General features: G+C 39.1%; 4 protein-coding genes across 4 annotated transcripts; 3 read left to right on the plus strand and 1 right to left on the minus strand.

Moving 5' to 3' along the window:
- Positions 1-21,461: 21,461 nt before the first annotated feature.
- LOC108710665 (olfactory receptor 11A1) lies at positions 21,462-22,388 on the plus strand. The gene has a single exon (XM_018251780.2). The coding sequence runs from the start codon at positions 21,462-21,464 to the stop codon at positions 22,386-22,388; it is 927 nt and encodes a 308-aa protein (XP_018107269.1).
- A 10,292-nt stretch (positions 22,389-32,680) lies between these two features.
- LOC108710495 (olfactory receptor 11L1) lies at positions 32,681-33,607 on the plus strand. Its single transcript, XM_018251629.1, has one exon. It carries the CDS (start codon positions 32,681-32,683, stop codon positions 33,605-33,607), a length of 927 nt encoding a protein of 308 aa, XP_018107118.1.
- A 10,754-nt stretch (positions 33,608-44,361) lies between these two features.
- Positions 44,362-46,373, plus strand: LOC121401669. The gene is made up of 3 exons (XM_041587392.1): positions 44,362-44,620; positions 44,849-45,011; positions 45,598-46,373. Exons 1-3 carry the CDS (start codon positions 44,431-44,433, stop codon positions 46,235-46,237), a joined length of 993 nt encoding a protein of 330 aa, XP_041443326.1. The 5' UTR covers positions 44,362-44,430; the 3' UTR covers positions 46,238-46,373.
- Positions 46,374-48,565: 2,192 nt separating this feature from the next.
- Positions 48,566-49,912, minus strand: LOC121401193. The gene is made up of 2 exons (XM_041585529.1): positions 49,608-49,912; positions 48,566-49,325 (listed from the first exon to the last, which is right to left on the minus strand). Exons 1-2 carry the CDS (start codon positions 49,721-49,723, stop codon positions 48,812-48,814), a joined length of 630 nt encoding a protein of 209 aa, XP_041441463.1. The 5' UTR covers positions 49,724-49,912; the 3' UTR covers positions 48,566-48,811.
- Positions 49,913-72,089: the final 22,177 nt, after the last annotated feature.

Below are 72,089 nucleotides of genomic sequence, written 5' to 3' on the forward strand. Positions count from 1 at the left end.
AATCCTTCGTATGGAACGATTCAAAGGATTGAATCGTTTGATCGAACGAATTGTGGTAAATCCTTCGACTTCGATATTCGTAGTCAAAGGATTTCCATTCGGCAGTCGAATATCGAGGGTTAATCAACCCTCGATATTCGACCATAAGTAAATTTGCCCACTGATGTGTAAGGCAGAGATTACCTATAAATCACATCCAGGCTGCATACTTGGTCTGAAAATTCTATACTTACACCCCTGAGCCTTAAATACACGGGATGTGCTCCATACCCTTGGTTTTCAGCCTCTGCCCTCCAATTAAGAGTTTATCTGTTTGGGGTTGTTTAAGCCAGTTTAGGTTCTTCCAGTAGCTAATCACCTATTGATTGTGGAAACTGTATCCCTATCATCTGGTTTAAAGGACAGGTACAGTTGAGTATCATCTGAATAGCAATGGTAACTAAGGTTACTGTGTTGGATCATATTTCCAAGTGGCAGTATATATAATGCAAATAATATTGGTTATAAGACTGAGCTCTATGGAACCCCATGCGGTAATGGATTGACTTTAATAAGTGTAGCCAACTGTGACCTACCTAAAAATTATTTGAGCACCATATAGTCTATACCACAGAACATGTTTAAATGTTCTATGAAGGTATTATGGTCTACAGGTTTAAATGCAGCAGAGAAATCAAGGTATATATGGATGGCACGCTATCTCTTGTCTCTAGTCATCAGCAACTCATTCATTATGCTAACCAGTGCAATTTCTCTACTATTGTTATTTCTTAATCCAGACTGGAATGTGTCATGGGTCTAGTTGTTTAAGAGCCTGGCCTCCAACCTGTGGGTGAAAGCCTTCTCTATTACCTTTCTGAGAAAAGGAAGCTTTGAGAATGTAGTTGGTCTGTAGGTGCCAATTCTCTTTAGGTCCAGAAAAGATTTTTTTTCAGTAAAGGAATGATAATGACTTCCTTAACTTTTATAGACTTCCTTAACTCTTTGGTTTTACTAAATGTTGTGTCTCCAAAATGTAGTATCTGAGTTTCTATTTGTAGAGGTTGAGAGAGTGTTCACTATGGGTGGAATTCAGGGATAGAATTCCAGAGGGAAGAAACAGCAAGATAAAAAGGTTTTAGAAGAGAGATGAAATTAGATGATGTGAAAGAACATAGAGTGGAGGAGTTGGCCAGGAATGTGTTCTAGTCTATGGGGTTATTTACTAAAATCCGTTTTTTTACTGTAAAATCTGAATTTTTAGTGGAAAAAAATAAATTTTTTGGTATTTATTATACACCAAGGATGGAAAAAGTCTGAATCGAAAATCCGGCATCTCAGACATGCCAAGGTTACGTGTAAGTCAATGGGAGAAGTCCCAAAGGTGTCTTGATCTGCGCTGGATTTCTTGCAATAATCAGAAGATTTTGTGGTTTTCGGGCAAAAATCTGAAAAAATTGAGTTTTCTGGTAGAAAATCTGAAAAATTTGTACAATTATGTTTTTTCTCGCATATAAACTTTTCGGGAAAATGTATTGATAAATAAGCGGAAAAAACTGGCGCGGCTTACATATAAGATCAATAAGGCAAGGCTCTTTTTTCTGTCTGATTACTTCACTTTTATTGCCCTGTATTTGTTTTCCTTGCTGTAAAACAATCCTTATAATGCTTACTGGTCTTTTGGGTCACTTTAAAGGTACCTGTCACCCACACATAAAAAGCTTTATAATAAAGGTCTTTTGTAAATCAAACATGAAATTAAAATAATTTTCTTATTAAAAAACATATAACAATTTGAGCTGTCAATCATATAATGCCTGCCATGCCTCTATGCCCATCCTGGGTCATAAACAAGATTTTGGGGAGATACAAAACATGCCTTAATAACAGGGTCCACAAAATGGCACCTGTCTGTTTGCTGTGATAGTGATGCCAAAACTACCGTATATACTCGAGTATAAGCCGACCCGAGTATAAGCCGAGGTACCTAATTTTACCTTCGAAAACTGGGAAAACTTATTGACTCTAGTATAAGCCTAGACACAACTACAGCCCTGTCTCCCAGCAGCGCACATTCTGCCAAAGTGACCGCCCCAGCGATCAACCGGACTTCTTTGCAAAGCTGATGGTGACAAAGAATTGCCAAACGGATTACTGTGTGCATTGTCCCACTGTCCCACTACCATGTACAGAGGGTGCTGTTTGATATTGCCATCACTGTTAATCTTTCATATAACCAACAGAGGGTGCTGTGTGATATTGCAGTCACTGTTATTCTTTCATATAACCAACAGAGGGCGCTGTGTGATATTGCAGTCACTGTTATTCTTTCATATAACCAACAGAGGGCGCTGTGTGATATTGCAGTCACTGTTATTCTTTCATATAACCAACAGAGGGCGCTGTGTGATATTGCAGTCACTGTTATTCTTTCATATAACCAACAGAGGGTGCTGTGTGATATTGCAGTCACTGTTAATCTTTCATATAACCAACAGAGGGCGCTGTGTGATATTGCAGTCACTGTTATTCTTTCATATAACCAACAGAGGGCACTGTGTGATATTGCAGTCACTGTTATTCTTTCATATAACCAACAGATGGCGCTGTGTGATATTGCAGTCACTGTTATTCTTTCATATAACCAACAGAGGGCGCTGTGTGATATTGCAGTCACTGTTAATCTTTCATATAACCAACAGAGGGCACTGTGTGATATTGCAGGCACTGTTATTCTTTCATATAACCAACAGAGGGCGCTGTGTGATATTGCAGTCACTGTTAATCTTTCATATAACCAACAGAGGGCACTGTGTGATATTGCAGGCACTGTTATTCTTCCATATAACCAACAGATGGCGCTGTGTGATATTGCAGTCACTGTTAATCTTTCATATAACCAACAGAGGGTGCACTGTTATTTTTTCATATAACCAACAGTGGGATATTGCAGTCTCTCCCCAAGTGAACTGTTGGTATAGGAATGATTAAAAGTGACTGCAATCTCAGCTACACGGGCCGCTGACCCGAGTATAAGCCGAGGTAGACTTTTTCAGCACATTTTGGATGCTGAAAAACTCGGCTTATACTCGGGTATATACGGTAAAAGAAAACAAGATTTAAATGATTCATATTGAAAGTGAAGTTTATTTTGCTCAATAAGCATGCTAGACATAGATTTGAAATTATTTCTTAGGGTGACAAGCATAGAAAACAGAAAAAATGGCAAATGCTCCTAATCATATACCTTTCATAGCATTTTTAGTTATAAAAAAAAACCTTAAGGTTTACGGTGGCACAAATACATTGTTAATGGAAGTAATAGGTCTCTTGGGTTTCTTGAGTAAATATAAACAGATCTTCTGCATCACAAGACACATTGTTCATGTTAGGAGACTGTCGGGCTCCATTTATTACTTTACATCATAAAAGACTGAATTAAGCCACTGTTGTGATATATAAGGTTTGTGCTGTCATAAGGGGTTTATGGTACTGAACTATTTTATTCTTCAAATCATTATACATTTTATTTTAAAGGAAATCTAATCGCTAAGAAACTTTTTAAAATGGTTTCTCCATTGACACATATTATAAGTAGTAACATTCAAAGACCCTGGAGAATATACAGTATGAACAGGTAACCAAATGTTTATTAGATGTTACAGTCTGAACCAATAACAGATGAAATCAGGCACCTCACAATGAGAAGAAACTTATAAAAGCTAATTTTACACTTTAATGTCGAAGTTAATTTTAGGGAGCAGGTTCATGCTTTGCAGCAGGAAAGAAAGTAGCAGAATAGAGTTAGGTAGTCATTATGGTGAGACCCACTATCAGAACATCCAAATTGACTTTCATCACTGTGCTCCATTTTCAAATTGAAAACCAGGAGGACTATCTATGTGAGAATGAAGCTTTAAGACGGGGTCCCCAACCTTTGTTACCCACAAGCTACAGTATATTCAAATTAAAAAAGAGTTGTGGAGCAACACAAGCATGAAAATAGTTCTAAGGGGTGCCAAAAAGGGCCGTCATTGGCTATTAGCACCTGCTTTGAGGCCACTGAGAGCAACAGCCAAGGGGTTGGTGAGAAATGTGTTACTCATGCGCCACTTGTTGGGGAATACTGCTTTAAGTTATACTTTTCAGATATTTCAATTCCATGTCTATGTAGTAAAGAGTACTATGCTGCAGATCTCATTTATTGGTATTGCAACCACTACAATATGCTCAATAAATGAGCTGTGCAGCAAATTGGGCAAAACCAGTGCAGATCACAATGGCAAGAAACATCTGCCATTGACTTCTACATGACCTTGACAGGTTTGAGATTTTTTGATTCTGATTTTTAGTAGCTTTGGGGTATAATAAATCTAGGTTTTTTTCCACTAAAAAGTTGAGGTATCCCCTTTAAAATCTCAACCTGAAAAGTTTGAGGTTTAATATAGCACTGTAATATTTTTAAATGTAATATTTTTCATTGGTTATCGCATTACAAATGAAAAAAGTGCATAAAACATGCACTTTATGGCGATAACTAATTCAGTAACAAGTAGTATTACATACAATGCACATTGCAGAAAGCTATAACATTAGGAAACCTTTTTCAATGAGATTGTTGCAAAAAGAAAAATTATTTGCACAAAAGAAAACATGTTTGCAATGTGCACAGTTTCCTGTAATTTTATATGATTTCCTCATACAGTATATTTTCACAACAGACCATAGCAAATATTACTATTTTTTCAATTAAAGTTAAAAAAATATTAATTTTTTTTTAAAATTATTAAAATATTTAAAAGATTTTTTTAAATCAATTTGTTTCTTTTCTCTTTGCTGGTTTAGCAGGCAGGCCTTCAACATCTAAGCAATACTACAATTAGCAGATATATGCTAATGCTCCTCTTTTAGAAATTTCCTGTACAGAATCAGATACCTTCATTCTTAAAATAGAAACACTTGCATCTTCGATTTTTGTTGTCATCCTTCCATTTCTGTTTGTTAGCTCAACTTATGGTCATATCATAATAAATCTAAAAATTCAAGTATTTTTAAAAATCTCAACCTGAAAAATTTGAGGTTTAAATATGGGCCATAGCATTTTGCAATTTAATATTTTTAACTTGAATATTTTTCATCATTTATCGCATTACAAATTTAAATGGTGCAAAGAACATGCACTTTATGGCAATGACTAATTCAGTAACAAGTAGTATTACATACAATGGACATTGCAGAAAGCTATAACATTAGGAAACCTTTTTCAATGAGATTGTTGCAAAAAGAAAAATTATTTGCACAAAAGAAAACATGTTTGCAATGTGCACAGTTTCCTGTAATTTTATATGATTTCCTCATACAGTATATTTTCACAACAGACCATAGCAAATATTACTATTTTTTCAATTAAGGTTCAAAAAATATTTAAATAATTTTTTTTTTAAATTATTAAAATATTTAAAATATTTTTTTAAATCAATTTGTTTCTTTTCTCTTTGCTTTAGCAGGCAGGCCTTCAACATCTAATCAATACTACAATTAGCAGATACATGCTAATGCTCCTCTTTTAGAAATTTCCTATACAGATGCCTTCATTCTTAAAATAGAAACACTTGCATCTTCGATTTTTGTTGTCATCCTTCCATTTCTGTTTGTTAGCTCAACTTATGTTCGTATCATAATACATCTAAAAATTCAAGTATTTTTAAAAATCTCAACCTGAAAAATTTGAGGTTTAAATATGGGCCATAGCATTTTGCAATGTAATATTTTTAACTTGAATATTTTTCATCATTTATCGCATTACAAATTTAAATGGTGCAAAGAACATGCACTTTATGGCAATGACTAATTCAGTTATAAGTAGTATTACATACAATGCACACTGCAGCAAGCTATAACATTAGGAAACTTTTTTCAATGATATTATCGCAAAAAGGAAAAATTGTTTGCACAAAAGAAAAAATGTTTGCAATGTGCATAGTTTCCTGTCATTTTATGTATTTCCCTCATATATCTTCACAATAGCGCATATTAATATATTTTTCAGTCAAGGTTAATATTTTTTATTAAATTATTTGATTTTTTAAAAATTTTAATTTTCTTTTCTCTTTGCTTGTTTGGCAGGCTGCAATACTACAATTTGCAGATACATGCTTGAATTGTTATACTGCATGCAAATGCCTTTAAGAGAAGCAAAAGGTTTGGATTTATCACACTCCACTCAGCAATTTATGATGAACACTTCTTTGGTCAAGGAATTCATTTTTCTTGGTTTTGGAGTGAATTATTACTTAAGAATTCTACTATTTTTCTTTTTTCTTGGAATATACATGTTAACAGTATTTGGAAATGTTCTCATCATTGCCTTAATTTTCTTAAACAAAAGTCTTAATTTACCAATGTATATTTTCCTTGGTAATCTCGCTTTATCGGACATTATATTTACTACAAATGTTGTTCCAAATATGCTTACTATTATATTGAGAAATGGAAGGCTCATATCCCTTAAAGAATGTGTCTACCAATTCTTTTTTTATGGAAGTCTAGGAAGCACTGAATGTTTTCTCCTTACAGTGATGTCATATGATAGGTACCTGGCCATATGTAAACCTCTGAATTATTATCTTGTAATGGGAAACAACTTACAAAAATGTCTAATAATTTTGTCTTGGGTGCCAAGTTTCATTGTAACCCTCATCCCAGCTACACTAATTCATCAACTAGAATTCTGTGACCAGAACATAATAGACCACTTCTTCTGTGATCTTGCTCCTCTTTTAGAAATTTCCTGTACAGATACCTTTGTTCTTAAAATAGAAGCACTTGCATCTTCGATTTTTGTTGTCATCCTTCCATTTCTGTTTGTTTGCTCAACTTATGTTTGTATCATACACACAATACTCAATATCTCAACCAGCCATGGTAGGCAGAAGGCTTTCTCTACCTGCAGCTCTCATTTGGTCATGGTGTGTATGTATTTTTTAACCATTATCACTGTTTATAGTATTCCATCAAAAGTGTATTCTTCAACTATCAGTAAAACAAGGTCATTGCTCTACATTGTGTTGACCCCACTGTTCAATCCAATTGTTTACAGCTTGAGAAACAAGGAGATTGAAGCAGCTCTTCACAAACTTCTTCATAACAGACAATTACGTAACACAATCAATTAAAAGAGAGGACATGAATGTAAAAATGTTCATAGGGCCTCCGTTAGAATGGCTACTTGATCTCTGAACCCAAAGACTGACCCCACAAAAAGTTGTTTTCAAGCAGCTAAAAGACACCAAAATATTAATGGAGAGTTCTTAAACCCACTGACCAAGTCTCCTATTTTTTTCCTGCTCTAAAAAATCCTATATGCAGACTAACTATATATTACCTAACTGACGACAAGTAATAAGGGCTAGACAAGTGATAATAGAAGAAATCTCATGGTCTGATAATTCTACGATAAGCAACAAATATCACTTGAGTAGGAGCCTTACAACTGTTCCTGGGGGCCAAAAGTTGAAATGTCTATCCCTGATCCATAATTTGGAAGACAGATAAAGTTGTAATAATGTTTGTCACAAATGTAAAAAGTGGTAAACAAAGATACATTAATGACAACTGACAAAAGTACAATATCAAAATTATTGGTAGGTTTTTACAAAAACATCTATAATAGGAAGAAAGTAGACAAGTCAGAAGGTACAATCCAAGTAACCCAAAGATTAATGAAGGTTTGCCGGTGTCGTTACAATATTATACAATTACACAGAAGAAAGTTGCTGCGTACAAGTAGAGGGGGCTGCTAGTTTAAAATGTTTTTTCATTGAAATGTATTCTCTTTGGTAGTGTGTATGCTTCTCTAGCTTCATTTTCTGTTTGCTCTCTAGGGTTGGATATACTACTTTTTTGAGATGCATGTACATAGTTAGCCATGTTGGAACTTAAATCAACCAGTTGTTTAAGCATTACCATATATAAATAATATAAGTACAAGTTACACACTAAATGTCAGTGTGTTGGGAGTTTCCTTAAATGAGAAGGATCTTGGGGTTTTTGTAGATAACAAGTTGTCTAATTCTGGGCAGTGTCATTCTGTAGCTACTAAAGCAAATAAAGTTCTTGTATAAAAAAGGGCATTAACTCAAGGGATGAAAACATAATTGTGTCTCTTTATAGGTCCCTGGTGAGGCCTCATCTGGAGTATGGGGGCAGTTTTGGACTCCAGTTCTTAAGAGGGATATAAATGAGCTGGAGAGAGTGCAGAGACTAAGTGCAACTAAACTGGTTAGAGGGAGGGAAGAGTTAAATTATGAGGGGAGACTGACAAGATTGGGGTTGTTTTCTCTGGAAAAAAAGGCGCTTGCAAGAGGACATGATTAGACGTTACAAGTGTAATGCTAACTTGGGCAATACAGGCCAAAAGGGGTAAATGTCCAGCTAGTGTTTAGAGCATAGGTTACATGTGACTCAAACACTTCAGGCTAGGGCCTTCACTAAGTGGAAGATTTCAAGTGTGGTGTAGTATAACTTACAGGAAAAGAAAGAGCGCCAGGAGGTTCTTGCAGTCAAACAGAATAAACTTGTATTTGTCAGAGACAAATGATTCACCGGGTACTTACAACAGTATAGAGGCATTTTCAGAATAGATATGCACACCCCGCTCACACAGAGCTATAGCGGTAGATGCAGAATATATATAGGCACACACACACAGCTCACACAGAGCTGGCAGGCTCACAAAGAGCTCATAGGTAGAGGCAGAATATATGTAGGCACACAACTCACACAGAGCTTAAGAGGTAGAGGCAGGTACATTTTCCTGAGGATGTAGTGAAGGCAGTACAGCACCTCCAGGCAGAAATACCTCACACATGGTCTGGTTCCCAACCAGTGGAGGGGTCAGGGAGGAGAACCTAAAGCCTGACACCCTATCCACTGTGTCCCTTTACTGTAGACAAATCTTACAGCCTGGGAAGCTCCTCCCTGCTACACCTCCTCGATGGAGCAAAAAGCTGCTCTTTCTCTCTTCACTCACTGTCTCACTCTCCTAGAGAGTCTATAACAATTATATTCCTGACACTCACTAGCCTCATTCACAGGGTCCCTGCTCTCCGACTTCCACACTAGAGGTTCAGGTCCCTCTAGGCAAAATATCTGTACTGGGCCTTGTTGTACACAGACTCCCTGGAAACATCCAGATGGGTCAGACACCAGGAGCCAAAGAGGAAGCTCCACCCCTTCTCACTCACTGCTAAAGGCACATTTTTCTCCAACAATGTTTGTCATTATACAGAGATTTCATTTCCACAAATGTAACCAAAAAAGAGATGAAACAATGTTTACCTATATTGCTGAATTAAGGTGCTTAGCAGAGCACTGCCAGTTTGGAGAGTTCCTAAATGATATGCTGCAAGACCGATAGTTGGTATTCAGAATGAGGCCCTGCATTGCCAGCTTCTCTCTGAGCCTTAACACTTGAAGCTGCTCAGGAAAAGGCCTTGGCAGCAGAAACATCACTTTTACACTCTAAGGAAATTCATTCCATAGCAACCAATGTTCAGACCATTGCCTCCAATCAGGGAGATGACATTCATTTGTTAAACAGCAAACCAAAAGACTATTTTGCCAAAGATGCATCATCATTTTCTCCTTGTATAAGGTGATGGTAAGCATAAAAGCTCTGCATTGCCTTTTAGGAATACTAACTGCCACTACTGCAACAAGAAAGACCATATTCAAGGTGCCAATATAACTGTCTGCACATAAAGGATATTTATCATGGGGAAGCAGAGTAGTCATTCTTGAAAGAGGATGCAAAACTGTCCTAGACATGCTACATGCAGCCCCACCAGGATTTGTGCACATGAAAGGAGTTATGCCTGGTGGTCTAGAATTGACACTCAGAAGAGACTGTAAATCTGTGTATCGCTTGCTAATAGGGATGGGTGAGTTTGACCAATTTTGCTTAGCCAATTTTAATCTATGGGTGACAAAAATATTTTTGACGTGCGTCATTTTTTTTTCTCCCATTGGAGTCTATGGGTGTCATTTCCGCAGGAAAACTCTGTGAAAAAATTAGCTCATCCCTACTTGCCAGAACTCTCACCACAGCCTCACTGCAGCACCTGTGTTTCCTTGGGAGATTAGTCTGGGTCTAGACTATGTGAAAAAGTTGTCATATTAAGACATACCCTTAAATCCATATACCTCCTCCTACCCTTTGGATAATACAGTACCGCCAGCACATGATTAAACAATTTAGGGGCCTCTAACAATAATTTTCAAATGCTAACAAACCCCCAGAACAGATACCAGGCTTATGTTTCACAGACAGAGCAGGGCACACATAGGAAGCATAGGGAAGGCAGAGTATGATACACGCAGGGAGCATGGGGCAGACAGAGTATGACACACAGGGAGCATAGGGCAGAACAGAGTAGGAGATAGGGAAACCTATTAGGACTAGTGATGGGTGATTTTTTTTTGCCAGGCGCGAAATTGCGGCAAATTTGTGCATTTCGCCGGTAGTAAATAAATTCACAAAATTGCCACCCGCTTCAATGGTTTTCTTGTTGGAATTGTTGGAATTGTTGTCTGCGTCAATTTTGACGCCGGTATCAAAATTCATGTTTTGCTTATTTTTCGACCGTTTAGCAAATTTTGGGGGAAATTTGCGAATTTCGTGGTGAAGCAAAACAGGACAAATTTGCCCATCACTAAAGTGCTGGTGCCCCATAAGCATTTTGAATAAGGTGTGAACAGGTGAACAATGTGGGCAGTTTCAGTCTGGGTCTCAGGTGTGAAAGGTACAGGGCTTTAGGGGTGTGAACAATAGAGGTGTCACATGTGTGAACAATACAGGGGGGGTTATATATGTGAAAAATAGTTGAAATTTAATTTACCGTAATTTCTCTTTCCTTTTCAGTCCAATTGTCAGCACACAAATGGGGGTTCCAGTCCCCTTCTCATCTGTAGGACAGCAGGAAAAATAATGCTTTAACCCTATAAGAACCCCACCCTTTCCTCCTCCCCTCATGCATAGTAACTTAATAGGGAGGGTATAATTTTTTTTGTGCTGACAATTGGACTGAAAAGGAAAGAAAAATTATGGTAAGTGAAATTTCAACTTTCCTAAGCGTCCAATTGCAGCACACAAATGGTGCATAGCAAGAAAGGGTGGGCTTCAAGAACTCTTCGTCACCATCTGTAGAATGGTTCTCCCAAAAGCTGCCTCCTGGGAAGCCTGAATGTCTAGTCTATAATTTTTGGAAAAGGTGTGAAGATTCGACCATGAAGCTGCTCTGCAAATCTGATCCATTGGAACCAGAAATTTCTCTGCCCTAGAGGTGGCCATAGCTCGAGTTGAATGTGCTCTGACAAATATGGGAGGAGAATGATTATCTGCAATGTAACATGTCTGGATGGTATCCTTGATCCATCTGGACAGAGATAATTTTGAAGCTGCCATCCCTTTGTTTTTCCCAAAAAAAGAAATGAACAAATTTTCAGATTTTCTAAACTCTTGTGTTCTTTCGATGTATTCCTTGAGAATTCTACCCACATCAAGAGAATGTAGCCGCACATCTTCAGGAGTATTAGGATCTAGGAAAAAAGTAGGAAGGCAAATCTCTTGTTTTATATTAGACCAGGATGCTACCTTTGGTCTGAAGTTATTCTTAGCAACACATAGCAACCTAATGTAAGGTTCTTTCATTGATAAAGCGTGAAGCTCACTAACCCTCTTGGCTGATGTAATTGCCGTAAGAAACAAAGCCTTGAAGGATAAATGCTTAATGTCTGAGTTACCCAAGGGTTCAAATGGACTTCCACACAATCCCTCCAAAACCACATTCAAGTCTCACTGTGGTATGGGTTGTACTTCTGTCAATCTGAGCTTTACTGCTGCTAATAAATCTTTTGATGAGAGGATTCTCTGAAAGCTTTATCCCCAGAAAAGCCGATAATGCAAATACTTGAACCTTTTTGAGTGTTGGGCTTAAGATCCTTCTCAAGACCTCTTTGTAGAAATTATAAAATGTGGCTTATACTAGTCTTGGATCCACAAAACTCTTGGGAACTACACCATCTTTAATAAGCCTTTATAATCCTGGAATAGACTTTCGATTGAAGGAGTGTATTCATCACCTCCTTTGATAACCCCAATTTTCTCAATAGGGGCCCATCAACCTCCAAGCTGTCAGTCTCCATCGCTGAAGATCCAGGTGAAACTGACAGCCTTGTTCCAGAAGGTCCTTCGTTAGTGGGAGAACCCAGTATTCCTCTTGACACATCTCCATCAGGCCAGAGAACCAACTCCTTTTTGGCCAAAAGGGTATTATGGCTATCACAGAAGCCTGTTCCCATCTGATCTTTTTTAGAACTCTGCCAATCAGGGGAATGGGAGGGAAGATACTGTATATGCCAGACTGAAGTCCCATTGTATGGAGAAACGAATCCAGGTCCCAAGGGTTGTCTTCTCTGTATAGGGAGAAAAACCAGGTGGTCTTTGCATTGTTGCAAGTTGCCATCAAATCTACCACTGGTACACCCCATCTGAGTATGATCTTCTGATACATTTTCTGGTTCAATGACCATTCTCCTGGACACACTTTTCCTCTGCTCAAACTGTCTGCCAGACCATTGATGTGTCCCCCTGATGTGGATCGCTTTAAGGTCCTGTAGATTGTTCTCTTTTGTTCTCTACAGAGAGACACCAGCCACGGGAGACCAATTCAGAACACCAAGCATGCCGGAGATTAAAAACGCCGCCTATGATTCCCAGCATGCATTCGGAACTGGCAATCAACACATTTGAAACCGGCAATAGGCACTTCCGCAAACAGTCTGAGAAACTACGAATACTCCGATTAAGGCAATTCACCTCTATACGGCTCGGTATTGAAGCTTTGAAGCTTTGGTCACGAAATTATCGGTATTTTCCACTCTATGCGGAAAGGACTTCCGCGATAAGCGTACAATAAAGATTCAATCTTGTAAGTAGATCCGATTTCATATACCATCCCTGAAAAAGTGTGATACACTATATAGCCTTTTTTTCCATCTAGGAACCTAGGAAACAGTATACTGGCAATCAGCACACTAAATACCTCTATCTGCAAATTTTAATCACCTTGTAATTAATTGATGAGGAAAATTTTTCACCAAGTTTTGCCATGTAAATGACGTCCATAGAATCCAATGGGTAAAAAAAATGTCACCAAAAAATATTGTCGCCTATTTACTTCAATGCATTTCGGTATTTCGAAATGGGTCAGATTCGCCCATCACTACCACTGTAAGAAATAATTCCCAAGTCTTTTCCATTGGGTTTATCAAATAAACTTTAAATACAATATATAAACTGTGTAAACCTTGTTTCCTTCAGTCTTGAAATTCACAATCACAGCAAGCAGGCAGGCACCATTTTTGGACACTGTTATTAAGGTAAGCTTTTGTATCATCCCAAAATCTTGTTTATGTGCTAGAATGGGGGGACCTGATGTCCATGCCCATGTATTGGCTACACATTTAGGGGCCAATTCACCAAGCTCGAGTGAAGGATTCAAAGTAAAAAAACGTAGAATTTCGAAGTGTTTTTTGGGCTACTTCGTCCATCGAATGGGCTACTTTGTCCTTCGACTACGACTTCAACTTCGAATCGAAGGATTCGAACTAAAAATCGTTTGACTATTCGACCATTCGATAGTCAAAGTACTGTCTCTTTAAGAAATAACTTTGACCCCCTAGTTCGCCATCTAAAACCTACTGAACCCAATGTTAGCCTATGGGGAGGTCCCATTTTTATTCAGCAGCTCTCCAGTTTACAATATCAGCATTCTAGTTGCTTGAGGCCAAATTCTCCTAGCAACCATGCACTGATTTGAATAAGAGACTGGAATATGAATAGAAGAGACCTGGGGGCCCATTTACTTAGCTTGAGTGAAGGAATAGAATAAATAAACTTTGAATTTCTAATGATTTTTTTGGCTACTTCGACCATCGGATGGGCTACTTCGACCTTCGACTTCGAATCGAACGATTCGAACTAAAAATCGTTTGACTATTCGATATTTGAAGTACCGTCTCTTTAAAAAAAAACTTTGACCCCCTAGTTCGCCACCTAAAACCTACCGAAGTCAATGTTAGCCTATGGGGGAGGTCCCCATAGGCTTAGCTATCTTTTTTTGGTCAAACAAAAATCGTTCGATCAAACGAATTGCGGTAAATCCTTCGACTTCGATATTCGAAGTCGAAGGATTTCCATTCCGCAGTCAAATATCGAGGGTTAATTAACCCTCGATATTCAAACTTCAGTAAATTTGCCCCTGATGTGTAGACTTCTGATTAAATCTATAATAGAGTAAGGCCTAGAAGTTTTCTCTATGTCTCTTCATACAATATGTTTCTTTCTTACATATACATTGTGCTCATTACAGAATGAGTCCCATGATTATTGGCTGCTAAAAAAAATGTATTCTCATGAGTTTAATTATTAGGCAAGTCTAAGTCTAGAAATATATATTGTAACATTCCTTCTCATTACTGTCAGAGATAATGTGAGGCTTAATTACAAGTCCCAGAGGCTTAATTTGCTTTTCCAATTAATTGCAATTCATTTTAAAAACAGTTGTCAACAGTAATAAACACAACCTTACAGACAATTAGAGGTCTATTCATCAAAGGTTGAATTTCGATTCATGTGAATTTTTTTTAATTCGAATATACTCACAATTTGACTGGGAGGTTAAGAAAAAAAATGTTATGTCTAATTCGTCAGGAAGGCTATTAACATCTCCAAATGGCTCAACTGACCTCTGCCATTGACTTGTACAAGAACTTGGCAGGTTTTAGGTGGCGAATATTCAAATTACCATGGTCGAGATGTGATAAATCTTACATTCGAATTTACATTTCAATATGGGGATTAAAATTCGAATGTATGAATTTTGACACTCGAAAAAATTTTCACATTTTTTTTCAATTTCCAAAACATGCAAAAAATGAAAAATCTCAAATGCAAGCTGATTGCTTAAAATGTGAACTCTCGCAGTGAAATAAAATTCCGCCCCTGATTTTGAATGAACCTGACTAATATGAATTCATTTTAATTTAATTTAAAAAAGCATAGGTTTGGATGGTTCCTGCAGTATGTGAGCTTTCCAGGTGTTTTGCAAGAAAACTCATTGTAATAAACATTGTTTAGGGACCATCTGTAACAGGCATTGGGTTTTTTAGACTTTTCAAACATTAGATACTGCAAATTTTTACCATATGTAGGCATGGAGAATATTTTCTTGAAAAGCATTTAGGGTCTGTCTCCTTTGAAAACATTTTGAAAATGTTTTTACTTTTTAGGATTATGATTTACAGAGATACTACATCCATAACACCACTCTAGTAATATTTTGTTCAGGTAATGCTTGAAATAGTGTTGCTGGGCTAATAGCAACTTTGCAAAAACACTTGGCACAGAGGGGCAAATTCACTAAGCGCCGAACGCTAGCGTTACTTCGCTAGCGTTTGGCATTTTCGTTACTGCGCAAATTCACTAACGAACGCTGGCGTAGTTTCGCTAGTGTTACTTCGTACCCTTATGCCTGGCGAAGTTTCGCTAGCGACGTAACTACACAAATTCACTAACGCGCGCAGTGTACTGAACGCTAACTTTTACGCAAGACTTCCTTCAGCACCTCAGACCAGGCGAAGCGCAATAGAGTAGATAGGGATTGCTTCAAAAAAAGTCAAAAATTTTTCTAAGTCCCAAAAAACGCTGGCGTGTTTTCTACATTATGGGTGATAGACTGAAAAAGATCGAAAAATTTTTTGGGGCTCCCCTCCTTCCCCCCTACATTTCCTGACTCATGGCAACTTACCTAGACAGTGGGCACATGTGTAGGGCAAAATAACATTTTTATTTGATGTTTTGAAGGTTTTCTAGACATTTGTAGTGCTGATACGTATTCCTCCATTGAAATTTGAATTTGGTGCCGTATGCAAATTAGCCTTCTCTAGCGTAACTTCGCTTTACTTAGCGAATCAACGCTAGCGCAACTTCGCAACCTTACGCTACCCCTGAGCGCAACTTCGGATTTTAGTGAATTTGCGAAGCGCTGGCGAAACTACGCCTGGCGAAGTGTGGCGAAGTGTGGCGAAGTTACGCCTGGTGCAACTACGAATCTTAGTGAATTTGCCCCAAAGTCTCTCCCAACTTTTTAACAGTCAAATATACATGGAAACTTTTGTAATCTCTGCTAATAAAATCCAGCCTCAAAGTATATGTGTGCCCCACTTCATTTTAAGTCAAGCATTAGTAATGTTTATTTATATAGCTGTCAAATTCTGCAGTCCCTATCCAAGGGGTGCTTACAACATAATGTCCCTATCACAGACTCGAAGATCAATTTTATCTGGAGCCTGAATGTATTTTGGAGTATGGGAGAGCCTAAAGGTGATGATTAGTGATGGGCGAATTTATTTGGCAGGCGCAAATTTGCCGCAAATTTACGAAATTTTTCGCGCAAATTCGCCCATCACTAGTGATGATACATAGGCACATTTTAGCTACCAATTTGGCTTCTTCACTCTGAGTTGGCAGCTTATCTGCCCATGTATGGTGCACACTGATGGACCTACCTGACTGACATCTGGGCAAAAAGCAGCCAGATATCTATCTGAAAGGTTTAAAAATTGGGGAGATGACTACATTGGCTTGTTGGTGTGTGTTCTTTGTCCCAATGCCCTGTATATGCATCATTGTGATCCAATCTTGGCCCATCACCCTGATATCTCCCACCTCAAGTAGGGTTATATCTAGGAAAGATCCGCTTGTTTGGTGACCTCACCACATAAGCGGATCTTTCAATGTACTGTATGTTTAAGTAATAGGATAAAATCAACAAGACATAATCAAACTCCTTGGAGATGACTGAAATTGTATCCAGGGTCCACAAATCAGTAATCCACTGAGCAACAAGACAAAAAAGTGACCTCTGTGAGGCACATATTTAAAAATGAATTTCTTGAAATACCATTGCACAATTACCATTTGTTCCATTATTAATCCCCAGATTGCTTAATTCCTTTGCCGCCTAGATACATTTATAGTGATGGGCGAATCTGTCCCGTTTAATTTGCGAAATGGCAAAAACATTTGCAAAATGGTGAAAAATTCATGAAACACATTTTTTGAATGCATTCAAGTCAAAGGGCGTCAAAATAATTTTGACGCACAACAATTTTGACGTGAGCAACAAATTTTATACAATTTTTCCAAGTGTATTAAAGTCAATGGGCATCCGATTAATTTTTACATGCGCAAATTTTAATGCGTGTTACAATTTTGAAGCGTAACAATCTATTTTGCCTGCAAATTTTTGCTGCAGTTTCGCAAAAACATTCGCCGGTGGCAAAACGCATAAATTTTACGCGAATCCATTCCTGGTGAAATTATTCGCCCCTTAACTATATATTTATTGATTTCCAACATATATATTGATTTAGCCCATAATCATTTGGTACCATTACTTCGTATTAGCCTTTAGTATTCTCACATATTCTAACTAGTGATTAGGCAATACCTTTTCTTATTAACCTCGGGGGAAAATTAAAGGAAATCTGTAATTAATCATAACTCCTTATGGATTAATCTTGTGTTGATGTAAACACTGTTTAATGCCAATTAACCAATGACTAGGCAAGTCACACACACATTATATCCAGTATATAAATATATTGTGCCATTCTCTTAGTATTATAAATAGAGACAGACTTTCTTCTCACCATTCCTGATGTCACAGATAAACTGTAAGTAGCATTAAGATGCCTAATCTCTTGTATTCCCTGATAATGTCATTTATGCCTACGCTCAAGATGACAGTTTCTAGAACACAGAACTACTTTGGGTGGTGGGGGGAGTAAATTGGCAAGATAAGAATTTCATCTGTCCTGTAATGAATCTAAGAGGTAACTATCTATTTATATTCTACTAAGATTATGTGAATGACTGATTCCTGGAGAATATACCATCCAGGAAAGTTTTTCCCATGTACATCGATTTATAGGATTCATACACAATGATAGAGTCACTCTATAAACTTTCTGTTAATTTAGCCTGTCAACCCAGGCACAGTGGGTTAACAGGCTAAATTTCTAATAAATGAAACTTCCTAAATGTGTGTACACTAAGGTGCTGATTTACTAAACCTCAAAAGTATCTTAAATTTTTTTCTGAAAACAAAGTCAATCTAACTCCCTTCGATGATTTTAACTAATTTATCTATAATTTTTCTTGAAAAAACCAAATGCACCAAAACGTCACAGCAAAAACGAGCGTCAATTCATATTGTATGATTCCCCCCCCCTGAAAACTCAATTTTATTGCGTTTTCACTGTGAAAACTCTACTTTTTCATATTATCGGAGAAAACCCTTGATTTTTTTTGATTGTCTAGCACAAATCACAATGTCAATGCCATTCTGTATGACCTTGTCAGCTTTGAAATACTGTATTTCCACATTCAGATATTTAGCAGCTTTGGGATATGATACATTTCTAAAGGTTTGAGGTTTTTTTCACGACAAATTTGAGTTTTCCTCCTAAAAACCTCGACCAGAAAAAATTGAGGTTTAATAAATGGGACCCGATATGTTATTTTGGTTGATGTGTTTCCTATAATAGATCTCTATAGAACAATGACAAGGGAAAGGGAAATTCAATGGGATTCAGTGAATATAATCTCTTATCTCAGACTCTGGGCCGGCACTCCTGTAAATTTGCAGTAGCCCAGTTTCCGCTACCCCATCATCTTGTGACGCCCCAGAGATCACTTTGTGTGTGACAGGAATAGCACCCTGGTTGATCTGAGGCTAGCAGCTACATCAGTAGTGTAACTACTCTCTGACATGCCCACTCGCTAAAAAGATAAACTTGAGCCCCCAACCCTCCGCATCTCTTGAGACAGAACTCTGGTTGTTCAACCAATCCTCCCCCTACCAGCACATGTGTGCACACCAAGATGCAATGGCTTTGTGGGAGTCAGCAATGGTGCCCTACAGCAGACCCAGAAAAAGGGTTTGGGTCTCATTTGTCCCTTGGGCCCACCCAGGTCTGTTGCATGGTAAGTATACCACTAAGTTATATTCATTTGAAGGTGCCCAACACATTGGCACTCACTAGTGATTCTACCCCCCCCCCCCTGTGAACTTCTCTTCCCTTGTTTTATTTCAATAAACTTAGCTGTACCAGGCAATGTGAATCAGTAGTAGGAAGGCCAGTAAGACACTGTCCTGTATTAAAAAGGACATAAATACAAAGCACTGGTATGGCCCCATCTAGAATATGTAGTACAGCTTTGCACTCCAGTCTAGAAAAAGCAAATAAGGTTATAAAGGTCATGGACAAGATGATCATGTATAAATATATAAGGGACAAAAAAAAAAGCTGAAAAGGGAATGAAAGATATGAAGAAAGGGTGGCAAAGTTGGGATTGTTTATTGGCACGTCAAAGGGAATAGGAACACTACCCATCATTTTATAGTGGACAGTAATGAAATAGATCATTTCCAAAAAAGAAAGACTAAGCCAATAAAGGGAATGAAATATTGTTATAAAGAAAGGCTAGATAAATTGGGACGGTATACTGGCAATCAAAAGGCATAGGAGCACTGTATAAATATGTAATGGGTAGTAATGAAATAGACAATGGCCTAAAAAGTTACTAAGCTGATAAAGGGAAAGAAAGATCTAAGTTTTGAAGAAATGGTGGCCAAGTTGGGAAAGCCTATGGTCACTTAAGGGGGATAGGAACACTATGTATAAATATATATGCATAACATACAATATGTTACCAAGTAACTAATTTAACAGTAAATCTTTCCAAAGGACACATAGGGCATCTTTGAAAAAAACATTAACTCATATTTCATATTGCAAAAAGTTTTTGTCCCCAATGAGAGCTGCACAATTTAAGCATTTGACACTTTGGGGCCGATTCACTAACTTCGAGTGAAGGATTCAAAGTAAAAAAACTTCGAATTTCGAAGTTTTTTGGGCTACTTCGACCATCGAATGGGCTACTTCGACCTTCGACTACGACTAAGACTTTGAATCGAAGGATTCGAAGTAAAAATCGTTCGAGTATTCGACCATTCGATAGTCGAAGTACTGTCTCTTTAAAAAAAACTTCGACCCCCTAGTTCGGCATCTAAAAGCTACCGAAGTCAATGTTGGCCTATGGGGAAGGTCCCCATAGTCTTGGCTAACTTTTTTTGATCGAAGGATATTCCTTTGATCGTTGGATTTAAATCCTTCGAGTCGTTCGATTCGAAGGATTTAATCGTTCGATCTAAGGAATAATCCTTCCATCGTTCGATCGAAGCAATAATCCTTCCATCGTTCGATTGTACTATCTGCGCTAAATCCTTCGACTTCGATATTCGAAGTCAAAGGATTTTAGTTCCTAGTCGAATATCGAGGGTTAATAAGAAAAGATTAGACTGGCACACTATATGCACATAAATAAATAAGGGGAACAGAAGAGTGACTTAGCTGATAAAGGGAATGGAAGATCTAATTTATGAAGCTACATTGAGATTGCTTGTTGTCTCTTCTCAACAACAGAAAAAATAACCTCAGTTTACAAGCAAAGAACTTTTAATCCACTAATTTTTCAGATAGAATCATGTAGGGAAGATTTTTGTCTTCTCAAAGTTATGTTTCCTCTGGATATGCCCATATTTCTTGGCTTTTGTTACCCCTTCAAGCTCCTGTATCATTTAGTTTAAACTATTTGTATAGGCCTGCTTTAATCAGTTTTTTCTTAGAAGTTTTTCAGTTAATGGATAACAGTTGTATCCCTTGACCTCTCATTGATATTGCCAAGACACAAACAGATCACATTTTATTATAGTTTCCAAATTGAAATACAAGTTTTATCAATTCAAAAAAAAAAAATCTAAATCTAAAAAATTTAAATGAAAACATTTGGCAGCTGGCCTTCCAAGTCAGTCAAAGGTACATATTATTATAAATTTTTTTGTTTTAACATTCATAAAATGAATAGAATAAGATTTTTTCCCTTTTTTCCAATTTTCTTGTTACTATGCTAGCAATTCACACAAATTGGGTTAAAAAAACTTGTTCATGTTTATTCAAGAGTTTCAGTAAAAAATTAGCCACACAGCAATGTAAGATGCAAAAATAGTCAGTCATACATACAAAGCTCTTTAATATTTCCCACACAATCTCTATATTTACTATCTTAAAACTCAACCTCTTGCTCGCTCAATACAAAGGGTACAATAAATCAAGTATTTATAAGCACATAGTCCTTGAAGTAACTTGTTTTCTAAGATGCTTTGGGATGAATGCAAAACAAAGATTTACATGATATAATAATTTCACTGTTAATGTTTACATTGCAGGTTCTACATTATCTTAGACCTTGGCAAACCCACCGTTGACCACAAAGAGCTTCTTCTGATTTGGCAATGTGTACAGACAACGAGACTGAAATAACAGATATCCTACTGCTGGGCTTCCATGATATAAACTATTATAAAACACCACTTTTTATTCTGTTTCTATCAGTTTACAGTGTAATACTATGTGGAAATATTCTCATTTTCTGTCTGGTGACATTTCATGAAAATCTCCAGATCCCCATGTTTTACTTTCTGAAGCACTTGGGGTTAGCAGATGTTCTGCTTACAACCAGTATCATTCCCATGATGTTACACATCATACTAAATGATGAAATGGTTTTAACTCTAGTTGGATGCATTTGCCAACTTTACATTTTTGGTCTTTCTGGATTCATTCAATGTTTTCTTCTTGCAGTAATGTCTTATGATAGATATCTTGCCATCTGTTACCCACTGCATTATATTTCAATAATGAGCCCTAATGTTTGCCTTCTGCTTGTTGTAGGGTGTTGGTTATTAGTATTTGTTTTTATAACCACTGATATTATTATGGTGTTCCAGTTACAGTTCTGTGGTCTTAATCAGATTGATCACTTTTTCTGTGATTTTGGCCCAGTTGTAGCACTTTCTACTTCAGACACATCGGTATTAACAATGTTTGATTTTATCATTTCAATCCCGATGATGTTTGTTCCATTTATATTCATCATTGGAACCTATGTCTGTATCTTCATAACCATCTTCAGGATGAATTCCATGGTTGGAAGAAGGAAAACATTCTCCACCTGCAGCTCACACCTAACTGTTGTGTGGACATATTATGGGACTCTGATCATAGTTTATATGGGACCATCTGCAGAATACTCTGTAAATATGAAAAAATTCCTATCTCTTTTGTACATTGTAATTGCTCCTTTTATGAATCCCATCATATACAGCTTGAGGAATAAGGAGATCAGAGAAACTCTGAGGAAATATATTAAGATGGCATAAGAACTTGAATGACCTGTATATCCAGCAATGACTTAAAATAAACTACCTAAATGGAAGTGGTTTTTATTTTTTTTTTCCCTGATATAAAAAAATCAGAGCAACATGCAAACAGGAGGGAGGGAGTGGAATTTCTCTGGAAAGTCCATTTAAGGAAACGAGTACTTGGCTTGAGAGTCATACATCAGGGAAGACCCAGGCTCATACCTATTAACCAAACAAGTACTACAATCAAAAATGCAGCCAAAACATCTATCCCCAATCATTAGCAGCTACTTCGATGTGAGACATGTAGGTAATTTCATTATACTTACATGTTTAAGGCTGATCTATGACCATATATACAGTTGTCAAAGGTAAATGCAGTCATACTGGAATTAGAAATACTCACAGATTGGGAGCACTCTCTGTTTCATCTACCACATCACTCTGTGCTACTATATGTTATACAGCCCCTGAAAACCATTGAGAAGAAAAATCTTATAGCATGGAGCACCAGCGTGACAATCAAATAGTTACTTTTTTTAATAAATTGAAATCATGGAGCATGCATATAGTCCAAGACCACACGCATGTTATGTATTAATAAAGTATTTATTTAACTTCCTGCTGGTGCTCCATGTCCAAAGAGGTTCCTTCTGGAATCAGACATTGGGTAGTCAATTTATGCATATAAGGAAATGATTGTGGAAATAACTATCTGGGATAGGATGATATTTTACTTTTGGGTTATCATGTATCTTTTCATTAACCACTCTAACAGGGCAATTGATACATGTATGTAATTCTTTGACAACTCTTAACAGCTTTTATCTTCATTTGCTAATAAATGGCTGTTATAATAGGATTTTGTAGGTTTATGAGTTGGATGTTAATGTTGTCAGATGTAAAACATTCTTTGGCACTTTGAGAGTAGATTTATAAAAGAAAAAAAAAAGAAAGGCAATCATGCAGAACGTTTTGGTTGATCTTCAATATAATATTGATTCAATTGAGCCAAATAGTTATTTAAGATTGTCCATGGCATTGTGAGATTTGGTATTTCAGACCCACAAAAGACTCCGTTGTAGCCTAAAGGTCATATTGACTTGATTTTTTTCAAGTGGAATATCAATATTGATTTGCCTACTTTTGTAGGATGTAAGACTGTTATACAGGTGTGGGATCTGTTATCCTATAGACTCCATTTTAACCAAATAATTCACATATTTAAAAAACTTCAAGTAACTTGTTCTTGAACTAAGATATAATTAATCATCATTAGAGGAAAACATTCCTCTTGGGTCTCAATGTTTAAATGTAGGTGTTTAAACAGTCAAACACAACGTTTTCCCAAACTCCACTGGGTTTATACTCAAAAGCAATCAAATTAGGTAGATGCAGTGCAGTAAAAAAAAAAAATAAAAGAGTGGAGCAATGTGTGGAGACAGTCTTTTAAGTTGTGACCATGTACAATAAAGGCTACCAGTTAATGGTCTCCTCCAGTATAAATATTTAGGGGGTAACTATTAAGCCTGAATCCCTATTCTAATAGTAAGTTGGAGCACTTGGCTGTTCTTGCTACCTAAACTGTCTAACTTATGTTTCTAGAATGACAGAGCTACCTTATTGCTATCTAACACTCATTGACAGGGTCTCTGTTTCAGAAATTCTCCAAATTAGGTTGGTCCTTTAGGGCAGAACTTTGTTGACACCAGGCTCTCCAAAAGACATCCAATCTGTACGGCAGGTGGAGGCCAAAGAGGAAGAGCCAGGATATAACAATCACTGTATCAAAGCTTAACAGGAAATGGTCATACACACACCCTTTACCAGTGGGGCATGAGAACTACAAGTCAAAATACTACAAATAATTTACTTAAAATGCGCTTTTCAACATTTGATCTCACTTTTAGACTATCATTTAAATGAACAAAACACTACAAATTATTTTCAGTGATAAATTTATTTATGAATTGAACACCATTAATAATTAGGAACTGTAATTTAAAATACATGTACTGACAACTATATACTGTAAGTTAGATCCTTTATCACTGAACTCATATTTTAAGTTCCTTTATTTTTACCCTTAACTCTCATTCGTACCAGTATGAACCAAGACTTCTGATCATGCCCAGATACAACCAATTATTTGTCTACCCCACTAACAACATGTTGAATTCTGACAACCAGTCTCCTCTCTCCCAATAGAGGGACTGGTTTCCTAGCTGCTAAATAAATTGAGTTTGCATTCCCATAATCATCACATAACCTGGCAAATCTGTTAGATTGCATAAACCCCAAATCAACCTTCTACAGTTAGAGGAGCAATCTGCAGCATTGAATCTCAAGTTCTGTGTTGCCAACATCTACCAGAGAAGCACCCTCAAACTCTTGTTCCATGTATGCATACATATGGCAAACAGTGTAATGAGTCAGATCATCAGTCTTACGACCACTCAATATCCCGGTTACATGAACACCTAGGGGCAGATGCATCGAATATCGAGGGTCGAATATCGAGGGTTAATTAACCCTCGATATTTGACTGGGAATGAAAATCCTTCGACTTTGAATATTGAAGTCGAAGGATTTTGCGCAAAAAAGTTCGATCGAAGGAATAATCCTTCGATCGAACGATTAAATCCTTCGAAACTAACGATTCGAAGGATTTTAATCCAACGATCGAAGGATTATCCTTGGACCAAAAAAATTTAGCCAAGCCTATGGGGACCTTCCCCATAGGCTAACATTGGTTTCGGTAGCTTTTAGGTGGCGAACTAGGGGGTCGAAGTTTTTTCTTAAAGAGACAGTACTTCTACTATTGAATGGTCGAATAGTCGAACAATTTTTAGTTCGAATCCTTCGATTCGTAGCATAGTCGAAGGTCGAAGTAGCCCATTCGATGGTCGAAGTAGCCCAAAAAACAGTTCGAAATTCAACGTTTTTTTTACTTTGAATCCTTCACTCGAAGTTAATGAATTGGCCCCCTAGTCTAAAAAAAAACAATTTAATGACCTTTAACAAAAGTGAAAAAAGTGCAGGAAAATTATATATACATAAGTCACGCCTAGTCAACACACACATCATATTAACTTACCCATTAAACAAATGTTAACAAACCAGGTAAACCTAACACTAGATGCCATACATGGCTCTCAATGATGACTGATAAAAACTATCCCAGTTTCAGCTAGAAAATGTACAGGATAATCAACAACTGTTTTCCAAAGCAACTCTTTCCAGAGTTAAAAGGACAAGAAATGTGTTGGAGATTGGACACTGCAAATGTGTACATGGATTTTTGGTGGTAGTTGCATCCCAATTTGTCATTTATTGATTCCATGATGGGAATTATGACCTTGATGTTGAAGATGTTTTACCAGTCAACCATTTGCCCTGCAGATGTTTTGCTGCTCAACCCTGGGCCATGATGTTTTTTTTAATTATTTGTCTTCATCTTCTGACTCTTTCCAGCTTTCAAATGAGGATCACTGACCCCATCTAAAAACAAATGCTCTGTAAGGCTACAAATGTATTGTTATTGCTATTTTTTATTGCTCATCTTTCTATTCAGGCCTCTCCTATTCATATTCCAGTCTTTTATTCAAATTAACACATGGTTGCTGGGCCCTAGCAACCAGATGGCTGAAATTACAAACTGGAGAGCTGCTGAATGAAAAGCTAAATAAGTAAAAAAAAACACAAATAATAAAAAACCAATTGCAAATTGTCTCAGAATATCTCTCTCTACATCATACTAACAGTTAATTTAAAGGTGAACAACCCCTTACTAACATAAGTATTCAATTACATTTGCACAATAAATCAGTAGCGATGGGCAAATAAATTCAGTAGGTGAATGTCCCTATTTTCTAATATATTTATTGATTCCATGATGGGAATTATAACCTTGATGTTGAAGATGTTTTACCAGTCAACCATTTGCCCTGCAGATGTTTTGCTGCTCAACCCTGTGCCATGATGTCTTATGTCCTGCAAAATACAAATTCAAGAACAGTAGTTAAAGGAGAAGGAAAGTCAAAAATCAACCTAAGCTTGTTGCCCAAGATGAGTATATATGTTTAACCCCAAGCATTCCCTCATTAGTTTTTCCCTTAATCTTTTTGCTGCAATAGTTTTTAAAAAAAGATTAAACATGTATGTAACAGCCTACCCTGTCTGATGTCCAGAAATCTGCCCAAATAGGGCACACGCATGCGCAGTCGTTACCAGCAGTGCCCTGAGCATGCGCACAAGAGTCTTTTGGCTTCCCTGCGCAGCAATGACGAATTGGTCACATGATGCAGCAGCCGTTCGTTATTGCTGACCTCTGTGCCCCAGCCTCATTCTTTCTCGATCCAGCAGCTTCCCCGTTGCTAGGATACATGGGGAAGCTTTGAAGCTCTTGCGCTCGCTCTGGTTTTAATTAACAGTTTGTCAGCGAGCGAGTGCAGGAGCTGAGGAGGGGGAGTGTTAAACAAGCCAGCCAGCGATCGGGTCTGTCTGACTGAGGTCTGTAGTAATTCATAAAGTAACAGTTACAGCTTGTTACTCCTTGCAGGTGTGGCTCCTTGTTTGCAGTTGAATGCGTTGAGCGCAGGGCGGAAATGATGCACCAATTCGAAAATTGCGGCGCCAAACTTTCAAAAGGGGTGAAACTTCTGAACGCTGGTGCACAGAGGCAGCAGCGATCTCAGCATTTTTACAGTGTTTCAGGAGTGGGCCTGGTGGAAAACATATTGAAGGTGGTTTCGTTTTTTTCGTTTCCTTCTCCTTTAAGATGGAACTTGTAATGCACACCGGGAGTCACAGAAACACTCTATGGATGCCATGTATTTATTACAAACATATGCCTTATTGTGACCTGTATTAAAAAAGGGTACATAGTCTATAAAAAGCATTTCTAGTTCCCCCACCATAACAAAAAGTTTGTCAGCCTGAGCTAATTTCACACATCTTTTCCCTAATCATTGGCTGAGACAGAGTAAGGGATCGTGTCTATCTGTGAGGCACTCTAAGTAAAGAGAGTAAGATTTTACATCTTAAACATTTAAGTCACACTTGTAAAGATCACAAAATATCCTTCATGTTCCTGATGATCAAAAGCATGATGAAGAATCTATAAAAGATTTTCTATATGACCATGTATGGCATACAATGCATTATAAAAAATGATTAAAAATATCTTCAGACAGTCTAGATATTAATCGGAAAGGTGGTATTTTTAACAATAGGGAATGTGAGGAACATCTGATCGATTGTCATGAAGAGCGAAGTTACTCCTGAAGTGTGTTTTCAGATGTTGCCCAAGGGCTTTTATACACAGCATTTTGTGTGCATTTACAAACATGTTACATGCATCTATTGGGTTTATATGCAACAAAGATAAGAAAAACAAATCTCAAATGAGAAAACAAAAAACACCTAAAGCACCATAAAGTTTGGTCAGAACACGATTCCTTAGTAAGGCATTATGTCCTGGACATCACTCAGGATTCTGTTGAGTTGACTTGAAGTGGAATAAATATTTTTTATTCCTTCAATTGTGCGAATCCTTCAATGACACATATGTGAAATATGTTGTGGTCTTATAGAGTTTCATTGCGCCAAGTACGTTGATTCATCATAATTAGTGATGGGCAAATTTATTTGGCAGGCGCAAATTTTCCACAAAAATTTGCTTGCAAAAATTCACCTGCGCTGAAAAAATTAACGCCGGAGTCAGTTTTTTCGTTGCCAGCGACTGTTCAGATGCCAGTGCCAATTTTGATGAATTGTTGCAGGCGTCAAATTCTCTGTTTCATAAATTTTCAGACAGTTTCGCGAATTTCACGGGAAAATCGTGGCGAAGTGAAACGGGACAAATTCGCCTATCACTAATCATAATGCGTTACAAAAAAACAATAAAAGGGATGAGGTTCAATAATGATTCCGTAGTATTTTCTGTAATCACTTGTGTCGACTTTTTGGGAATTTTGGTGAATAACCTAGTGCAGTTAAAAGGATTGTTATTTCCTTGGCTTGATGGGTGTTGGGTCACTTTCGCTCTTCCCATCCGGTGGAAGAGATTAACTATAGATCACAGTTCCTTGGCATCTTTTGCTGGTAAAATAAAATAATAGGTATATATCAACAAGGGCCAGATTTATATAGGCACCTACTGTGCTATGTGCCTAGGGTGGCAGCTTTATTATATAATAATTAATATAATAACTAACACTAGATGCCATACATGGCTCTCAATGATGACTGATGAAAACTATCCCAGTTTCAGCTAGAAAATGTACAGGATAATCAACAACTGTTTTCCAAAGCAACTCTTTCCAGAGTTAAAAGGACAAGAAATGTGTTGGAGATTGGACACTGCAAATGTGTACATGGATTTTTGGTGGTAGTTGCATCCCAATTTGTCATTTATTGATTCCATGATGGGAATTATGACCTTGATGTTGAAGATGTTTTACCAGTCAACCATTTGCCCTGCAGATGTTTTGCTGCTCAACCCTGGGCCATGATGTTTTTTTTAATTATTTGTCTTCATCTTCTGACTCTTTCCAGCTTTCAAATGGGGGTCACTGACCCCACCTAAAAACAAATGTTCTGTAAGGCTACAGAAGTATTGTTATTGCTACTTTTTATTCCTCATCTTTCTATTCAGGCCTCTCCTATTCAAATTCCAGTCTCTTATTCAAATTAACGCATGTTTGTTGGGGTAATATGGACTCTATTACTATATTAATATGGATCCTAGCAATCAGATGGCTGAAATTACAAACTGGAGAGCTGCTGAATAAAAAGCTAAATAACTCAAAAACCACAAATAATAAAAAATGAAAACCAATTGCAAATTGTCTCTCTCTACATCATACTAACAGTTCATTTAAAGGTGAACAACCTCTTACTAACACAAGTATTCAATTACATTTGCACAATAAATCAGTAGCGATGGGCAAATCAATTCGGCAGGTGAATTTCCCTATTTTGCTGCCTGCGAATGTTATTGAAACTGTGGAAAAAATCGTAACCCATCAAAATTATTCGGACTCCTATTGACCTTAATGCATTTGAACAAAATTTTCATGAGATGTTTTTCTTCACTTTCTGCCTTTGGTGGGTTGGTGATTCTCTACAGAATTAATTAAATTCACAGTATTCCTGCTGGATATTATACATTAATGATCTGCATTATATATATATATATATATATATATATATATATATATATATATATATATATATATATATAGTCCTTGCTCTGCGCTTCTGATCTTATAGCTATTGCTCAGAATGTGGATACATGTGGATATAGCCCACAGCTCAGAATGTGGAGAAATTGCTTAAGGTGAGTTATCGCACAATAGCAACTGACTATAATTACAAAAATGCAACAATCCCACATGAAGCCTTGGTGGTTGGCCTGATGTACCACATAATATGTCTGCAGCTCAATACATCTCTCAATGTAAGTAAAAGTAGTGTGATATACAGAGAATGTTACACTGCACTGCAGTCCTTTGGTTAAAGGGATTCTGTCATGATTTGTATGATGTATTTTTTATTTCTAAATGACACTGATACACTGCAAATAATTCACTGTACAATATAAAATGTCATTCCTGAAGCAGCAAGTGTATTTAGTTGTAATATTGGTGTGTAGGTGCATCGGTGCATCTCAGGTTTTTTTTTCTTGAAAAAGAGCCTTGAAGCTCGAAACATGTCGTGTGGTGATTAAAGGACACTTGAGCAGCAGATTTTCTGTGCTTCTTGGTATTATTACCCCTACAAAAATTCTTTTTCAGGTCATTTTGTCTGGTCATGTGCTTTCAGAAAGAGCCAGCACTTTAGGATGGAACTGCTTTCTGGCAGCCTGTTGTTTCTCCTACTCAATGTAACTGAATGTGTCTCAGTGGGACCTGGATTTTACTATTGAGTGTTGTTCTTAGATCTACCAGGCAGCTGTTATCTTGTGTTAGGGAGCTGCTATCTGGTTACCTTCCCATTGTTCTGTTGTTAGGCTGCTGGGGGGTGATATCATTCCAACTTGCAGTACAACAGTAAAGAGTGACTGAAGTTTATCAGAGCACAAGTCACTGGGGGCAGCTGTGAAAATGTCTAGTCCCATGTCATATTTCTAAATTAAATATAAAAAAATCTGTTTGCTCTTTTAAGAAACTGATTTCAGTGCAGATGCGTTTTGAAAAATTGACAGTATCCCTTTAAGGGCCACACCTACACAGTAGAGGTGAAAAGGCAACATTAGCAACATCATTCAGGTCACGTGATGTTCAGGTATATTCAAGGCCATTTCCTAGAGAAGCTTTCTGATCAGGGAACAAGTGGGAATCTCCTGCAGCTTTCTATGACTTTTTTTGCTCAATATGACATTTGCTTAGCTGCATGTCAAGCTCAAGCTAAGGGCACATGTGGCGGATCCTCCACTAAAATACAAATGAAAAAGCTTTTTTTGTTTGTGGGATTTCATGTACAGCTGAGAGACTGGGAAAAGGATTGGCAAGAGAAAACCTGACTGACCATTCTTTTCTTTTTTACATACTGTATATTTATGGTTTTATTGGATCATCCACTATGTGAAACATACAAGAGGAGGTACCACCAAGTTTGCCCTTAGCCTTAAAGTTAGTGAAGGCCTTTACTGTGGAGATTGTATTACTTACCATTAATAGTGTTCTTGTCCGTAGGGTACTGCCTCTCTTGTCTGCTATCCAGAACTCTAGTTTCTCTGGTTGCAGTTTATAATGTAGGCATTACATTAACTATCCAAATACTTTCCTGAAATGGTATTGGAAATCATTAAGCTCACTAGATTGACATCAATTCAGTGTAAGCACCATGTTCCAATGTTAGTTTCTCTGCCCTGTTTGGGAATTACATCTTCTATATATCTATATCATTTAGAAAGGGAATATAAAGGATGCCCAAAATGTGGTTTAAAATTGTAGTAAACTACAGCCATCTTTATGGCTCTGTCCGCTTTATCACAGTCAAGTGAAATAACAATAAACTGTGCTGCAACTTTAATAATACACTTTCATGGTTGTTCTTGTCAAAGCTGTTGGATATTACAGGGGAGTTATCATGAAACTCCGGTAAAAGACATTTAACTAAAAAAATAAAAATGATATAGAAATTATATAAAATAAGTGGCTGTAGTCTTTTCCCAATAACCACCCTTTTGACTTTAAAATCACACATTATCATCATGTCATCCTTTATTTAATGAAGTTTGCAACTGTATTTTATGTGTTATATATTTTTATATAGGGAACTTGAAAAAGATGAACAAGAATCCTAGAACAAAGCAAAGTAATCAGAGGGTCTTGTTCAAAAGTGTGTATGATATAATTATTTTTATGTCATATATAAAATGTAGGACCTTGTTGTCCATGCAGCACCATCTGGATGCCCAGTTCATCATTTTGTCTTTACCCATTACATAGTTTCTTCTTATATTGTGCATCCAATTTAGGCAATGATGGAATGAGGGAAAAAGGCCTGGACTGCTTATCTGTGGATTATGGATTACGGATAAATGCCATAGACAGTCACTATGTGTTGAGCTGGTGGGCCTCTGCGTACATGAAATGCCAGGGCCTATTTGGAATCTTTACTGTAGGAATGTTCCAAGAAATTGTAATCCAAAACATATTGCCTTAAAATAAAAACAAAATACCTTCACTTCCTAGGCTGGACAAAGGAGAATGGGATGCAAAGATAGCCCACCCTGTATTGGAATATTGGCTGTCCTATCCAATGATCACATGGCTCACAAATTAAAACAAAATTAAAAACAATTATTTGTATGCAGGCATAGAGGCACAATTATTCATTTTCAAATTCAAGATTTTTTTAAATTGATCTTTTTTAAACTTTACCAATCAGTAAAACGTAGTCCTGTTAATTTGTGGGTAATAGACATGACTGCAACAAAAATCACAAATCTAATCAGATAAGATCTAAACAGCAACCCTTCAAAGCAGGTCTATCTATGTCAGCAGTGGAAATTTAACTAATCTGTATTTCAGTCTCTTTTGGGAATGATTCCCAGATTAGAAGTCCTGAAAAATGTAAATTTGTTAATCGATATCTAATGCAACACAGTATTATTTAAGCATGCCTTACATTTCATATGTTTTATATTTAAACAGGTATGGCTTGATTTTATTTTACTTCCTATCCAGCTTTCTGGGGAGAGTTCGCATTAGAAAGTTATGTTACTTTGGATTTTTCCACTTTTTATTTTTCCCGACAGAATCTGGGGCACTTTGGGATTTTTGTTTTGAGAGATGAAAATGACAATAAATAATCAAACTGAAATTACAAACATCCTTCTTCTAGGGTTTCAGAACCTTCACAACCTGAGAAGTTTGCTCTTCATTGCCATCCTTATTATTTATATTATATCCATAACAGGAAACATTGTGATCATTTCATTGATATCAACTCATCGTCAATTACATACTCCAATGTACACTTTCCTTGGTCTCCTGTCTTCTTCTGAAATAATATCCACCACAAACATTGTTCCTAACATGCTCGTTGTCATAGCAGCTGATGGAAGCATGTTGCCTTTTACTGCATGTCTGAGCCAGTTTTACATTTTCTCTGCCTTAACCAACACTGAATGTTTTCTTCTTACTGTGATGTCCTATGACCGATACTTGGCCATCTGCCACCCACTGAGATACAATTCCATAATGAACTTTAAGCTCTGCCTGCACTTAATTATTTGGTCATGGGTCTTGGGTTTTATTATAACATTAATAATTCTGGTTAACTTAGTGAGTACAGTGAAGTTTTGTGGACCCAATACCATGAATCATTTCTTCTGTGACTTGGCTCCCATACTTAATCTTTCTTGCTCAGATACTTTCATTGTTGAAATACAAGCTTTGCTGTTCTCTGTTCCTGTCATCATCATGCCTTTTATTTTCATTATTGCCACCTACATATTTATTGCATTTACAATCATGAGAATCACTTCCACTACAGGCAGAAAAAAAACTTTTTCCACATGCAGCTCTCACCTGTCCACTGTCTGTACATATTATGGGACCTTGATTAGTGTTTATTTGGTTCCATCAAAGGAGAACTCACCAAATGTCAAAGTTGTCTCTCTTTTGTATGTTATTGTGACACCGTTGCTCAATCCTATCGTGTATAGCTTCAGAAATCAAGATATTAGGACTGCACTTACCAAATGTATCCATAAGAGCTAATAAGAGTAATGCCAATGAAGAATTACCTTTTACTGAACTTAAAATGCTAATTTTAAGCCAATATCTGAATTTGCTTCTGTCTGACATTTTTTATGTCCAACATCTAATAAAACTTTCAAGTGTTTGTAGCCTTTCCCCAGTATCACACCATGTGTCATTATCATCATCATTATCATCATCATCCTTTATTTAATTGCCTTTGCATCAATATTTTGTTGTGTGTATTTTGGTGTGTTTGATATAATTATTTAATGCCATAGATAAATGTGGGACCTTGTTGCCCCTGCAGCACTTTCAGGACACCCAGTTCCTCATTTTGTCAAAACTCTACTAATTGGCTTATTTGTTCAGAGTTTCTTCTTATATTGTGCACCCAACGAAGTCAATGATGAAAGGAGGAAAACAGGCCCGGACTGGCAATCTGTGAATTCTAGCAAATGCCAGAAGGGCTGCTGTAAGATGCCATAGACATTTACTATTTATTGGGGGGCTGTAGGCCTGTGGTCTTGAAATGCCAGCTCCTATTCTGAATCCCAGTCCCTGCATGGAGGGGAAATATTATTCAAACATTAGTGTCATGCATAGTGGATTACTGGCCAAGAATCAACCCCTACACTCTTGATGTACCTGCATTGCATTGGGCTGAGTGCAGGCACATGGAGAAGATTTCTGCACCAAAATGCATGCTCCAGCATGTCTACCTTGAAATCTGCTCCATGTGCCTGCTCCTAGCCCAATGCAATGGCTTCAGATGCTGGCACTTCAAGAAGCTCTGCTATGTGACACTAGTCTAACACAAAATGGCTCTATACTGAGTCAAATAAAACAAGCAGAGAATGCAAGAATGTGGGCTATAACAGTATAAATTAAAATCTATATATATGACTAGTGGTGCAGTACTTCCTAGGGATCATTTTTAGTGGCTGCTTGCTCTAGAACTGTGGCTCTTGCTCATTGGTATATAAAACTAATATTTCCAGGACAAGAATGTCCTGCCATAGTGTTGATTAATTAATTAATTTGGGGGGGAAAATGCCTTCCTGACTCCAAATTGGCAATGGGACCAGTCCCTGGATCAACTTGTGCTATGAGCTATCTCCTATAACCCTGTATTCCCTCACTTGCTAAACACCATCCAACCCCTTCTTATACCTATCTAATGTATCAGCCTGTACCCCTGATTCACTTCCCAGCTCTCCCTGTAACACCCCTTTCCCTCCTCTATTCTCATTGGCTCCCTCCTGTCTGCTGGGAGGAGCTACTGGTGAATAAAGCATCCGACCCTTCCTTATACCTATCTAATGTATCAGCCTGTACCAATGATTCACTTCCCAGCTCTCCCTGTAACACCCCTTTCCCTCCTCTAATCTCATTGGCTCCCTCCTGTCTGCTGGGAGGAGCTACTGGTGAATAAAGCATCCGACCCTTCCTTATACCTATCTAATGCATCAGCCTGTACCACTGATTCACTTCCCAGCTCACCCTGTAACACCCCTTTCCCTCCTCTAATCTCATTGGCTCCCTCCTGTCTGCTGGGAGGAGCTACTGGTGAATAAAGTATCCAACCCCTTCTTGTACCTATCTAATGTATCAGCCTGTACCACTGATTCAGGGAGAGAATTCCACATCTTCACAGCTCTCACTGTAACAAACCCCTTCCCAATATTTAGGCGGAACCTCTTTTCTTCTAATCAGAATGGGTGACCTTGTGTCAGCTTTAAAGACCTACTGGTAAATAAATCATTAGAGAGATTATTATATGATCCCCTTATATATTTATACATAGTCATCATATCTCCCCTTAAGCGCCTCTTCTCCAGCGTGAACATCCCCAATTTGGCCAGTCTTTCCTCATAGCTAAGATTTTCCCTTTACCAGCTTAGTTGCCCTTCTCTGTCCCCTCTCTAATACAATAATGTCCTGTTTGAGTGATGGAGACCAAAACTGTAGGGCATATTCTAGATGGGGCCTTACCAGTGCTCTATACAGTGGGACCCCCTCCTCCCGTGACTCTCTGCCCCATTTAATACAAGTCAAGACCTTATTTGCCCTTGATGCTGCTGACTGGCATTGCTTGCTACAGACAAGTTTATTATCTACAAGGACTCCAAGCTCCGTCTCCATTATGGATTTGCCTAGTGCAGTCCCATTAAGGGTATAAGTGGATATTGTTACATCCCAGGTGCAGGACTTTACATTCATCAACATTGAATCTCATTTGCCACTTAGCTGGCCAGATTGCCAGTTTGTCAAGATCGTGTTTAGTGATGGGTGAATTTGTGCCGTTTTGCTTCGCAGAAAAATTCGCGAATTCCCCGCGAAATTCGCGAAACGGAGAAAAATACGCAAAACTTTTTTGACGCCGGCCAATTTTCGTCAGCAAATTTCGCGGGCATTTGGCGAATTTATTCGCTGGCAGCGAATCACACACATTCACTGTGAATTCGCGCCTGGCAAATAAATTCGCCCAATCACTAATCGTGTTGCAAGTGCCACATCCTGGATGGTATTAATTGGGCTGGATAGTTTTGTATCATCTGCAAACACTGATACATTACTTACAACACCCTCCCCTAAGTCATTAATGAACAAGTTAAATAAAAGTGGACCCAATACTGAGCCCTGAGGGACCCCACTAAGAACCTTACTCCAAGTAGAGAATGTACCATTAACAACCACCCTCTGTACCCGATCCTGTAGCCAGTTTCCTATCCATGTGCAAACGACTTCATTAAGCCCAACAGACCTTAGTTTAGAAAGCAATCGTTTGTGGGGCACAGTATCAAACGCTTTGGCAAAATCCAAATAGATCTACTGCCCCTCCACTGTCCAGAATCTTACTTACCTCATCATAAAAAGCAATCAAATTTGTCTGACATGACCTATCCTTCATAAAGCCATGCTGATTGTTGCTCATAATGCCATTCACTAGGACAGCATTTTGAATGTGATCCCTTAACAAGCCATCAAATAATTTGCCCACCACAGATGTCAAGCTTACTGGCCTATAATTGCCAGGCTGAGATTGTTATCCCCATTTAAATATTGGAACATCAGCTTTTTTCCAATCCATAGGCACCATACCAGATGAAAGCGAATCTGAGAAAATCAGAAATAGGGGCTGGTCTAAAACTGAACTAAGCTCTCTTAGAACCCGGGGGTGTATGCCATCAGGCCCTGGAGCCTTGTTTACATTAATTTTTATTAACCTTTTGCCTGCCAAGCACGTACGCTGTACGTTCTGGCAGGCAAGGGCTTTAACTGCCAAGCACGTACATTGTACGTTCTTGCAGTTTAACATGCTGTACTCTGCATCTGCGGCTTTAGCCGCCTCTGCAGAGACTTAGCAGTGCTGACATCCCCCTGGGCAATAAGGCTGGGGGGCTGTCATGTCGGTCCTGCAACAGGATTGTTGCAGGATCGACCTAAAATCGCAGAAAGAAGCAACTTACCAGCTCCTCCATCTTCCTTCTGCTCTCTGCTTCTCTGGCGACGCCCACGCACTTCCTGGCTGCAGTGACTCATCACACACGCTGCTGAAAGAGGATTAGACTCTCTCCCCTGCTCCAGCAAAGGTAAGTGGACTTTATTTGATAAATTACACACTACATACACACTACACTACATTGTATAGATCTGTACACAGTTACACAATCATTTTAGTAAAGATTTTTTTTTTTTTTTTTTTTGGAAAGTTATGTACACTTATTTGCACTTATTTCACACTTATATACACACTGTCACACCACTTTTAGAAGTGTATACACATGTATACACAAAAAACTCACAAAGAGGGATTTTTTTTTTTTACTTTTTCATTTTACTAATTTGTGTTTTTTTACCCCTAAAAACCATTTATTTTGGCAGCATGACTATTGGGTAATCGATTGTGGCCACTAATTATGCTGTTGGATCAGTAATTTTGTTATTTCATTGATTTACACAATTTTTGTGGTTTTATTGCAATTTTATCCCTGCATTATTTTTCCTTATATATCTTTAGTATAGTTTTGCTGTTTGGTGCTTTGGTATAGAATGATAGATTTTACTTTGTTTGATCCGTCAGAATATGTACTTTCCAAAAATGTATGCTGTTCTGGGGGCTTTTTACAGTTTGGGGGTCTTACAACACATAACGCAAAGTTGGGGTACTGTTTTCAGCAGCTTAGTTGGCTAGTGTGAAAATTCATATGCATGTTTTTCATTTGGGGTCTGTACACAACACATAGTTTGGTAAATCTATGCATATTGGGCATCAAGCTATTCATCAGACCTCTGACGTCCATATTTAGGGTGATTTTTCTTTGTATGTAAAACATTGTGTGCGAAAAATGCAGCAAACTGCAGCATTTTTAGGCAATTTTCAGAAATGTTGTAAAAACCTCTAAGTTTAGAAAAGCTTTGCAGTTTGGTAGTTTGGTGTAGAAAGACGTATTTATCTTTGTTGGATTCGTCAGAATGTGTACTTTCCAAAAACATATGGTTTTGGGGGTCTTTGCTGTAAGGAGGGTCTTGAGGCACATAATATGAAGTCAAGGGTCTATGTTCACAGAAGGCGAATCGGCAGCAAGGAAAACTCATATGCACTATTTTTATTTGGGGTCTGCACATGCCAGCTGCCTTGGTATATCTATGCATATTGGGAATCAAACTGTTCAGTAGTCCCTTGGCATCAATATTTATGTTATTTTACAATTGTATGCAAGAAATTGGGTGAGATAAATGCGGGCAATTGCAATATTTTTAGGCGATTTTCAAAAATGTAAAAACCGTTGCTTTTATCGCCAAATTTAGGAAAGACTTGCGACTTGGTACGTTGGAGTACAAGGACCTGTATACCCAATTTGGATTTGTGGGAATGTGTACTTTCCAAAAATATATGGTTTTCTGGGGTGAACTTACTTTTTTCTACATTTGCCCCCCTCAAAACAATGTAAATGTGTTGATTTTGCAGTATCTGAAATGACAGACTATATGGGGGTCTTCTTTTGGGGCCCCTATATGCCACATGCTTAGGTACACCTATACATATTGGGCATCAAACTGTTCAGAGGACCCTAGGCTTTCATATTTGGGGTGATTTATCTTGATACCTAAACGTATGTGGGTAATACGATGCTGCAGGGTAGATATTTTGAGGTGATTTTTGGAAATGTCGCCAAAATCACCAAATTTAGGAATGGTTTGCGGCTTGGTACTTTGGAGTACAAGGACATGCATACCCAATTTAGATTTGTGGGAATGTGTACTTTCCGAAAATATATGGTTTTCTGGGGTGAACTTACTTTTTTCTACTTTTGACCCCCCCAAAACGATGTAAATGTGTTGATTTTGCAGTATCTGAAATGACAGACCATATGGGGGTCTTCCTTTCGGGCCCCTATATGCCACGTGCTTGGGTACACCTATACATATTGGGCATCAAACTGTTCAGAGGAACCTAGGCTTTCATATTTGGGGCGATTTCTCTTGATACCTAAAAGTATGTGGGTAATACGATGCTGCAGGGTAGAAATTTTGAGGTGATTTTTGGAAATGTCGCCAAAATCACCATATTCAGGAATGGTTTGCTGCTTGTTATTGTGGAGTACAAAGACATGCATACCCAATTTAGATTTGTGGGAATGTGTACTTTCCGAAAATATATGGATTTCTGGGGTGAACTTACTTTTTTCTACTTTTGACCCCCCCAAAACGATGTAAATGTCTTGATTTTGCTGTACCTGAAATGACAGACCATATAGGGGTCTTCCTTTTGGGGCCCCTATATGCCACATGCTTAGGTACACCTATACATATTGGGCATCAAACTGTTCAGTGGACCCTAGGCTTTCATATTTGGGGTGATTTCTCTTGATACCTAAAAGTATGTGGGTAATACGATGCTGCAGGGTAGAAATTTTGAGGTGATTTTTGGAAATGTCACCGAAATCACCAGATTTAGGAATGATTTGCAGCTTGTTACTTTGTAGTACAAAGACATGCATACCCAATTTAGATTCGTGGGAATGTGTTCTTTCCGAAAATATATGGTTTTCTGGGGTGAACTTACTTTTTTCTATTTTTACCCCCCCCCCCAAAACGATGCAAATGTGTTGATTTTGCAGTATCTGGAATTACAGAACTGATAGCTCAAATGAGGTGTCTACATTTTAGGGCCCCTATATGCCACATGTTTGGGTACACCTATATATATTGGGCATCAAATTGTTCAGCGGACCCCAGGCTTTCATATTTGGGGTGTTTTACATTGATACCTAATGATTTGTGGGAGATATGATTCTGTAGATTGGAAGCTTTGAGGTAATTTTTCAAAAAATTCACCAATTTCTATAAAACATTATAACTTTAGGAAACAATTGCAACTTGGTAGTTTGGAGTACAACGATATATTTACCCATTTTTGATTCACTAGAATCTGTTCTTTCTAATAATGGGTAGTTTTCTAGGGTAAACTTACTGTTAGTGGAATGTTTGGCCTTGAAAGCAGAAGTATGCTGTTTGGGGAGCGGAGCTTTGGAAATTTGGTTGTGTACTGCTTGTAGATTTTGATCTATACAAGTGAGAAATCTCCATAAAACGATATATATTTGGTATTGCCGCATTCAGGAGACATAGACCTTTCCAAATAGGCTGTGTTCTCATACATAAAGTAAATGATGTTTCTGATATATGTGATTGTTCTTTGTGAAACATGATTTTTTTCATTTTATTGGACACTTAGAAGCCTATATTTTTTTACAGAAGTAGAATTACACCAAAATTCCTGCATATTTTGAAAGTTCAGGTTGTCCTGAAAAAAACAATATATTGTTTTGCTGGGTAAACTAAAAGACCGCCCCAGGAAAGCGCCTTAAAGTGAAAGAGTGCAAAATATCTAAAAACTGCTTGGCAGTAGATGTTCGCATCTAGGACAAAACGGCTGGCAGGGAAAGGGTTAAAGCATTTGAATCATATCTTGACTCTATTGTATACACCGAAGAAAAGAACTGATTTAGCACATTTGCCTTTTCTGTATCTGTTACAACCATACTGGTAGGAACTTGGATGAAGCAGCGCACACTCTCCTCACAGTTTGGTAGTTTGAGCCCGGTGCACAGTGTAGAGGGCACGGCAACCCCCAAGAATATGTACTAGACAAACGAAATCACTGGCACACGTGGCAATTCAGGTGCCGGGTTACCCCGTGCTCTTTATTGTGCGGACGTGCAATAAAGAGCACGGGGTAACCCGGCACCTGAATTGCCACGTGTGCCAGTGATTTCGTTTGTCTACAACCATACTGGTACCATTATTTAATGGAGCAACACTCTCAACCTGCATCTTTTTACTATTAATATACAGTATTTAAAAACTCTTTAGGGTTAGTTTTCACCTCCACCGCAATTAACTCTTCATTTCCTTTCTTTGCCTTCCGGATTGCTGATTTACAACATTTATTACAGTGTTTATATTCATTTAATGCAGCTTCTGTCCCAACAGATTTTTAGATTTTAAATGCCTTTCTCTTCTTTCCTTCTAATTAAGTGATTTTTAGAACTTCTACATTTACTCCTTAAGGGAATAAATTGAGAACAGTAATGATTTAATATCATTTTAAATGACAACCATTTCTGTTCTGTGTTTTTAGCTGAAAACCTAATGCCCCAATCAATGCTCTGTAGGGCAGCCTTCAAGGCACTAAAATTAGCTTTTCCAAAATTCATGGTTTTTGTTGCCCCAGTATTTATTTGTTTTTTGCACATTTACTAAGGGTCGAATATCGAGGGTTAATTAACCCTCGTTATTCGACCATCAAAGTAAAATCCTTCGACTTCAAATATCGAAGTTGAAGGATTTACCGCAAATACTTCGGTTGAACGATCGAAGGAAAAATCGTTTGAAAGAACGATTAAATCCTTCTAATCGAACGATTTGGAGGATTTTAATCCATCGATCGAAGGATTTTCCTTCGATCAAAAAAAGCTTAGAAAGCTTATGGGGAAGGTCCCCATAGGCTAACATTGGTGCTCGGTAGGTTTAAAGTGGCGAAGTAGGTAGTCAAAGTTTTTTTTAAAGAGACAGTACTTCGACTATCGAATGGTCAAATAGTTGAACTATTTTTAGTTTGAATCATTGGATTCGAATTCGAACTCATAGTCGAAGGTCGAAGTAGCCTATTTGATGGTCGAAGTACCCAAAAAAATACTTCAAAATTTGAAGTATTTTGTATTCGAATCCTTCACTCGAGCTTAGTAAATGTGCCCCAAAATGATATAACATTATGGTCACTATTACCCAGGGGTTCAATGACTTGCACATTTGCTATAAGTTCTGGGTCATTTGAGATCACTAAATCAAGAATAGCATTTTTTCTGGTAGGCTCCTCAACAACCTGTGCTAAAAAATTGTCGTGCAATAAGTTTATAAACTTGTTCCCATTAACTGATCTGGCAGTACTGTTGCTCCAGTCAATATCTGGCTAATTAAAATCCCCCATTATCATTACTTTACCTAAACTAGCAGCCTTTTCTATTTGCATCAGGAGCTTCGCCTCCTCCTCGTCACTTACATTAGGGGGTCTATAGCATACGCCTACAATTAATTTGCTGGAATCTTTACACCCACAAGACTTCTGCCCCCTCATTTTCTAACATTATCTCCTCCTTTATATGAGCTTTTAAATCCTGCCTAACATACAGACATACTGTACCCCTCCTCCTTTTCTATTGCCTCTGTCCTTTTAAAAAAGTAAAAAAAGCCACTGGTATAAACTGCCCAGTCATGTGACTCATTCAGCCATGTTTCGGCCACACATATTTTCCTTCCAACACCAGCAGCTCCAGCTCTCCCATTTTACCAGTCAGACTCGTTGCATTTGTAAATACATTTAATACTGGTCCCATATTGAACATATGACATGTGGTCCTCCCTCTCCTTAACAGTATCCCCAGCCAAATCTCCTTCCCCATTTTCTCTTTCGTTGCCCACTTGTGGGAGGGGCTTCCAGATATTAAAGGAGAAGTTAACCCCACTGTTCCTCATCTCACGAAACTTGATGTAAAAATTAAACAGGAGATTTTTTATTTCTCGCAGGACACAGAAGGTTCTTACAACAGGCACACTTTACACACTCCAGTACAGGCTTCTTTAAACACATTCAGTTACAATTTACTTCAGGGAATCAATTCGGAGAAGGCACACCTGCCTGAGGATCTGGGATCACACCTAACTGACTAGTGGTCCGGTATATACTCCACCCGTATCCCTCCACTCTCCAATAGTGGCCCATACCATTCTTATTCAATCTTTTCCTATCTCTCAATGACGTTTCCACTCACCGAACAGCTGATGTTTCTTCGGCTATGCCCTCCCATCAAGACCTTACCTTGGGCGGGGCACCTCCTTGTTTAGCCCTTCTGTGCTCTATAGTGGCCTCTAGTGTCTGGGGAAGAAATTACAACTAAACTAAATTACATCCAACATTTTTAAACACAAACACATTTTTGTCACTCACAAGATAACAACATTTTCACACACTTTTCATCTGGTTCACCCTCTTACACACTATCTCATCTAACCTGTTTTCCACTGAATCTTTTACTGAACCCTCCCCCCCCCACACCTAGTTTAAAATCTCCTCCAACTTCTAACAGTTATGTAGTTTGACAAATATGTTACAATCTGTAAGCCCCTGTGTGTTTGTGTCAAATTAATTATCATGTCATGGCTTATTGGGTTTGGTATTGCCCTGCATATTGGCTTTGCCATATGTTCCCTTTAGTTACACAAAGAAATTGCAATTGTGAAATCTGTATCTGTGATTTTGATTATATTCTAGGGCTTCTTGCTCTGACCTCAACACATTGTCAGCCTTTCTTATGATCTTTATAATTGTCAATAGAGGCATAAATCTGTATTGCCCATGCAATCATAAAGATAGGGTCTAACATCTGGAGACAAACAGCCTTCTCCACCTGACGGCCCCTCTTATCTGTGGTCTCCATAATTTATGGGAATCTAATTATCACTGATGTAGTTCTCAGTCAGGGAAAATAAATCAACATAAGCAAAGTTATATCTCTAATATACACTGTAGTTACTCTACATCTTTGAACAGTCCCTCTCTTTCTCATCCTCAGTACCTCTCATGTTAATAATACAGCCAAATCCTGACATTTCTTCCTCCGCAATATAGCCAAGATACGCCCATTTCTTTCACAAACAACAGCCAAAACACTAATCCATGCCCTTATCTTATCCCGTTTGGACTATTGCAATCTCCTCCTAACTGGTCTTCCTGACTCCCATCTTTCTCCCCTCCAATCAGTCTTAAGCTCTGCTACCAGGATCCTTCTGCTCTCTCCTAAGGGCTATTCCACACGGGGAGATTCGCCCGCGACAAGTCGCCGCGGTTAGAAAATCAAGAGTAGCGGCGACAAAACGCTTGTCTTGTCTTGCAATAGGCAAGACAGAGAAACGCAAGATACCTGCCACACCAGGCTACTAAAAAGCGCCAGTAGCCTGAAAACGCATGGAGACCCTTTTCGAAGCGACAAGACGCGGCAACAACGAAAAAAGCAAATGCATAGGAAAGCATACGAAAACGCGTGTAGCAAATAGACGAGGCTACTAACAGCGGCGATACATTACGACATGACGCATACGTAATTGCGTATGCGAGGACACGACCGTAGATGTCACGACCGTAGATGTCACGGCGACAAGACGTAGGCGTGAACGTATAAATCACGGCGTTAACACAGACCCGCGAATTTCAAACTTTGTTTGGTCGAGGGACATCGCGGTGCGACTTTTCTCCTGCGCCAACACATTTTGGAAAAATGTCTTTGACAAAGCTGTATGTTGATACAGACAAGCTGATTCAATTGGTGGAAAACCGACCTGCTCTCTATATGACAGAGCAACCGTTATATCACAACAAAATTGCTAGGAGACAATTGTGGGATGAGGTGGCGGTTGAACTGTTTGAAGGCTGGGAAGCTCTTTCGGATGTTGAAAAAAATTTGCGAGGTAAGTGATGGCCACAATTTTTAGTTGATATAAAGTTTAGGGTATGTCTGCCACTTTCTTTTTTTTAAAATTGTTATACCGATCGAACCTTATACTGTTATAAGCTTATGTAGGGGGTATGCATACAGCCTGTGGATGTGTTTTTTTTTTCTATATAGGTATGTGGTAATCGTTAGTATGGCTTTTTCTTTTTGTTTAGTACTAATATTTATTTTTTCTTTGTCCCAGTCAAAGAAATGCAAATGCGCTGGAAGCATGTTCGTGATTGCTTTCGTAGGGAAGTGGCTGCCCAGAAGACAGACACACGGAGTGGTGCATCGCCTTCCAAACGGAAGAAGTACATCTATGCAGAACATTTAACATTTTTACTACCTGCTTTTGCTAAGAGACAGTAAGTCAATAATCCTCCTTATTTTTGGGGGGTCAATAATCCTCCTTAATTTTGGGGGGGGGGTTGATCAATGCTACATCATCATTTTTGGTAGCTTATGAAAAGTTTGAAAGTATGTCTCCTTATCAAAACTGTTATAATTACTTATTTTCCTATTTCTTATCTCAAAATTGTTACAAAGTATGTTATTTGCACCTGTTAGCTGTTCTGAGCTCTCTGGCAAAATTAAGTTAGAAACCATTTTTTTTGGCTGTTCAGTGCGGAGAAAAGAGGGACTTTCCAGTACAAATGAGGGACTGCGGGTTGAGTTGTAAAAAAGTTGGGAGGTATGCATCATACTAATTTTGGACTGGGCCTATATAGAAAGAAGATAAATAATTGTTATTGGGATAACATTGTAGCCTTTGATTATATGAACTTCAGGTGGACTCAGTGAACTCCATTTGAATTTTACCTACCCTGGTATATATATGTATTACTGTATATGTATGTAACACTACAATGCAGAGGAATGCCAGAGTATACAAAATGTATGCATTTAAGGAAACAATGCCTTGTTGTAACAATTTTTTTTTTTTTCCATTAGAACTTCTAGCAATCTGGATGATGAGGTTCAAGAAACAGTGGATCCTGCAAACAATAACAGAACTGTTACACCAACTGGCACTCCTACAAGACCTAGCACTTCCAGTACCACTGTCACCTCACCTGGCACTTCCAGCAGTACTCGCACTCCACCTGGCACTTTAAGCAGCACTATCACCCCACCTTCACAATCATCTCAATCTGACATCACTCGGGCAGCAAAAAGAAAAAAATCAAACATTTCATATGGTGATGTACAAAATATGCTGTCCAAGTTATGTGATTCGGTCTCATCTTCCAGAGAGGCTTCCCAAGAATCTTCTGCTAAGAGGGCCTATGCCTTTGAGGATTCTCAAGAATTTGCCTTTTATACTGGTTTAATTCCAACCATTATGATGGTTCCTGAGGGGCATAGGCAAATGCTGAGAATGGACTTTTTGCAGTTGCTATATAAATATTTACCCCAAGGCAATAACGTACCAAACAGGCCTCTTATGCACCCACCGCAACCATTTCATCAACCCCCACAATCATTCAGTATGCCTCAAAGTAGTACCCCAAACCCTTATCCTTACCCTTTTCCATACCCTTCGACTTCACAAGCATGGGATCCTTCCCAAAATTCATTTACCGACCTTTAATATAATTACTGGTTTGGTATACCATTAACTGTTATGCAGTTTATTATGTTTATTAATGTATACTGTTTATTCAAACAGATTGCACTTTGCACTTTGTCTTTTTTAGTTATGTTTTTGCACTTTTTTTCCATTGTTTTCTAAATAAATGGTGAACTTGTTAAGCTCAATTCTTCCTTGTCTCCATATTTTTATAAAAATGACAGACAGATATCCATAAGGTGGAAAGCTTTTTACTTAAAAAACTATTTACAAAAAAAAAAAAAAAAAATACATAAGCTGGTTTTCCAGGTCCAGCACCCGATTTTTAAGCTGCCGCACTTCTGCCACCAGCCGTGCATGGTCCCAGTTTTCATCGTCTTCTATGAAAAAAAAAAAAATATAGAATTATTATAATAAACTCATGTTTAAGTATATCATAACATTTTTTTATGTGGGGGGTGTGATGTCATCTTGCAGCTACCTTCATCTGATGCACGAGCCTCCTGTTCTGCTACCTCCACTGGCAGCTCTGCTTCCATGAACTCCTCTGCAGCTTCCACATCGGACTGCTCAGCCTCCAGGAAATCTGCCTCCTCCTCAAGTGGAGGCACTTGCTCTGCAGCATCAGCAGCTCTGGCCTGTGGATGTCCCCCCTCCTCCATATCAGAAAGCTCTGCCTCCTGCTCAACAGCAGCTCTGGCCTGTGGATGTCCCCCTGATAGAAAATTATGTAATCAATTAATGGATATATTTAATATATGTATTGTTAAGGTTAGTTTAGAAATAGTAAATACTCACTGAGATGGTGCAGCTGCACTTGCATAACATAATCTGGGTCCCTCCGCTTTAAATCTGACCACAGTCGCTGCAATGTGTGGCGGTCCAGATTTACCCCATGGTGATGCCTCAACCTGCGCAGCAGGCTCTGCTTATGTGCCCTTTTGTTGGGCATCCACATAGGCAAGTTGTCATAGCTTTCCGCCTGCAGAAAGCTAGCAATTTCCCAAGTCTGTCCATCAGTAAGGGAGTTCAGACCCACCATTCTTGCGACTTTGCAAAAAACAATGACGCAGGCTCTAAAACGCACGACGTAACGCACGACGTAACGTATGACGCATGACGCGTACCGTCGTATACGGGCGTATTGTTGTGGCGTATTTTCTATATTCTTTGACGTCTGTGTGTTGTCTTTAGACAGTTCTGAGGGATAGTCCCTCTTTTAACCACTCAACCCTCTATCACATCCCTCTTTTGTACTGGAAAATCCCTCTTTTATCTGCACTGCCAGAACAACCAAACAGTTTCTAACTTAATTCTTAATTCTGCCAGAGAGCTCAGAACAGCTAACAGGTGCAAATAACATACTTTGGAACTAACTTAATTGGCTTTTGGAAGAGAGCTCAGAACAGCTAACAGGTGCAACTAAGGTACTTTGTAACAATTTTGACTCTGGTTGGTGCTGGTGGTGGTGAACTACTAGGAGGAGCAGCACACCAGTAGGGATGTAGCAAACTGTTCTGCGGCGAACTAGTTTGCGCAAACTTCAGCCGTTCACGTCATTTCAATCAAATGATTTTCATTCAATCGAACGCTAAAATCGTTCTAATTGAACGATCGAACGATTTTAGCGTTTGATTGAATGCAAATCATTCGATTGAATGCTTGCAATCGTTCGATTCGAACGATTTTTGCGGGTGTTCGAAGTTCGCGAACGTTAGCATTTTCTGTCGGTGTTCGCAAACGGCATTCGCGAACACATAATTGGCAGTTCGCTATATCTAGGTATGGGCGAATTTGACCCGTTTCGCTTCGCCAAAAATTCGCCGCCGGCGAAATGTCGCAGACGCCCATTAAAGTCTATGAGCGCCAAAAAAATTTTGTCGCGCGGCGAAACTGTTTTGTCGCGCGGCGAAACTGTTTTGACGCGCGTCTTTTTTTTGACGCACGCCGCCATACACGTCTATGGGCGTCATTTTTCCGGCGAAACTAGGCGAAAAAATTCGCCCATCCCTGGCTATATCCCTACACACCAGTCCCACTCCCCAACACAGCTAGACTAATAGCACTGGGCTCTTACAGTAGCAAAGTAAATTGTCATTTTAGTAACATTTCAGAAAAGACAACTGAGTACACCATAGATTGTGAAATAAACAGTTTTTTATTAATACAATGTAGACAATGAGTATTTTAATTATACGTATCTATGCAACTGTATACAACTGTATGCAGACTAAATTCGGTTCAGCTGCCATGGTATAGCTCCATCAGGAGACATGAAATAATTTGCAAACTGATCCCGAACTCTCATCCCTCCTGTTGGACCTCTAACAGGGGCCCAATCTATATCTGGGATATCATCAGTCAGGGTGTCTTGAAAGTGATAGCCATCCCTAAGGCGAACAAAATTGTGTAGGACACAACATGCTTTTATTATAATGTCCACAAACTGGGGTTCCAATTGTATACTTGTATGGAACACACGCCATTTGTTTGAGAGAATGCCGAAAGCACACTCTACCATACGTCGTGCTCTTGATAAACGGTAATTAAAAACACGTTTCTCTATTGCCCTTTGTGACCCTGGGTAAGGCCGCATTATATTTTCTGTGAGACCAAAGGCTTCATCTCCCACAAAAACATAAGGCAAGGAAGGTGCCGTGGTCCCAGGCAATGGTCTAGGAAGAGGTATACCAAGTGACCCTTCTGATAATCTGCGTCCCAATGCCGAATGCCGGAAAGCACTGGCATCACCAGTGCTTCCATAGGATCCCACATCAATGATAGTGAAGCAATAATTGGCATCAACACTAGCCAGAAGGACAACTGAAAAGTATTTTTGTAATTAAAGTACTTTGATCCACTTTTGAATGGCATTGTAACTCTGATGTGCTTTCCATCCAAGGCCCCCAAGCAATTAGGAAAATTGGTGTGTTTGTAAAAATCTTCAGCAATGGTACGCCAAGCATTTTCATTTGGGGGCGGCAGGACAATTCTTTGCAGCTCAATCCAAATAATCTGACATGTTTCTCTTACAATGATGCTTATAGTGCTTCGACCAATTAGGAATTGAAAGTACATAGAAGCAAATGACTGTCCAGTCGCTAAAAACCTGAAAGAAAAAGAAAAGATAAGCATTACTTCTCTGATAAAAAAAAATATATTATGATAGGGAGGACCTGTATTATTGCTAAAAGACACATATACCTTTCTCTATCTATCTATCTATCTATCTATCTATCTATCTATCTATCTATCTATCTATCTATCTCTATATATGTATACAGTATATCCAGCATATATATATACATACACACACACCAAATTGCCCATACCAGTCACCTAAAACCATATATATCACAAAGAAGCAGCAAAAAAAAAAAAGCATACCAACCTTAGTGTCACACACAGCCGCTCCTCTGGTGAGATTGAACCCCTCATCAAACTTTGGGCACGACACAGTCCTGGTTTTACAATGCTGAGAAGTTCATCAAAACTTGCAATCGACATTCTGAAATACTTGAAGAATTTATCAGGATAGTTCCGAAGTTCACCATATAAAACATGAAATTGTCCATTCCTTAGCCGCTGATCAGTTAAGGGATGAACCCAATATTTTCTAGCAGCAGCAGCCCTTTCCTGTTTATCTTTCTCTAGCAAATAGAAATATAAGTAAACCAAAAAAAAAACAGCAGCCAAATCTGCTTACATTTTCAAAAGACGCTGCGAAAACACGCCGAAGTAAACACGCCAGCAACAACAACACTGTACTGTTGGTACTTCCGTCCTTTACCCATAATACAGTTTGGGCGGAGGAAGTACTGGGATGCACCATGGGAAACATAGTCGCGCGTGAGCCAAATCGCTTCGTTTTTTATGCCTGTTTTTTTCATGCGCTTTGTCGCCGCTACTCTTGATTTTCTCACCGCGGCGACTTGTCGCGGGCGAATCTTCTCGTGTGGACCAGCCCTAAAAGGGAACCTGCTCATCCCCAACTAAAATCCTTAGCGTGGCTGCCTGTTAAGCAAAGGATAACATATAAAACCCTTTTACTAACATTCATGTCCCTCAATCCTCTGCTCCTCACTACATTTCTTCTCTTGTCTCACTATACATTCTATCTTGCTGCTCCTTACTTCTGGAATTCCATCCCTGAATTCTTTTCAAGAAAAAACTAAGAGTCTACCTTTTGGACCACTAGAACATTAGCCTAGTCCTGTCCCTACTGACTATGCCTTACCTTGTGCACTTTTTTATATCTAATTTGTACCTGTATGATATCCTCCCATCCACTTAGACTGTAAACTCTACGGGGCAGGGACCTCCTTCCCACTATGTCTCTTACCACATAGCACTTAAGCTCTTTGTCCTAAAATTCTGTATATATTTATTATGTGAATTGTCTCCCCCATGTATACTTTTATATTTATATATTTTTTATACTTTGATGCACTGTACAGCGCTGTGGCTCCTTAACAGCACTTTACAAATAAAGTTATACATACATACATACAAACATACTTCTTAATCCCATTATTTATAGTTTGAGGAATAAAGACATATCCTATATTTAAAACACTTGTATTAAAAAACTGAGGTTCTCCATAATTTGCAATATATTTTAGAAATAGAATAAACATGTTATCTAATTATCAAAATGTGTTTGTAGCTCACCAGATGGACACATTACAGCAGCTTTATCTGTTTTCTTCATTGAAATATAATAACAAATAAAGTAAGATACAAACTGCCATGTACTCTCACCTTACTGTAACCAGCAAATAAAGACTCTAAAGAACAGGCAGATGAACCACCAATCTTATCGGGGAAGTGGTCAATAAAAATTATATATAAACAAAAATACATCAAATACAATATTATTGAATATTCTCATTGTAGTATTCCTCCTAGACTGTAACTGTCCTCTCGAGTTCTTATGTTTTGTGCTGCTTGTACATAATTTGATTATAGAACCAAATGTATTGAAAGGTCCTCACCCACACCCCTTCCTCAACTCTTCCGTGGTGCTTTCTTTTCTCTGGGCGTTTGACTTTTATAAATCCTTTTTACAATATAATCATAAAACATCACAGGTGTTACACCAAGGGTGAGAGTGGTCAAATTGTCTGCCCATTGCATGATTCCTAATTGGAGTTATGTTCTATTGGTACATAATATTGTACTGTATAAATTGATCCCTGGTTGAGGGCTGCTGCCTCAGGGCCTGCCGTCAGGTAACCCTTCTCTCTCCCACGCATGTGCGCACTTGCGCATCAATGCACGCACTGTTTGGTCATTGTATTAAACTATGTGCGCTAATGGGCATGCTCGCTGACATGCGTGTGAGAGTGCACACTTGCGCACGCGAGCAGCAGTGAGGTTTCTGGAAGGGAGGCCCTGAGGCAGTAGCCCTTAGGGTCCAGAGGAGGGGCCCAGAGACAGAAGCCCCGAGAATCTAGGTTGCGGATCTGAGCCAGTCCAACCCAGCATTTCAATAGCTTCTATCTAGTGCTCTTGGATGATTTGAGGAATGCCAACAAGCCAACAGGTTTGTCTGGCTCATGGATTTGTGGTACAGTTGAGAGACTAAATTAGTTGTGCCTGGTGTGTGTAGGATATGTTCTACAGTGAGGGAAGTTAGGTTTGAGTGTGAAATACATGTTACAGTTGGAAGTATCTGTGTAGTTGTGGTTTGTCTGTTTGGAATTTCAAAGTTAATTGTTCAGACTTTGACCAGGTCAGAAAATTAAATCTTGGAGTTGGCAGAGATGTGGGAGAAGGGAGTTGCCCCATAGGGAAGTCTGAGAGATAGTAAAGGAAGCACTATGTGTGAAGTTTGTGGGTTGCTATCCATGTTTTGTGGAAGTCAAATCTGTAAAGTCACTTGTGTGGTCATAGGGAAAGTTTATGAGTTACTTTGGGTTATTCCCCATTGACCTGTCTGTCAGTCAAGTTAAATTCTGTGAGATTAACTACTCCACATATTGGTGCAAGCACACATTTTGGCACAAGTTTGCGCAGTAATATTGTTCCCCTGGATACACGTCACCTCCCTGCTTGGAGGAAGGTGTCAGGCTCTTTTGGAGATTCGATAGGAAGAGCAGTTAGAACTACTGTTAGTGTACAGCTTGCTGGACTTGACCCGAAGGAATAGATGCAAGCCAAAAGCGTGGTCGGAGAACAGGCAGAGAGTCGGTAGGCGGGCAGAGGTAAACGTAGTCAGGGACAGGCAGAGGTCGGAGGCAGGCAGAAGATATTCGTAAACGGGAATCAGGCAATAGGTCAGTAGGCAGGCAGAAATACTCGTAGTCAGGAACAGGCCGAGGTCGATGGCAGGCAGAAGGTAAACGAAGTCCAGGTCAGGCCAAGGTCGGTAACAAGAAAGACAAATCCAAAGAATAATCTGAGAACACAGAAACAAGCACAAGCAAGGAAATCACTAAGCACCGTTTGCTCTTGCTGACGTCTTTTTATAGGGACAAGTTTGGCGCCAAAAACGTAACGACGCAGCGTCAATGCGCCCGCGTCCACCGCGACGCGCGTGCGTCCGAATAAACGGACGCGCGCGTGCGCGACAGACGCCGGGAATCCTCAGGAACCTAAGCACCCCCGTGTCTGTGCCCCAGCTGCGGTTACAGGTACCTTACATTGCCCCCCCCTGAGGGGCGGCCTCAGGACGTCTTCAGCAGGTTTCTCAGGGTGACTCCTATGGAAAGCTGAAACCAACCTTGGAGCATGAACGTTTTCCACTGGTTCCCAAGAATTCTCTTCGTTAGGAAAACCTTTCCACTTGACAAGATACTGTAATCTCCTGCTTCGAAGCCTTGAATCCAGAATCTTCTCTACCTCAAATTCCGCATCGCCTTGACAAGAAACCACAGGAGGAGGAGGAAGGATACGACCATGAAAAGTATTTGGAACAACCTTCTTGAGCAGAGCAGAGTGGAAAACAGGATAAGCTTTCAAGGACTTTGGTAAATCAAGTTCAAAAGAGACAGGGTTAACAACTCTTTTAACAGAAAAGGGTCCCAGAAACTATGGAGCCAGCTTCTTGGAGGGGTTAGAAAGGCGTAGATTCAATGAAGACAGCCAAACTTTATCACCCACCTTGAATTCCGGATCCTCCCCTCGTCTTCGATCTGCAAAGATCTTAAAGTTTTGTTGAGCCTTGCTGATGTGTATCTTCAGAGTCTCAGAGTTTTGCTTCAAAAACTTCAAACGATCCTGGAGCGAAGGAAGGGTTATTTCAGGCAAGATATCTGGAAACATAATAGGATGGAATCCCACATTAGAGAAGAATGGTGTTTGACCTGTGGAAGAATGTATAGAGTTGTTATAACAGAACTCAGCACAGGGAAGAAGTGAAAACCAATTGTCCTGGAGATAAGAAGAAAAAGTACGAATATATTGTTCAAGAGTTTGATTGGTTCTCTCGGTTTGGCCATTAGTCTGTTGATGATAGGCAGAAGACCGGGATAATGAAATACCTAAAGCCTTACATAAAGCAGTCCAGAACTTAGAGGTAAATTGTGACCCTCGATCGGAGATAATTTCATTGGGTAAGCCATGTAGTCTCACAATTTCCTTAATAAATACCTCTGCAGTAACTGCTGCAGAAGGTAACCGAGGAAGCGGAATAAAGTGAGCCATTTTGTAAGACGATCTACTACCACAAAGATAGTGTTATATTTGTCAGAAGGGGGAAGTTCCACAATGAAATCCATCGAGATCGAACTCCATGGTCTCTCAGGTAAAGGTAAGGGGCGAAGTAACCCTACCGGTTTGTTACAGGATGGTTTAGACCTTGCACAGGATTCGCATGAACGTACAAAGAGACACATTCTTTTACTAACGAAGGCCACCAAAAGAATCTTCTAGCCAAATCCAACGATCTTCGAATCCCCGAATGTCCAGCTAAGGGATGATCATGAATAAGTTTAAGAGCCTCTAGACGAAGACTGGGAGGAACCACCAACTTGTTGTTTCGAAAAAGAAGGTTATCTTGAAGAGACAAATCATTAACCCCAGGATAATCCGTTAGTGACTGAGGGAAATTTCTTAAATTCTCGATAAAAGAAGATTGAAGAAGTAAGAAATGTCCAGGCTGAAGAATCGTGTCAGGTGCCACATCCTCCTTCTCTACAGGAAAAATTCTGGAAAGAGCATCCGCCTTCATATTCTTAGAACCAGGCTTGTATGTGATATGGAACTGAAAACGAGAGAAGAAAAGTGCCCATCTTGCTTGTCGAGGATTTAATCTTTTTGCTGTGCGTAAATATTCCAAATTTTTGTGGTCAGTAAAAATGATCATTGGATGTACAGCTCCCTCTAAAAGATGTCGCCATTCTTCTAAGGCTCCTTTAATAGCTAACAGTTCCCGATCTCCCACGTCATAATTTCTTTCGGTAGGGGATAATTTCTTAGAAAAGAAGGCTACTGGATGTAAAATGTCCTTAAGTCCTGTGCGTTGGGAAAGAATTGCTCCAATGGCCACCTCCGAGGCATCAACTTCAAGAATAAAGGGTTTGGATACATCAGCATGTACGAGAATAGGGGCAGAGACAAACAACTTCTTTAGACATTCAAAAGCTTGTTGAGCAGCCGGAGACCAGAAAAATTTAATTTTATGCTTGTAAGGTCGGTGAGAGGTTTGATAATAGAAGAGAAACCTTTGATGAACCTTCTGTAAAAGTTAGCAAACCCAACAAAACGCTGAATACCCTTACGATCCACAGGCAGGGGCCAGTTAACAACTGCCTCTACTTTCTTGGAGTCCATCTTGAAACCTTGATCGGAAACTAAAAAACCCAAAAATTCAATGCTGGATCTCTCAAACTTGCATTTGGAGGCCTTGGCATAAAGTTGGTGTTGCCTGAGGCAAAGTAACACCTCTCTTATATGAAGACGGTGTTCTTCCAAGGAATTAGAGAAAATTAGAATATCATCAAGATAAACAATGACGAATTGGTCCAACAGATCATGAAAGATGTCGTTGACAAAGTGCTGAAAAGTGGCAGGAGCGTTGCAAAGACCAAAAGGCATGACAGTATATTCGAAATGACCATAACGAGAACGAAAAGCAGTCTTCCACTCATCCCCCTCACGAATACGAACCAAATTATAGGCTCCTCTGAGATCAAACTTTGAAAAGATTTTAGCACGACAAAGTCTTTGAAAAAGATCAGGAATGAGGGGTAACGGATAACGATTCTTGATAGTTATTTTATTGAGTTCTCGGAAGTCGATGCAAGGTCTTAAAGAATGGTCTTTCTTTTCGACAAAGAAGATGCCTGCTCCAGCGGGAGAAGTAGAATGTTGGATAAAACCCTTAGCAAGGTTTTCATCGATGTAATCCTTTAAAGTAGCCAGTTCAGGTTCGGATAAAGGATAAATTCTTCCGAAAGGGATGGCTGCACCGGGAAGTAAATCGATAGGACAATCATAGCTTCTGTGTGGAGGAAGGGAGTCCGCTGCTTTCTTACTGAAGACATCCAAAAAATCGTGATACACCTGAGGGACCAATTGAAGAGTCTCATCATCCACAGTGGTGAGGCCTAAAACTTGTGAGGAAGAAAGACAATTCTTACGGCAGTAATTAGAATTAAAAACAAGTGTCCCAGACTGCCAATCAATACAGGGATTGTGACTTCTTAACCAAGGAATTCCAAGAATGACAGGGAAGAGAAGATTTTCCATCACATCAAATTTTAATAACTCAAAATGCCCCTGAACAGAAAAGGTCGGAATATGTGGGGTCTCCAGGGATACAGGTCCCGAAGCAACAAAATTTCCATCCGCCATCTTGACAGGAATGGGCTGGGTCTTGGGAATGAGCGGAATCAAATGAAGATCTGCAAAAGCCTGGTTAATAAAACATCCACAGGCTCCCGAATCCACCACGGCATCCACTTCAAACTTTCTTTGGTTCCACTGAAACGAGAGATGAAGTAGAATATAAGATTGTAGCGATGGGATGCAGGGCAACTTGTAAGTTTGAGATGAAGAAATTTTACCATCAGGTCTTGTGGGACAATTCTTAAGCAGGTGTCCAGCCAGGCCACAGTACAAACATAGATTTAGACGTCTACGTCGAAGTCTCTCCTCCACTGAAAGTGTCTTACGGACCACACCAAGTTGCATGGGTTCTGGGTCAGAGGAAGGAGAAATTGGGAAAACTGGAGGGGGAGCAGTAGGGAGCACCCAGTCCGGAGTAGATGAGGTGACACCTCTTTCTTGGCGCCTCTCCCTGAGTCTCTGGTCAATTTGAATAGCGAGAGAAATCACTTCCTCCAGGGAGGAAGGTAGACCAACCCTTGCCAATTCATCCCTTAGGGTGTCGGACAGTCCCATACGAAATTGATGTCGAAGGGCTCTGTCATTCCAGAGGGTATCTGGAGCCCAGCAACGAAACTCAGCCACATACTCTTCTACTGGACGACGGAGCTGTCGAAGGTTTCGTAGAGCTGCCTCAGCTGTATCTACTTGATGAGGGTCTTCATAGATTTTAGACAGGGCCTGAATGAAGGAATCCGTCGTAGCCAAGAGAGGACTATTTTGCTCCAATAAACGGTGAGCCCACGCCTGAGGTTGCCCTTGAAGCAAAGAAATCATCACTCCCACCCGGATCTGATCGGTAGCATGAGACTGAGGTTTCAATGTAAACAGAAGACGGCAACTATTAATAAAGGTTCTAAAAGTCCTTCGATCCCCAGAAAATTTGTCAGGCATAGCTACCTTAGGTTCATGGAAAGAAGAAGTTGCTCCTCCGGCAGCAGCACCAGATTGTCCAGATGTGGGAGCGACTGGAGGAATCGCAGAAATCTGTAAATCTTGCAACTGTTCCTGCACATGCAAATAATCTCCCCGCAGTTCTCTCACTACCTGGGTGAGTGAAACGATTTGATGAGACAAGTCGACCATGGTAGGCAACTCTTCCGAATGCTCCATTTTGGCTTGGTGATTCTGTCAGGCTCTTTTGGAGATTCGATAGGAAGAGCAGTTAGAACTGCTGTTAGTGTACAGCTTGCTGGACTTGACCCGAAGGAATAGATGCAAGCCAAAAGCGTGGTCGGAGCACAGGCAGAGAGTCGGTAGGCGGGCAGAGGTAAACGTAGTCAGGGACAGGCAGAGGTCGGAGGCAGGCAGAAGATATTCGTAAACGGGAATCAGGCAATAGGTCAGTAGGCAGGCAGAAATACTCGTAGTCAGGAACAGGCCGAGGTCAATGGCAGGCAGAAGGTAAACGAAGTCCAGGTCAGGCCAAGGTCGGTAACAAGAAAGACAAATCCAAAGAATAATCTGAGAACACAGAAACAAGCACAAGCAAGGAAATCACCAAGCACTGTTTGCTCTTGCTGACGTCTTTTTATAGGGACAAGTTTGGCGCCAAAAACGTAACGACGCAGCGTCAATGCGCCCGCGTCCACCGCGACGCGCGAGCGTCCGAATAAACGGACGCGCGCCCGCGCGACAGACGCGCGCCCGCGCGACAGACGCCGGGAATCCTCAGGAACCTAAGCACCCCCGTGTCTGCGCCCCAGCTGCGGTTACAGGTACCTTACAGAAGGAAAGGGGATGGATGTAAGTGCTTGCTTCAGCCTATTTGCAGCCTGAGGACACAGTAGCTAAATTTGAAGGTCCAGTCTAAGTTTCTCCACAGTGGCCCCTATGGGTTTATCTGCACTCAAGGAACTCACACATTCTGGGAACTGAATCTTTCAGTATGAACTATCTCTCCTGAATTTGAGATTCTTGCCCTGGACTCCCATTAGGATGATTGCATCCAGTTACCATTTATGCTACAGAGTCCCTAGCAGATATTGCATCTTGAACCCTTTGCTGTTTTCCCTGTTGTGGATGTGTAGTTCCCTTGAGAACTTGTGCCCACAGTATCCCTAAATTGTTGAGGTTCCCTTGAGAACATCTGCATCCACTTCAACATTAAACTAACCAGCTGGGTAGCCCTCTGTTCCTTAAATATAGGAAATCTGGAGGTAAAATCTAAGAAATAAATATAGTAAGGCATAGCTATAAAGAGCAGCCTTGTGCACCACCTAAGGATTGATAGCTGGAGGTATCTCTACCTTAAGCATAAATGGCCTAAAGTGAAGAAGCCATATTGCTAAAAGGGATTAATGGTTAGAGTATTACTCTCTGACAATTCCACTGCAGGGTATCAAGACTACTACCTAGTAACCTAAAGTTGTGTCTTGAACCTACAAAGCATCTCCACAGTGATGTCACACTGCATTGCATTTGCCTGAGCAATTCTACCTCAAAGGAGCATGAGTACTGTTATATCTTTGACAATAATCAGTTTGTTCTGTTATTCGAAAATCTCAGGTATCCCATCTACTTTATTGGCAGCAGCAGAGCAGTGTCGTTTCACAGCACCCTCTCTGTTCCTCTTTCACTTAAGTCCCATCTGGGAAAAAGAGCCTGTATGACCCATGTTCTACCATTAAAGCCTGTTAATGTACATTTTGGGCCAAGACAGGATTACAGGACAGTATTCTGAAAGTTCCAATGGGCAGGAACATATGTGAATGATTAACTTTCACAATAGAGAATCAATAGACATGTCAGCAATATATAACAATAAAGTTCATCGGAAGGAATATGTAACCTTTGGTCAGAAAGGATGTTTGTGTGATTTAACAGAATAAAAATGTATCACAAGGAGATTTTGCATACATTTCTGTAGAGTAATTTTAATCTCATTGTTTCTCAGGCTGTATACAATTGGGTTGAAAAATGGTGTTCCAACTATATATATAAGAGAAAGCATTTTATTCATATTGACTTTAGGTCCCTTGGATGGTACCATATAAACTGTTACCAGAGTCCCATAGTATGTGCAGACAACAATTAAATGGGAGCTGCAAGTGGAAAAGGCTTTGTGTCTTCCATTGGTGGAGGTGATCCGGAGAATGGCAAGACCAATCGAAATATAGGTAAAAATGATGAAGCAAACAGGAAAAAGAGCAAAAGCCATGCAAAAAATAACATCTGTTAGTTGCACAACTTTGATGTCTGAGCAAGAAAGCTCAAGAAGAGGAGAAAAATCACAAAAATAATGGTCTAATATTAATGGGCCACAGAACTGCAAATTACTTATAAGTATACTGAAAACTAAAGCCACCATAAATGATAAACTCCAAGACCAAAGACTCATGGAGAGACAAAACTTGAAGCCCATAATAGAGCCATAACGGAGTGGATTGCAGATGGCCAGAAATCGGTCGTAGGACATGACAGTGAGGAGAAAACATTCTATGGATGTGGAAACACAATAGAAGAAGAACTGAGTGAGGCAGTCACTAAGATATATTTTGCCTCCTCCACTTAACAAAAACCGGAGCAAATCTGGAGTAATGTTAGTAGTGAGCAAGATATCAGACAGAGACAACTGGGAGAGAAGGACGTACATGGGGGATCTCAAGGCTGGAACTGTTACCACTAATATTATAAGAAGAAAATTCCCAACTAAGGTCAAAATATAAATCCAGAGAATGATAATAAAGAACATTGTGTTCACTAACTGATTATTCTGGAATCCTAAAAGAAAAAACGATACAACTGTTGTTTGATTCATCCTGAGCATCACCTACAGACATGAGACTAAAGTAAAGGATTAATTATTGTAAAGCTGCAGAATATCTTACCCTGAACTTATTCTTATCATATCATATAATGAATGAGGTACATTCTAGATCAGAGCAATAGACTTAGACTCGTTGGCAGGTCAGTTATGAAGATCTTTCCATTTACTGCAATGCCGACTAGGAATACTGGAACTTTGACTGATTTGTCTGTGAGAGCAGGAGATAAAAGCAATACTTAAAAACAATACTTCACAAAAGAGCAAGTTACCTTTGTAAGGAAGTTTTAATATAAGGGAATGGCAGATTCAAGGATATTGAAGGTTGTAAAATGTTTTAAAATTCACTTAACGGACAGGAGTAGAAATAAGTATATCCTACTTGGATAATGGAATTAGCTATACAGAGATGAGGGTTTTATACCTTTAGAAATTAAGCTAATGGCATTTCTCTTACTGTCACCTGGGGACTATATAACAGAAAGAACCAGTAAAGGGCCCCTTGGGAATAGAGCTTGTTGCAAACAGCAATTGTTCAATATTTTTAATGCTAAGGGCCACTGTTGTGCTTAGTTATACAGTAAATGACAAGGAAATAAACTGTTCAGGCTGTTTCCCCTATAGTTGGACACCTAAGATTGTCCTCAGTAAGCCCTGGGTGATCATTTCCATTTCCAGTGTAAAAGTGATGTAAGAGAAATCCGGTGTTTGTTCAGTAGGTGGTGGTGTTCCAGTATAAAAGTAGAGTACCCCTGGGTAGGTGAAAGGCCTAGTCAAGATTTAGTGTGTAGTTAGTTTATGGTTATAGTCACTCTATAGAGAAAGGTAGGCTAAAGGGAAAGTTAGCTAAGCATTCCTTCAATTACCACCCTCCTGGCCATGGAGGTACCTTTACTGAATGTTGTAAAGTAAATGTACCACATCCCATCCTGAAGTAGCCCCACGAGGGCAGATTCTCTAAATTACGAAGTGGCCGTCACTAGCGAAAATTCGCTAGAAATCCAATGAGCAAGGGAATCGCCAATTCACAAACAGGCACAGACGCCAATTCTCTAGCGAATGGGAACTGTTGATAGCGTTCATTTGCACTCTATCACCAGGCGACTTTTTGCTCAGACGAATGGTTATTGATCAGTAAATTCACTAAAGTGCGGATTTTACTGACTTCGCCACCTCAGACCAGACAAAGTGCTAAAATGAAGCCAGATCTTCCTCAATCGTCTTTCACTTACATCATATCCTGTCTGCCGAAAATGCATTAAAGTTTAAAAAAACGCTGGCGACTTTTCCTTTTTTTAATCAGGATTGCCTACAAAAGTCCTGACTTTAACTTTTTTACTTTGACTTTATGTTTTTAACTAGACATTTGAAAACATAAGGAACATTCATTTTACATGTGTAGGGCATCATATTAACTCTTTTATCTTTATTAAGGTTCCTTGGACATTTGTAAAAAAAAAAAAAGTGGTAACTTCAAGTATTTGCACCAACATCTCTAATAAAGACGTCCATACAACTTTAATGTACCTGCCCTATTCAAATTGACCTACAGTAAGTGTAAGATCACTAGTGACGTTTCGCTAGGCACAAACAAACACTAATGCATCTTCGCTAGGTAATGCTCACAGTGCCGAAGTTATGCTATCGCCCAGGACGCAACTACACATATTAGTTAATTAGTGCAGTGGTAACGAATCGTCGCCTGGCGAAGTGGTGCGAGCTGTGCGAAGTGGTCGCTGGCAACATTTCACCCTTTAGTGAATCGGCCCCTTAGAATCTGTTGACAAGAGCTCTTGCAAATACAGAGTTAACAGAGAAGAGAAGGTCCAAGCTATGCGGGGGGTGCCAAATGTTAGGGCACCCCCCAAGGATTTTAATGATTCACCTGATACCCCATGCTGGTGCTCCCGCTAGCAATAAGCTGCACCTCCGGGGATACATGTGAGCGAGCGGCCCTCTTCCTCACGTCTTCTTTCTTCAAAACCCAGTGGACGATACATACACAATAGAGCAAGAAACCCATCTTTAACTCTACAGCACATGTGCACCCATGGAAAGAAAGAAAGAAGGAAGAGGATTGCTTGCTCGCAAGTACCCCAGGCCAGAACAGTTTTCTGCTAAAAGGAGCAACAGCCCAAATTAAAATTTTTAAAAATGATTTACTGTTTTTTAAAACAGTACCTTGATCCTAACTAATATATAATTAATCCTCATTGGAGGTGAGACAGTCCTATTAGTTTAATTTGATTTTTACAAGACTTATGGTATGAACATCCAAATTATGATCTCATTTAAACTTTGGCCCCATTTGGATTAAAAGAGAGCTTCCTTTCTCATTTATCCTCAAAAAATCTGGACATTCTTGATATGTGACATACTCTTCTTCTGTATTGGTATAATATAAACTTTTGTTATGCACTCACAAATTCCTTTGGTTACCCACCAGTTATGTTTGGACATATGCTCCAGATCAATATGAAGAAAATATTTTGTTTATACATGTAAATGTTATTTGACAGTTGGATAATCTATTAGGCTCTATATATTTATATATACTGGTAGGAATAACAGCAGGAGCTTCTCTGTGTCCATAGTTCTAGGTATAACCTGGTAATCAAAGTTCTCCTATAATCTCACGTGTGAGTGGTTCCCATAGAAGCAGGAGGGAAGTCTTGACTGTTTCCAAGGGATACGAGATGCAAGTGACGTAAAACACAAATGACGCAAGATGCAAAAGATGTGTGATGTCATGATGCGTTAAAGAGGGAAGACTTAAGGGCCTCTCGCCTTTGACAAAGCTATTCATGAAGCAAATCACTCTTCAGGCAGTTGCGTAGCCTTCACATTTTTTTAACATTTTGACACATAAAGTGCGTGAACTTTTTTGGCAGCTTGAAACTTGGAGACAATTCAGACGGTGGCATTTTTGGCAGCTTGTATATATACACAAATTGGTATTGCATGTTTGTTTAGACAGATAGAATGGGACGTGGCTTGTAAGCACACTGGGTGCAAAAGGGTAGTCTTTATATATTGAAAGGATCGGCCTTCCTCCCATTCCATGGGTCAACCTGCATTTACCTTCTCTTGAGCTGACAATAACTGACTCATGTCTGGTTATATATACTTAATTCACATATCTGAGATCATGAATGCCAGTTTGAAGTTTTATTTCACAATTACCATACCCTTCCCCCCCTTTTTGGGGGGAATGTCCCAATGCACTTATTGTGGGTTTTTTTTTCAAGTATTGTGAATTATTGATAAATGGGTTAAATTTGTGTATGTGAGTTAGTAAGTTGGGGCAGATTTATCAAAGGACGAGGTGAATTTTTGAATGAAAAAAAAAATCGAATTTCAAGCTATTTTTTGTGTACTTCAACTAGGGAATAGTCCAAATTTGATTCGAATTTGAAAAAAATTAAAAAATTTGAATGTTGAAATTTATCATGTACTGTCTCTTTAAAAATTCGACTTAGACCATTCGCCATCTAAAACCTGCCGAACCTGCCTGGCGTTAGAGTGCGAAGTTGCGCTAAAGTCCATCTCCTTCGCTAGTCTTTTCGCCATCGCCCATTAGTAAATAGGCGAAGTATCGAACTCACTTAACGCTGGCAAATTTTGGCCAGCGTTCACCACGTCGCACCTTAGCGAATTTTCCCCTTGGAGTCAATTAGTGTACTTTGAAAAATCAACGTTTTTTTGAGAAAAGCTTTGAATCGAATTCGATCGAATGTGCTATTCGTTCGATTCGTATGATTTGAATTCGGCCGAATACGGAAGTATTCGATCGAAAACGGACCTATTCGACCAAAAATAACTTTGACTTAATTTTGTTTGGTCTTTTTGAATTAGAATTTTGAAGTTTTTTCAAATTCGAAATTTGACCCTTGGTAAATATGCCCCTTAGTGTTAGCAGGATCCAATTTACATGTACATTGGGATGGTGCACTGAAACTGAATTATCTTGAAGGTTTCTGTTCCCATCACATTGTATATTACCCACACAGGTAAGTACACGCACTGGGAAGCATCTGAAGAGCCGCAGGTAAGTAGCTACTTCACTACTCAATTGGGGCATGTCATACTACAAGGATAAGACAAAACAAGGTCAGGCCGTGATGATTACTGAATAGTTCTCAATCAATTAGCAGGGAAGCCAGATCATACACAAAATCACCCAGGTAAATTTGCACTAAGATTCATATCACGGGAGGCTACAGTAATAATATCAAAGCGGCTTTATTGTAGCAACTTAGTGGTAAATCCTGTAGTGGGTGTGCAAAAACTAACGCGTTTCATGTCCTTGAAACCTGACACTTCCTCAGAGTTCTGAACCAAGTCTTCTACAATAAAGCCGCTTTCATATTTGTAATAAAATTACCTGGTGTGCGGCGGCGTGGACGGCCGCCATGCTGCCGCGCTCCTGGTCCGGCACCATCTTGATTCTTCTAGGGCGCGCGTGGCGTGCCTGCGTGCCTCTTAAAGGTACAGGCGCGCTGGCGTGATTTTGGCGCCAATTTCGAATGTATATAAAGCCCATTCTGACCCCCAGCAAGTGCCCATGATAGAATCAAGATTCTGGTGGTTCCTGAAGCCTTGTGCTGTCTGTTCCTGTGTATTTTGTATCTGCTATTCCTGTTTTGATCCCTGCCTGTTCCTGACTATTCTGATATCCGAATCCTGACCTTTGCCTGCATCTCGACTACTCTTTCTGCCTGACCCCATCTGTTTGATTACCCGGTTTGACCCTTGCCTGCCTGACGATTCTTGATATCTGCCTGCCTCGATCCTGCCTGTCTGACGATTCTCTTGCCTGCTCCATTTGTACTGTGACCTTCGGCCTAAAAGACTATCTACCTGCCGTGCCCCTCTGCTAGCCAGAACATCTCGCCTTGTACCCCTCGTTAAGTCCAGGTGGCACCCAAGTAAGCTGAGGGCTCCTCCCGAAGCCCAACGGTGGTCACACTATTGGTGAAGCCGAGCCGAGACAAGGGTACTTGGCACCTGTTCTGGTATTGGGTGCCGGCCGTGACAATATTATTACTGTTGCCTCCCGTGATATGTTGGCCAGCGCTGACAGTGGGTAAAGTACTGCCTGTGAATTGAAGTCTTCGGCGGAAGTTGCCGAAATCCGGCGATAGCTGCGTTGAATGAGGAGAGTCTGACAGATTGGGCTGAGCTCTTCCATTTTCGCGTCTCTTTATTCGTCGGTTTATTTTGCACTAAGATTCATGTTTGTCAAAATGTAAGTTTTTGAATTTTCACTTTTATTAATGTGAAAAAGCCTCGCCAAACATTCTTATCCTATTTATTAGGATAAGAATCTCAAAAACGTGATCAACTAAAAACATGAAAAAAACCTGATGCAGCAAAATTGCATTCTGCTCATAATTTTCAACGAGTTATCAACTTTTAAAAAAATTGTCAAAAAACTTGAATGAAAAAAAAAACGCAAACATTTTGCCCAGGACAACTCCCATTCACTTTTACATGAATTCACCAGCTTTTAGATGCGCTTAATAAATATCGAACATTAGAGTTTCAGAAACCCTAATTGAGGTTTATGATGACGGTAATCCAGAATGTTCGGGACCTGGGGTTTTCCGGATAATGGTTCTTTCTGTAATTTGGATCCCCATACCTTAAATCTACTAGAATATCATGTAAACATTAAATAAACTAATAGAATGGTTTTGCTTCCAATAAGGATTAATTATATCTTAGTTTGGATCACGTACAAGGTTATGTTGGATGAAATGGAATCTATGGGAGATGTCCTTTTTGTCTATTGGAACTTTCTGCATAACGGCTTTCAGGATAACTGACCCCATACCTGTATACAGATGCAGCCACTTTGGTTTGTCTGTTTGACACAGAATAACTAAACACAGATATCCCATTTATCTCATTTAACACAGAAAACTGCGTCACAACATCCCATCTAATTAAAGCATTCACCATTGTTCACAATGGTGCTTTGGTATGCTAATGGAAGGTTAAATGCATTAAATGAGTTAAGATGACTTTAGATAACACAGTTTCTTCAATTAACCCTGAGTCATGACACATTTATCTCACAAATCCAAGTGGCTTCATCTGTAAGTTGTTCTGTTGAGTCTGAATCTGAAATAAACTAAAATATGGAGATGCTTAAGGTTTCTAAAATAAAACAACAACTTAATAACTTTTACTATATAATTATTGTAAAAAAATAAAATACAATTGTGTCTTGAACCTACAAAGCATCTCCACAGTGATGTCACATTGCTAAGCTTTGCATTGCATTGCAGTTGCCTAAGCAATTTAACCTCAAAGGATCATGAGTACTGTTGTATCTTTGACAAAAATGATTTTTTTTTTCTGTTTTTTGAGAATCTCAGGTATCCTTTCTACTTTATTGGCAGCAGCAGAGCCGTGTAGTTTCACAACACTCTCTCAGTTCCTCCTTCATGAAAAGCCTGTTTGACCCATGCTCTACCATCAAATGCTGGTAATGTACATTTTGGGCCAAGACAGGGTTACATGATTTTATACTGAAAGCTCCAATGGGCAGGAACTTATGTGAATGATTAACATTCAAGATAGAGATCCAAATGACATGTCAGCAATATATAACAATTAAGGTCATCATAAGGAATATGTAACCTTTGGCCAGAAAGGTTATTGAACAGAATGGAAATGTATCACAAGGAGATTTTGCATGCATTTCTGTAGAGTATCTTTAATCTCATTGTTTCTCAGGCTGTATACAATAGGGTTACAAAATGGTGTTCCAACTATATATATAAGAGAAAGTATTTTATTCATATTGACTTTAGGTCCCTTGGATGGTACCATATAAACTGTTACCAGAGTCCCATAGTATGTGCAGACAACAATTAAATGGGAGCTGCAAGTGGAAAAGGCTTTGTGTCTTCCATTGGTGGAGGTGATCCGGAGAATGGCAAGGCCAATCAAAATATAGGTACAAATGATGAAGCAAACAGGAAAAACAACAAAAGCCATGCCAAATATAACATCTGTTAGTTGCACAACTTTGATGTCTGAGCAAGAAAGCTCAAGAAGAGGAGAAAAATCACAAAAATAATGGTCTAATATTAATGGGCCACAGAACTGCAAATTACTTATAAGTATACTGAAAACTAAAGCCACCATAAATGATAAACTCCAAGACCAAAGACTCATGAAGAGACAAAGCTTGAAGCCCATAATAGAGCCATAACGGAGTGGATTGCAGATGGCCAGAAATCGGTCGTAGGACATGACAGTGAGGAGAAGACATTCTATGGATGTGGAAACACAATAGAAGAAGAACTGCGTGAGGCAGTCACTAAGATATATTTTGCCTCCTCCACTTAACAAGAACCGGAGCAAATCTGGAGTAATGTTAGTAGTGAGCAAGATATCAGACAGAGACAACTGGGAGAGAAGGACGTACATGGGGGATCTCAAGGCTGGAACTGTTACCACTAATATTATAAGAAGAAAATTCCCAACTAAGGTCAAAGTATAAATCCAGAGAATGATAACAAAGAACATTGTGTTCACTAACTGATTATTCTGGAATCCCAATAGAAGAAATGATACAACTGTTGTTTGATTCATCCTGAGCATCACCTACAGACATGAGAATAAAGTAAAGGATTAATTATTGTAAAGCTGCAGAATATCTTACCCTGATCTTATCCTTATCATATAATTCAATGAATGAGGTACATTCTAGATCAGAGCAATAGACTTAGACTCGTTGGCAGGTCAGTTATGAAAATATCCTTCTAGGCAATGCCGACTAGGAATACGGGAACTGTGACTGATTTGTCTGTGAGAGCAGGAGGTAAAAGCAATACTTAAAAACAAAGCAAGTTACCTTTGAAAGGAAGTTTAATATAAGTGAACTTAACTTAAGTGAATTTGACAGACAGAAGTAGAAATAAGTATATCCTGCTTGGATAATGGAATTAGCTGTATATAGATGAGGGTTTTATACCTTTAGAAATTAACCTAATTACATTTCTCTTACTGTCACCTGGGGACTATGTAACAGAAAGAAATAGTGACGGGCCCCTGTAGAATAGAGCTTGTTGCAAACAGCATTTGTTCAATATTTTCAATGCTAAGGGCCACTATTGTGCATAGCTCTGCAATAAATGCTAAGGAAATAAACTGTTCAGGCAGTTTCCCCTATAGTTGGACACAGGGCCTCCATCAGAACATTTTCTGTGCCCCACTACAAGTAAAAAAAAACCCATTGGTGGCCACCCCCCCTACAAATTAAAAAAAAAGCCAATTGATGGTCAGGGCCCCCCTAACATGTAAAACAAAAGCATTGGTGGTCAGGGGGCACCAATTATAAAAACTTTGATGGCTAGCCCCCCCTTGCAAGTTAAAAAAACATAGATGGACAGGAGCCCACAGAAAATTTAAAAAAAATGGAGGCGATTCATGACAAGGTGGAGAAACCATCCCTGAACAGAGGCGGGGGCCTTCAACACCACGGGGCACATTAACTTAGCTCGAGTGAAGTATTAGAATAAAAAATACTTCGAATTTCGAAGGTTTTTTTTGGCTACTTCTACCTTCGACTACGACTTCGACTTCGAATCGAACGATTCAAGCTAAAAATCGTTTGACTATCCGACCATTCGATAGTCGAAGTACTGTCTCTTAAAACCTACCAAGCACCAATGTTAGCCAATGGGGAAGGTCCCCCTAGGCTTTCCTAGCTTTTTTTGATCGAAGGAAAATCGTTCGATCGATGAATTAAGATCCTTTGATTCGAAGGATTTCATCATTTTCCTACGATCGTTTGAACAAATTGCGGTAAATCCTTCGACATTCGATGAATTTTACTTCGATAGTCGAATATCGAGGGTTAATTATGTGAGTTAAACTGACTTTGTTTCAATAAAAAAATTAGATAAATTCAAGCTTTAGTATATACCCCCCATAGTGTTAACAGGATCCAATTTACGTGGGATGGTGCACTAAAACTGAATTATCTTGATGGCTACTGTTCCCATCACATTGTAAATTGCATTTTACTCATTATGTTCAACGAGTTTACCAACTTTAAAAAAATTCAAGTAAAAAAAGAGTTTTTTTGAATTGAAAAAAAAAAAACGCAAACGTTTTGCCCAGGACAACTCCCATTGGCTTTTACATGAACTCATCAGCTTTTAGATGCACATATTAAATCTGGAACATTATAGTTTCAGAAATCCTAATTCAAGTTTATGATCATGGTAATCCAGAATGCTCGGGACCTGGGGGTTTCCAGATAATGGATCCATAATTTGAAACTTCAAACCTTAAGTTTACTAGAAAATCATGTAAACATTAAATAAACCCAATAGGCTGGTTTTGCTTCCAATATGAATTAATTATACCTTTGTTTGGATCAAGTACAAGGTTCTGTTGGATAAAATGGAGTCTATAGGAGATATCCTTTCTGTCATTCTGAACTTTCTGCATAACGGGTTTCTGGATAACTGACCCCATACCTGTATAAGTTGTTCTAAATCTGAAATAAACTTGTAGTAAAAAAATATTGTAAAAAATAAAATAAAATAAAGTTTCACACCTGACTGAGTAATAACAACCCCCAAATGAAAAACTACAAGGATTATGATGATGATACATAAAGATCTTCCTTTAAAATCATGGATCGGAGATACTTATTTGTTAAAGTTTACATAGCTGATACAGTATTTACAATAGCCATTATATATTTATGGAATTAAGGGCAAATACGATTCTCCTTCCAGCAACTTTTTAAAGCTCTATTCACATTCACCCAATTTAAAATATAATTTAGTTTTTTTCACTAATCGATAAGAAATTGTTTTTACCAGTTCAAGATTTATAACTGTAAAAAACATTAAAAACTCTAATACAAAACTTCAACAGGTAAAAATGTTTAAGGTTCTATAGAAGTCAAAGGGAGCTGCACTGATCCTATTTGACTGTTTTAAATCAATTCAAACTTTTAGAGGTTTTTGTATTTTTTTTTCACTAGGAATTGTCAGAAAAACTCGAATTTGTATATTTTAGTGCATTATTTTCCATTTGTACTTTTTTTATTCAGAACTTTTAATAAATGTTATGACATTCATGTATTCGAGCTTGTGAGATTAGTCACGGTTTCAAAAGCCTCTAAAGCCACTAAAATCTGACCATTGATAAATAGGCTTCCAAATATCATAAGCTGATGTTCGATGACTTTATCAAGCCAATATTGAGTCAGTTGACTTTAGAAGGAAAACTATTATAGAAATCAAATCCATAACCCTAACTCTAACTTCGGTGGGGTGTACCTGCCAGATGGAACCTAGGATAACTAATCATTCTACTTTCCTCATATGAGCATCAGGCTGCTCACTAGCTACCCTGATCCTAACTAACTCCTAGGGGCACATTTACTAAGAGTCGAATTTTGAAATTCGACCATTGAATTTGATACTTTGTTAGTCAAAGTATTTTCTTATGAAGTAAAAATCGTTCGATTTAATCCTTCGATGAGGAAACATCTGTTGTCTTGTATTCAAAAGTAATGGGACCACTGACAAATTATTACAAATGACTATACCACAACACACCACATCCGCAAGACCTATCTCAGTACCCAGAGCAGTAGTGGGAGGAGGGAGATCATCTGCTGGATCCAGAGGGAAGTCAAGAAGAGGTTTGTTAGGGGTACCTCTTATACATGGCTGCCCTTATGCAGAGATCCCTAAGAATTGATGCCCAAATCAGTAGCATCTGACCCAGACCATTATTGGGTGGCCACTATGCTAGACCTATGGTACAAGTTAAAGCTGAGGGAATTCCTTGTACATAGCCAGAAAGAGGGTTCTGTTCTTTGCTTTGGTGTTGGTTTTCCCACTCCACACATCCAGCAGAGATGGGGCCTAGCAGAATCAGTCTGCATAGGTGTGGTGGCGAACTAATGGATGTGTGGAGAAATTTCTTTAAGCTTCGACAAGCAGCAACAGGCAAATTCTTGGCCAATAAACAACTTGGTTGGATTTTGCTAGCAGGAACCAGTTTGCTGATTCTGACAGCACCAAAGAACACTAAACTAAAAGCAGTAGAAACTAAGGAATCTTCATAAAATGATTTAGTGACCGAATGGGTAAAGTGGATCAGCTGTTGCAAGATGTGACACCAGTCTGTGATTATTCCTCTTAATAACCTTCTTTATCTAACCTTTTAATGCCTAGAGTATAGAATGTTTTAAAGAAAAAGGCTGACTGATAAGTGCTTCTTCTCAACTGAAAAAACTATTACCTGGTGGTCCAGTGTGGGTGCAATGGGAACACGTCGACTGTATTCGGCAAGCCTCATGACGTCATTGTGGTTGGCGTGAAAATTCAAATATTTAAAGGCGCAAATGTTCCATTCTCATTGGCCAATGTAAAGGTCTATTCCTATAGTTTCTGGGTGCGTTTCTCTTGTCTGACTCGTGTTTCTGACCCTTGCCTGTTCCTGGTCTTGCCATTTTGCCGCCTGTACCAACCTCTGTCTGTATTCGACTGTCCCTTGGATTCCGATTTTGTACCTCGGTGTTGTTAGTTTGATCTTGGTCTGTGACCTTGACTACTCTCTGTCTTATGATTTGGTACAATGTAATTTCTCCTACCACACACCTGTAGTTCACCAATCCTGCAACTGGTGGTGCGTTTCTTCCGTTGACCCGGCAGGGTCCCTTAGCAACGTATGTGTATAGAAAACGGATCCGCACACACGCTGGTTAATGCAGTCGGGGAGTATCCCCTTTTATTTAGCCACCAAACATTCAATGTTTCGGGGGGAATGCCCACCCTTCATCAGGATGTGTGCGGATCCGTTTTCTATACACATACATTATGATTTGGTACTGCATTGCCAGGTATTGACCCTGTCTGCTTTATGTTTTGCTGACTGCTTCCACGTCTTTTCCGCCTACGTTAAGTTTCCTAGCCTGCTCAGAATGCTCTCCTTGGTCCTTTCAAATTAGGTATTGGTGGCATCTGAGTAGTGGATGGCTTCTCCTGAAGCCAAAGGTCGCTGCTATAGGCAAATGAGTGAGCCGTGACCGGGTCTTTGGAGTTAGTTCTGAGTTTGTGATTTCTTAAGTTACAGGCCCTTCATCCTAACTTTGAGAAGAAGCTAATCATAACCCGTAACCTCTGGCCTCATTTCCCAGATCAATGCCCTGCCTGAAAAACAACTGTTCCTTAAAAGCATTACCATGCTCTTTCCAAATGTCAAGTTTAAGGGATGTCCTGGCCATTT

Source organism: Xenopus laevis, chromosome 3L (assembly GCF_017654675.1).
Source record: "Xenopus laevis strain J_2021 chromosome 3L, Xenopus_laevis_v10.1, whole genome shotgun sequence".
Taxonomy (NCBI): domain Eukaryota; kingdom Metazoa; phylum Chordata; class Amphibia; order Anura; family Pipidae; genus Xenopus; species Xenopus laevis.

Bases quoted from the DNA above. Each gene is read 5' to 3' on its own strand.
- LOC108710495 (XM_018251629.1), top strand. From the start codon at position 32,681: ATGACAATAAATAATCAAACTGAAATTACAAACATCCTTCTTCTAGGG.
- LOC121401193 (XM_041585529.1), bottom strand. From the start codon at position 49,723: ATGTCGATTGCAAGTTTTGATGAACTTCTCAGCATTGTAAAACCAGGA. The intron at 49,326-49,607 runs GTTGGTATGCTT...TTTTTCTTTCAG, and splicing joins CGGCTGTGTGTGACACTAAG to GTTTTTAGCGACTGGACAGT.
- LOC121401669 (XM_041587392.1), top strand. From the start codon at position 44,431: ATGTCTTTGACAAAGCTGTATGTTGATACAGACAAGCTGATTCAATTG. The intron at 44,621-44,848 runs GTAAGTGATGGC...TCTTTGTCCCAG, and splicing joins TGTTGAAAAAAATTTGCGAG to TCAAAGAAATGCAAATGCGC. The intron at 45,012-45,597 runs GTAAGTCAATAA...TTTTTCCATTAG, and splicing joins CCTGCTTTTGCTAAGAGACA to AACTTCTAGCAATCTGGATG.
- LOC108710665 (XM_018251780.2), top strand. From the start codon at position 21,462: ATGTGTACAGACAACGAGACTGAAATAACAGATATCCTACTGCTGGGC.